This window comes from Thermobia domestica, chromosome 4, assembly GCF_964235325.1.
Source record: "Thermobia domestica chromosome 4, izTheDome1.hap1.1, whole genome shotgun sequence".
NCBI classification, from domain to species: domain Eukaryota; kingdom Metazoa; phylum Arthropoda; class Insecta; order Zygentoma; family Lepismatidae; genus Thermobia; species Thermobia domestica.
Window position 1 is genome coordinate 19,292,772 of NC_137457.1, and position 72,089 is coordinate 19,364,860.

Here is a 72,089-nt window from a genome sequence, read left to right on the forward strand (position 1 = left end):
AAAGAGAAAAGAATGAACTAGATGAATATTTTATATCATCTTCAGCTATTTTAGTATACGAAAGAATAAATTTAAATGACCTCTTCAATTTTGTACCAATGAGAAATGTCATTTTAACTGACTCAGAATTTTATACCTGGAATAAATTTGAGTGGTCTATTTAGTTTTGTACCAACCTAAAAAAAGGCGAAGAAGGGCTATTTTATATAATTTTACTACTCAAATAAAAAATGGAGTACTTAGGTTTGTACCACCGAGAGAAAACAAAGAAATACCATTTTGGAGTATTCAATTAAACAAAGGAATAAATTTGAGTGACTTATAATTTGTGTCAACTGTAAAAAGGATAATTTTAACTAACTCAAAATGTTATATCATTTTGAAGTACTCAATTAAACGTAGTAATGCATTTGAGTGAGTTATTTAATTTTGTAACGGCGAGAGAAAAACAGAAGCAGAAACATCTTAACTAGCTGAGTATTTTATACCATTTTGTATTACTTTAACAAACAAAGGAATACATTTATATTAACCAGAAAAAGCAAAAAAAGACCAATTTAAGTAGCTCCGAATTTTATATCATTCCAGTCTAATAAACGAAGGCATAAATATGAGTGAGCTATTTCCTTTTGTAGCAACGAGAAAAAAGCGAAGAATGACCATTTTTAACTGGCTTAGAATTTTATACCTTTTTGTAATATTTAAATCAACGAAGGGTTAAACTAGTACCAAGCAGAAGCAAAGAAATGCCATTTAACTAACTAATAAATTTTGTGCTACACCAATAAACAACGGTATCAATGTGTACTAACCAAAAAAGCAAGGAAATGCCATTTTTAACTAGCTCAGAATTTTTAGACCAGGCTGTACTACTTAAATAAACTAAGGGATAAATTTGAGTGGTGTATAAAATTTTGTATTAACGACAAATGCCATTTTTAACTAGCTCAGAATTTCTAGAAGAAAAACAAAGGAATAAAATTGTACTAACCAGAAAAAAGCAAAGAAAGACCATTTTAACTAGGTTAGAATTTATATACATTTTGTTTAGGTTTCCTACTTTTTGTTCTAGCGTGAAACGCCATCTTAATCAGATCAGTACTATTCAAATAAACAAAAAAAAAAAAAAAAACGAAGAAGGACCATTTTAACTAGCTGAGTATTTTATGCCATTTTGTACTACTCAAATAAACAAAATAATAAAATTGTAGTAACCAGAAAGAGCGAGAGAAGACCATTTTAACCAGCTCTGAATTTCTGTACTTTTGTGCCATTCAAACAAACGAAAAACTAAATTTGGGAGGATGATTTAGGTTTATTCCAACCAGAAAAAACGTGAAGAATGAATAAAATTTGATTGGACTATTTCCTTTTGTACCAACTAAAAAAAGTGAAGTACTATTGTACTATTGAAATAAACGAAAGAATAAATTTAAGTGACATATTCAATTTTGTACCAAGCAGAGAAAAAGAGAAGAAGGTTCATTTTAACTAACTCACCATTTTAGGATCATTTTCAGGTATTCAAATAAACGTAGGAATATGAGTGGACTATTCAATTTTCTACCAACCAGGAAAGAAAACAAAGTATGTCAATTTTAAATAACTCCGAATTTTATATCATTTTGTACTATAAAAATAAACGAGAGAATAATTTGGGTGGTCTATTTAGTTCTGGTGCTAGATTTTGTACTATTTCATATATTTTGTGTCACCCAGAGAAAGGACCATATTAAAGTTTTCGAGTCCATTTTTTGTACAAGGAGGAGGTGATATAGATAGATGATATAAATATTCATCTAGTTCATTCGTTTTTGTTATTATAAAAAGTAGAATATCGAAATTATTCTTTCGTTCACTTGAATAGCACAAAAATGTACAGAAATTATGAACTTGTTAAAATGATCCATGTTTGGTTTTTCTGATTGATACAAAAATGGAACATTCAAATTTGTTCTTTTGTTTATTTGAGTAGTACAACAGGAACACAAATTCTGAGCTAGTTAAAATCGTTATATTTTCGTTTGTTTAAACAGTAAATAATGATATACAATTCTCAGATATGACCCTATGAAATGACCCTTCTTCTCTTTTTTAGTTGGTACAAAAGAGAATAGACCTTCAATTCATTCTTCGCTTGTTTTTTCTGGTTTGTACAGAACTAAATAGGTCAAACAAATTTATCCGACGCGCTGTTTACAAGTTATTAAGGCTTAAATATTTGACCTTTGATCTCGATAATCAGTACTTTTTTAACATGTAGTAGTTGACCTATTACTAGATATGGAAACAGCACATCAATATGTTGATCCATTTTTGAGTTATTAGGTTTTAAGTATTTTGACCTTTGACCTCGTTCTTTATTTTGGAACTTGTAGTAGTTGATGACCAATTACTAGATTTGGAAACAGCACCCCAATATGAGGATCCGTTTTGGAGTTATTAGGATTTAAGTATTTCGACCTTTGACCTCGATGGTCAATAGTTGGTGACCAATTACTAAATATGGAAACACCGCCTCAATTTGTTGCTTCGTTTACGAGTGATTGGATTTTAAGTGTCATACAAAGAGCATATCCCACATAAACTATAATACCCAGGTAAAAATAAATATAATGTTCGTAGTCAGCATGTCCGAAAAGCCCCATATACCGAGTTTCATCCAAATCGGTGAAAACTCTCATAGAAAGTGCGTATCCCACATAAACTATAGGACCCAGGAAAAAATAAGTGTGATATTCGTAATCAGCATGGTCGAAAACCCCCATGTGCCGAGTTTCATTCAAATTGGATAAAATCGTCATAGAAAGGGCGTATCCCACATAAAGTATAAGACCCAAGTAAAAATAGAAAATGTATTCGCGATCAGCATGTCCGAAAACTCACATATACCTAGTTTAAATCGGTTAAAAGGGCGTATCGAATCGTGAATGTAAATGTTTCTGCGCATGCGCTTTCTTTCTACTATATTGGATTTGGCATACGCAACCAAGTGTGGGTGTTTGTGTATGTTTAATCAGAACCGGAAGTCGGGATAGCAAGTGTGTATACTATGTTATTTAGGGAATGAAAAATAGGTCATAGTCTTTTAAGACGTACTCGTTGCACGTAGGATCCTGAAACGGAACTGGCACTGCAACTGGAACAGCCTGTTTTGTGCTCTTAGTCTGTAGTCTACTGTAATTTTTCTGCGAATGCGAGCAATGTGTAATAAATTGGAAATTTAATTTTACTGCGCATAAGCAATCAAGTATGTGTGTGTGTGTGTGTGTATGTTTGGTGTTGTTATTTTTTAATCTCTGCTCTATTATGTTGCCATAGTCTCGTAAAATGGAACGGCAGTGTTATGGCTGCTCGTAATCTAATCCGGCGGAATCGGAACAGTTTGCGCATATGTGCTGTAAGTCAAGAATTGGCCCCCATATCTCTGAGCGCAAGACACCCATCTTCAATACAAAATGGAGGACGAATACACCCCCATTATTTTCTGCTATGGTAAAAGAAGGGGTGGAAAAAAGTGATCACAAAAGGGGACAAATACACTCCTAAAATGGAGGTCGTTGCACGGTTCAGGGCCTTACTTAGTCTTATGTATTATCTGCTCTGCTATATGTTCGTAGTCTCCACCGCAATATTAAAATAAGTGTTGATAATACGCCATGCTCATTTATTAGCTCTACTATGTTAAATAGGAGGTTGTATACTGTGTTATCGATCTGCTATGTTAAATAGGGGGTTGGAGAATGTGTTATCTGCTCTGTTATGTGTTCGTAGTCTCCACTGCTATGTTACAATATGGTATCAGAAAAGTGCTCATAAAAGGGAACGGATATATCCCTGCTATGTTACGTAGTCTTATGCATTATCTGCTATTGTATGTGTTCGTAGTCTCCACTCCTATGGTAAAATATGGGGTGGTGGCCTGTTCGAAACACCCATATTCCGAGGTGCGCAGTAGGTCATAAAAGAGAACAAATACACCTCTAAAATGGAGGCCGTAAAAGACCGTGGGTGCTCGGTTCAAGGTTTTCGATTTACCACACGTTGGCGTGGCCGTGGGCGTGGCCGGGGGCGGGGAAAACTTTGGACTGGCTGGGGGCAGTGGCAGCCAATCAGCGTCAAGGGTTTGTGCATGTGCAGTAAAAAAACAGCGCCAGGTGACCCATCTTTACTGGCATGTTTTCCATTAATGAACTTGAAGCGCTGAATTCATCATCGCTATGACAGCAACGACAAAGAGTAGAACTCGAACTAACAGATAATTGATCTTAAAAAAATATCGCACATTCGAATATACATTTTGAAACTTCCTTCTTTAGTCATGTCATTCGGACATAAAAGTTTCATATTAAGCCGGGAAAGATCGGGTGTTGATTTTTTACTCGAGCGTTCGACAGGTGACACCGTGCTCACAGTCGCTGTTTCTCTAGCTACTTATGAATATATATATAATTTATTTTGAACACATTTGTATATGTTCATATTTTGTTCTATTCTTCTTCTCATTATAATTAGTTTCGCAAATAATACCTTAATGTGTTTACATCAAGAATTTCTTACTATAAGTTGTGTCTATTTCGTAATGAAAATATTTTTTTGAAAACAATTTCTGTTAACCCTAAAATAAGACATTTAGTTGATTATCATTATCTCGGAAAAAATGTTATTACTATTATTTTTATTATCATACACCTTTCAAAATATTTACATAATTCCTCTTGATTTTCAGTACATGCTCTTCATATGTTCATACATTTTATATTTCAAGATTGAATTTCTAATGAAATGTGTCACGTGTGATTAAGTTATCACACTGATATATATATATATATATATATATATATATATATATATATATATATATATATATATATATTTCAAAGTTAAAGGAGCAGTTCGAGTTAAAAACAAGTTTGGTGCAATAGAAAGAGAAACAAAAAATAAAAGACCCGTATTTTTTTATATCTTGATAGGCCGTCTCGTTCAGCTTCTACAGGCAATTGTTTTTGATGAATCGTAAATGGTGACGTCATTGGTGGGACGCGAGAAACTCAATGTGAGTCACCAACCACTCCCTTGTACGCAGCTGATAAATCTTTAATAGTGCATTGGATTTAATAGATTGTGTTTTGGATTTGTTAGCAGTCTTGTTCTGTGTTGATTTCTTGAGGGAAGTTTCTGTTAGTTGTTTTTCCTATAGCATTAGTATAAAAAAGAGTAGAGAGAGAGCAGTGATTACGTTTGTTGTGCGAAACAGTGTTTCTTCCAGACATGTTTTTAGGGTGGCTCTGTCTCCCGGAGCTCTGAGAGATTCCCCCGGAGGAGACCAAAATAATACGTCTATAATGTAATAAATATAACAGTACTGTGTAAAAATAATGTGCCTCTCCGAATACTAAGTGTCCCCCCCGTAATTTTTTTTCCTGAAAGAAACACTAGTGTGAAGTAGAAAACACTTGTTAGTACAGCGCGTGCTGTATCTGTGAAGTGAAGTAGAAATGCCTAACACCTTCTGTGTTTTCGGTTGTAATTCTTGTGCAATTAAAGCTGAGGACGTAAAGTATCTTTTCTTACGTTTCTAAGTTGTGAGAAATCACCAGATCGATATAAATTATGGCCCAAGAAAATCAATGAAAAGAAAAAAAAGAAAGAAAGAAATAAACCAAATAAAATCACTCGTGTTCCAAACATCTTGAAGAGCTTGTCTTCGAGAAGTCAAGTTTACTGAAAGAAAAGTTAATGCCAGTGGCGGATCTAGGCTGGGGCCGGGGGCCTAGGCCCCCCAGTTTTTGAGTGACAAAATTGATTTAAGCTATTATTTAGATATTTTTGAAAGTTTTTAGTAAACATGATGTACATATCATAGTTTGAGTTCTGACGCCCCCCCTGAGTTTTTACCGTCTACATCCACTTCTGGCTAAAGCAAGGATAATTATTTACACGCAAACTGAGAAAGAATGCTGTTCGAACTATATTATTGAAAGGTTTAAAATCCGAGCCATTGAACAAGCACCGATCTATGTCCAGTTACCAATATACAAATATCATACAAGACGCAATTGATGGTTGTAGTCAAGACGAAGCATTAGAGAGTAATAGAGACGATGTCACTCATGATTCTGAAGATATTGCTTTAGAAATAAGCTATATATTTCTCGCACCTCTCACAAACGAAATGCTTGGCACTGTGTAGTAAGTAAGCCTGCTCTCGCTCTTTGCCCACCTATGACGTCATCACAAAATCTTTCTTCCTCTGTTACTCGCTAACGACTGAACGTATCGCGATCAAACAAACACCATTCCTTTTAGAATTTTCAAATCTACAAATGAAAATGAATTGTAAAAAATGCATTTCTAAGTCGAACTGCTCCTTTACTATGGTCATTGCTATCCTAGAAGTTTATGCTATTAATTTCTGAACCATTGGGTACTTGGGCGCTGGGCTAGGTTAATTTCTTCTTTATTTGTGAATTTATAACGGCCTTCATGAAAGTTGTATAGTTAAAAAAGTAGTGTTCTAAATCAAGAATAATGTGAAGTTAATAGTTAATATATTATATCCATTTATTCATGTGAGTTTTCGGAGTTTCAATTTTTGGTGTGAATTTATATAAGGGATGTAAGAGGCGTAACGAAACATTCCTCCCGAAGGTGGTCAAAGGTTGTTTATAACATAATATGTTGGGTGAGTGTATTTTTTTGATTATAATATATTCTTTTTTTATATTTTTATATAATATGGAACAAATATAGATTTATAATTGGTTTGATAAAATTCAGGAGGTCTACTGTATACTAGATTAATTATTGAAAGTTGTATGAAATGTGTACTTCTTGTTGTATAAAATCATAGTACCCATCAACCTAGTTTTTAAAAGCAAGTTAATTTATGATAAATTTGCTACATTTGAATATAACTGTTAATTTTTATATTTTGTGAAAATATAGTTCTGTATTTCATATTTATTTTTCTACTAATTTTGTTATAAAATTTTCAAGTTAAAAATCAGATATTTCAATTCTCTGTATTACCTAGTATTCTCACAATTTTTATTGGAGGATTGAGTATTAATACTATTTTCAGAAGTAACTGCGCTAGATATAGTAAAATTAGCCTATAATTTAGAATTAAACCCGATAAGGATATCAGAAATATTTAAACGCTTACTTATAATTACATCATTAATTCATTATAATAGCAAATCCCGCTAACCATTATTTGTCCTGGCTGTTAATACCAGCGGTTCAGGACGGAGCACTTAGATGCACATTACAAACATATATTTTCGAATCTACTTCGTAAAAGAAGTAAAATACTTGTTAAGATTGCTGGGTTCTAATTGCAAAGGCTGACCTTGGTGGAAAGTTGTAAATTAGGCTGAAAAATATATGGGCTTTTTTCTGTATATATATATATATATATATATATATATATATATATATATATATATATATATATATTGAATTATACTAAGGAGGTTATTATAATTATCTCAGTAGAGATTGATCGTATGTCATTATTTTTGGAGTACATAGAATATGTATAGCCTATAGCATTAAAATTGTCAATGATGGTAAAGGGGTTGTCGATTACCGTAAGGTATAGTAATTATTTTCGATATTTAAATTGATTAAGAATAATGCTTTATTTATTTTGTAAAGAACATGGAAAATAAGGAAGAAAGAAATCAACCGCGTTTATTTTTTAAAGGATTTGACACTGGGAATTATGAAGTTGTCATGCCGCAGGCTGTAAGCAAACGATGTGATTTACCATATTTAGATTCCGGAAGAGAGTCAATGTCATTACGTACTTCTGCTGTAGATAAACCCAGCGAAATGGTTGAGTCATCGTCTATAGCCAGCAACACAAATGAGAGTTTAGGAGAAGGTGGAATTTTGCAAAACGAGTTCCAACCGCTTATGTCTATAAATAGTGAAAGTTATGTGAGCGCAGACACAAACCCGTTTATTGACCTGGGGCAAACAGCTGTCGGAAAAGAAAAGGAAGAAAATATAAGTAAAATACTTTTGTAAATAATGACTCGATGGAGGCAAAAGAAATGAATGCATGTAGCGAACCTTTGATAAAGAGTTTTATGCTATTTGAAAAACGGGCTGATAAATTAAATGGAAGTATATCTAGTAATTTGTTTAATTCTCAAATACAGTCTATCCCAAGTACGGATGGGACTGACGATGTAAAGTTGTTTCAATTTCTTGTAGCGGTTCTTAGAATATTTAAATTGAAAATATTCGCGGTTGAGTCCGTACTGATAGCAGCTTTGAGTAAAGCTGAAGGTCGTTCAAATTACGAGCTAGTTTGATTGTATAAAATGACTAATAATTGGTTGCAAATATCAGGTATTTGTGTCGGAGATTTATAACTCCTTTAGGTATATAAGAACTCATAAATCGTTATGTGAAAGTGATACAAAGACCTGAAGAAAATTTGCTTGATTATGTTAATAATATTTATGATGCTTTTGAAATATGTTATGGATCTATTAATGATAGTAGATCTTGTGAATTATTAGACATTAATATGGAGGGGATGCAACCTCAAATTAAATTTGAAATATATAGATATAGGTATCGAATATCATTAGAAGATCTTATTATGGAATACAAAATGTATCAACGTAATTTAGAAATGTATACCGCGAGGAATTCGGGTAAATATGAAAAACAGAGGAATAAAGTTGTTATTTTGTAGTGGACAACATCGAATTGCAAACTGTGCTTCTAACAAACAATACCTTTTAAATAAAGTGTTAGTAAAACTGAATATGGATATGAATTCGAAAAGACACTCTGCAGCCATTAGTGACTGGTTAGCGGCTCCGACTCAGATAATGGGAACCGAGTTCAGGCAAATAAATTACATAGTAGTGTGGGTGTTGATAACAAACAGTTTAAATATAATGAAGGCAATGATAAAAGACGCTTTGCAGGGAATAGACGACAGTCACAGTTAAAAACTAAAAGTGTGAGATCCGAAGTTCCAAAAATGGAAAATAAAGTTTTTGAGAGAACTTTGCTAGAAGGTGGAAATAATTATAGTGCTGGTTACAACACACGTACGAATTATGCTGATCGAATGAAGACTCCTATGGAGGGCTTCCGGATTCGATCCCGAGGGGAACTTAATAGTGATCAGTTGGGAGGGGACAATATGGTCTTAATGTGAATCCAGTGAATGTGGGGGTTGGTGAAAAAGGAATACGTGAGCAACATCGTTTAGACTTTAAAAGCAATGGCGGCTTTAGAGCGAACAGTCGTAAGAGTAGGAATCCATTATAGAGAGAGATTTGAAAACTTTTAATAATTAATGCAAATGAGAGATAAGGAGGACAGTGAACATACCAATTCTGGGATTAAAATTAGTGCCAATGGAAATAAAAGTGAAAATAAAAAACCTACTCATCGGGAACATTGACTGCTGCTTTTGTAGATGCTCTTGTGCTAGGTAAAACTATTAGAGGAGGTTTAGATACTTGTTCTACAGCATCGTTAGTTAATAAACAAGGCTTTATTCAATGGAATCGGCAATTGAACTACCCCGTGAATATATTAAATGAGATGTTCATTCGTGTAGTGGTTGATAAACAAAAGTTAACGCTGGATCAGTGCGCAGTTATACCCATTAAGTTTAAAAACCGTGTATACAGAGTAAGGTTTTTCCTGGTAAAAAATTTAGAACTATTCTTCATAGTGGGAATAAATGAACTTAAACTGTTGAACGGGCCACGGTGGTTCAGTAGTACAGCGTTCACGTCTGCTGCTTGGGGTCCAGGGTTCGAACCCAGCTTCCGCCAAGTGAACTTTGATGTGGACAAACACCGTGTGCGTGGGTTTTCTCGGGGTCCTTCCGTTTCCTCCCACTTTCTTCATTCATTACTCATCATCACCGTCTCCTTTCACCTAACCGGCATAACCGTGGGACGTAAAACTCTAAAATTTCATTTTATTTTCATTTTAAACTGTTGAAATCAAGCATTGATTTAGTAAACAATAAGTTATCTCTCCCTCTGGAAGGAGCGCATATACAGTTATACTTTACATTAAATACACACACCCCTTGTTTAAATCGAGATACTCGTTCATGTGAGTCTATTTTACAGTGAAACGGACCATAAGACTTCCAAATTATTCCTGCGTGCCTGGAACATGGTGGAAAGGTTCACGGATCAGACTTTTGAACCGGATGGAGGTATACGTCCGGGAGATCTAGCACAGGGATTTTGCAGTGTTGCCAGATCTATTAGTCCATCTTTGGATAGAAGAACAAACATCCATACGGACCAGATGGATTGCCCATTGAGGGTGGATCCTGCTGTATTAGAATGTAATCCAGAATTACATCGGTACATTAACGAGTTATTTAATAATTATCCTTCTGTTTTTAATCACATGCTCGTAAAATTAAGCACTTTCAATATAAAATTCAATTAAACGACTACACTCCTATCCGTAAGAAGGCTTATCTATTATCCCGGAGTTCTCAAACAGAGATGGATAAAATTCTTGATAATATGTTAAAGGCTGATTTAATTCAGCTCCGTAACGGTGATTATACTTTCCCTAGTTTTTTAGTGAAAAATAATGACTGATCAAAAAGATTAATAGTTAATTATTCTGATTTGAATCGCTATCTTTATTTAAATAATCAGTTCACGCCGACGATAGAAGACATATTGTCTGAATTATCTTATGGTAAAATCTTTAGCCATCTTGATATTCTGAAAGCATATTTAACTATACCTTTAACCAAGGAAAGCCGGCATCTAACATCATTTCTTACGCATAGGGCTTTATATCAATTTAAAGTTTTGACTTTTCGATTGGCAGCAGGGAGTCATGTATTGTCTAAAATATTAACTGAATGTTTGTATCCATTGAAAGATGAAGAAGTTCAATGGTATATAGACGACCTAATTTGCAAAAGTTCAGATATGGAAAGCCATAAGCCATTATTGGAGAAAGTATTAAGGTTATTAAAAGAAAAGGGTCTGACCTTAGCAACTAAGAAATGTACCTTTTTTCAAATAAAGTTTATTATTAGGCTTTATTATTGATAATGGAGAAATGTGCGTGGACCCTTCTATGTTAGAAGTTATTAGAAAGTTACCTGCTCCGAAGACAAAAAAGCATTAATTTCTTTATCATGTTTTTTGCAATACTATGTCCCTGTTTTCCTTATTCTTTTTCCTGTTTTTATGCGAAGTACGTCCCGCAGTTCCATGAGATTATGGAACCCATTGAACGTTTAAGGGAGGCTTCTGCTGAATTTGTTTGGGGACCGGAACATCAAAAAGTGTTACAAGGATATTAAGGAATTATTTGCCAATCATGTAATGTTAGAACTACCGGGTTTAATAAGAAGTTTATTGTACACACAGATAGTAGTCTCAAACGTTTAGGAAAAGTCCTTCAACAGTATGATGAAAATAATAATTTAGTCCCTGTATCATTTTGTAGTAGGAGACTAAAGAAACATGACTTTCATAAGCCGATTTATCTGTTTGTAATGTTAGCGGCTATAGAAACAATGGAACGTTTTGGTACTTACTTACATAAACCTTACGAATTAAGAATGGATAATTGTTGGTTGTGTATGCCTTCCGAAATATGAGAAGAGTTAAGTGTTATGGATTATTGTTATATAGACTATTTCCATTTACTTTGGAGGTAAAATATATATCCTCTAATATGAATATAACAGCAGATTTTATTTAAAGTTTATATGATCAGAATAATTTTCAGGAAACTTAACTTTCCTACTCCGAACTAATAAATAACTATTGTTTAATTAAACTCTGGAATATTAATTTTGCTAATATATCAATAAAAGAACATCAACTAAAGGTCACTGAATTAAGCAATATTATTAGGGAATTAAGAGCGAAATGGGAAGTGAAAGGATATAAATAAATACAAGGCATATTATGTAAGAAAACTGGAGCCATAAGAAATCCATAAAAAGTATGTTTGCCCGAGGAATTAGTCCCAAGTATACAGAATTCTTTCATTCAAATATTTTGCCAGATTCTCATGCAAGTATAAATAAAAATATTACTAAGATCTGTGCTCGTTTTACATGGAATGAGATATTGAAGGTTAAAGGAGAATACGAATCTACTTGTGCTGATTGTGAACTAAACAACAGCCATAATAGAAAACCAACTGGAAAGCTTATATCTCAATATGAGAATATAGGAAATGGATTCTGGGCGGTGGATTTTGGTTGGTCCACTAGTAGAAAGTAAGTCGGGACGTTACTGTTTGATTCTTGTAGATTCATTTTCTAAAAGTGTATTTTTAGATCCAATTAAGGTCTTGTCTTCAAAGTGTGATTAATAAGTTATATTAATTAATGTTTAGAAATGGATTTATTTTTAGCATATGTCATGATAGTCACTCCGTATTTACATCAGCTAAATTTAAAGATTTTTTTAATGCTAATGGTATTAAGGGTATTAGTATATTTACTTATCACCCGACATCAAATCCAAGTGAAAAATACGTCTCTGCTATACAAAATTCATTAAGAATATATTTTGAAAAGAAACAAAGTTCATGGGATAAAGGATTGTGGGAAATTTAATTCACTGTAAATAATGCAATCCATAAAGATACGAAATGCAGTCTTATAGGTCTAGTTTTTAATTGTAATGTTGGTAATACACTGGATATTAAGTGGAAAATAGCATGATGGACTTGAATCCTGCGGATCCAGAGTTATGTAATCGAGTATTAGAAAATATGGAAAGAGCATGGCAAGGAAAAAGAAAATTGAAAATCAACGAAGGCTAAATAATGATTATAATATGGGTGACACGGTGTTAATGAAATCACAAGTATTGTCATCATTCAAAGATAAAAGAACGAAATCCTTATGTGCGAGATGTTGTGGACCATTAGAGATCCAACGCTTTCTGAGAAGGAATACAATAAAAGTCGTTAATGTAAATAATTCCAGGGATATCCGTAAATGTCATGTTAGTTTAACGAAAAAGTATACAGAAAAAAGTAGAAGTGCATAATAAATATAATGTGTTAAACTTATTTAGGTTCGAAATTCCCAATTGAGAATTATTACAGAAAATGATAGTAGTAGAAAATGGATCGATCTGGGCCAGACCTGGCTCATACTTGCTCAACTCAGTAGCCCCTGGGAAATCGAGCACCTTGAACTTTCGACCTACGGTCTTTTACGACCTGTATTTTCGGGGTGTATTTATTCCCTTTTATGAGCACTGTATGGGGGTGTACTCGTTCTCTTTTATGAGTACATTTTAAGGGGTGGACTCGTTCCCTTTTATAATCACTTTTTTCAACGCCTATTTGAACATAGCAGAAATTACATAAGACTACGAACACATAGTAGAGCAGATAATACATAAGATTCATTCCATTTTATGAGCACTTTTAGGGGTTGTACTCGTTCTCTTTTGTTAGCATAATTTCCAACCCCTATTTTAACATAACAGAAATTACATAAGACTACGAACACATAGAAAAGCAGATAATACATAAGATTCATTCCCTTTTATGAGCACTTTTTAGGGGGTGTACTCGTTCTCTTTTATGAGCACTTTATAAGGGGTGGAGTCGTTCCCTTTTATATTAACTTTCTCAACCCCTATTTGAACATAGCAGATAATAATAGATAAGATTCATTCCTTTCTTTCAACACCAGACAATGAATACCTATGTAACATAGCAATGGGGGGTGTACATAAGACAGAAATGTATTCGTTCCACTAGTAAAAGATTATGCCTGATTTTCCAACCCCTATTTTAACATAGCAGAAATTACATAAGACTACGAGCACATAGCAGAGGATACGATACACAAGGCTACGTAACATAGCAGGGATGGATTCGTTTTCAACACCTATTTGAACATAGCAGAAATTACATAACGCTACGAGCACATAGCAGAGCAGATAATACATAAGACTACGTAACATAGGAAGGATGTATTCATTTCCTTCTATGAGTATATTTTAAGTGGTAAAATCGTTCCCTTTTATGATCACTTTACAACCCCTTACTTTAGCATAGCAGAGAATACCGAACCCATAGCAGAAATTAAGACTAACTATGTAACATAGAAGAACAGATAATCTTTTAAGGAGTGGACTCGTTTCAACCCCTATTTGAACATAGCAGAAATTACATAAGACTACGAACACATAGCAGACAATGAATACCTATGTAACATAGCCAAGGGAGTGTGAACACAGAACTGTATTCTTTGCGCTAGTAAAAGTGCATGGCTTATTTTCCAACCCCTATTTTACCATACCAAAGAATAGGAACACATAAGCCTACGTAACATAGCAGGGATGTATTCGTTTCTTTTATGAGCATTTTTTCAACATAGCAGACAATGAATACGTATGTAACAAAACAAAGGGTGTGTGAACACACAACTGTTTAAAATAGCACTGATTACATAAAAGCATTCGTTCCCAACCCATAATTTAACATAGCGGAAATGATACAAGCATGTCCCAAAATACTGACCATCCAGAACAGAGGTCAAACTCAAAAACGGAGCCATCGAAGTCAAAGGTCAAAATATTTAAAAGCTAATAGCTCGGAAACGGAGACACATATTGAAATGGTGTTTCTACATTTAGTAATAAAATAGGTCATCAACTACTACAAGTTCCAAAAAATAATGACCATCGAGGTCAAAGGCCAAACGCGAAAACGGATACACACATTGAGATGGTGTTTCCACATTTAGTAATTGGTCATCAAGTAGTACAGGTTCCAAAAATAAGGACCATCAAGGTCAAAGGTCAAAAAAATTAAAACCTAATAACTCGAAAACGGAGCCACATATTGAAATGGTGTTTCCACATTTAGAAATTGGCCATCAACTACTACATGTTCAAAAAGAACTGACCATCGAAGTCAAAAGTCAAATATTTAAGCCTTAACAACTTGTAAACAGCGCATCGGATAAATTTGTGTGACTTATTCAGTTTTGTACCAAGCAGACAAAAGAGAAGAATGAATAAATTTGAGTGGCTTATTTGCTATTGTACTAACGAGAAAGAAACCAAAGATATATGGTTCTCAGCTAGTTAAAATGGCATATAATCTTGTACGATTTTAAAAAAAAAGACATAAATTTGAGTGACCTATTCAAAATTGTACCAACGAAGAATGTCATTTTAAATAGCTAAAATTTTATATCAGTTTGTACTATTCAAATGAACGGAGGAATAAATTTGTACTAACTTAAGAAAAGCGAAAAAGGCCAATTTTAATTAAACGAAGGAATAATTTTATACTAACCAGAAAAAGGGAAGAAGGACCATTTTAACTAACTCAGACTTTTATACCGTTTTGTACTACTACAATAAACGAAGGAATACATTTGAATGAAGTATTCAGTTTTGTACCAACTAGAAAATATACCGAAGGAGGACCATGTTAAATATTTAAATAATTATAGGAATAAATTATTACATCGAGAAAAAGCAAAGAAATAGCATTTTAATGATATTCAAATGAACGAAGAAATACATTTGAATAGAGTATTTAGTTTTGCATCAACCAGAAAAAAGCGAAGAATGAATAAAATTTGGGAGGTCTATTCTCTTTTGTACCAACTGGAAAACTGAAGAAGATCCACTTCAACTATCTTAGAAATTTATATCATTATATACTGTTTAAACAAAGGAAAAATAAAAATTTTATCTAGCTCAGAATTTATTTACCTTTTGTACTACTCAAATAAACAAAACAACAAATTTGAATGCTATATTTTTATATCAATCAGAAAAAAACGAAAAAGGATCATTTAACAAGTTCATAATTTTCTGTACCGTGTTTTCAAGTGTACAAAAGAATAATTTCGATGTTCTGCTTTTTATACCAACGAGAAAAAATAAACTAGATGAATATTTTATATCATCTTGTACTATTTAAATATACCAAAGAATAAATTTAAGTGACCCGTTAAGTTTTGTACCAATGCGAAATGCCATTTTAACTGGCTCAGAATTTTATACCTGGAATAATTTTGAGTTGTCTGTTTAGATTGTACCAACCAAAAAGGCGAAGAAATACTATTTTATATAATTTTACTACTCAAATAAACAATGAAGTATTTCGTTTCGCACCAACGAGAAATATCAAAGAACTACCATTTTAACAAACTAAGAATATTGTACCATTTTGGAGTATTCAAATAAACAAAGGAATAAATTTGAGTGACTTATAATTTGTGTCAACTCTAAATATGATCATTTTAACTAACTCAAAATTTCATATTATTTTGAACTACTCAACTAAACGAAGTATTGCATTTGACTGAGCTATTTAATTTTGTAAATGCAAGAGAAAAACAGCAGCAGAAACATCTTAACTAGCTGAGTATGTTATACCATTTTGTATTACTTTAACAAACGAAGGAATAAATTTATATTAGCCAGAAAAAAAAACAAATAAAGGACCATTTTAAGTAGCTCCGAATTTTATATCAACTTAAACTAGTCTAATAAACGAAAGCATAAATATGAGTGAGATATTTAATTTTGTAGCAAACAGAGAAAAAACTGAAGAAGGCCCATTTAAACTAACTGTGAATTTCTGTATCTTCTTGTACTATTTAAACAAACGATGGGATAAATCTGAATGGCCTGTTTTTGGTACTAACCAGAAAAATTGAAGAAGGTTCAATTTGGCTAACTCAGAATTTATATACCTTTGTACTAGCCCAATGAACGAAAGAACAAGTTTGGGTGTCTACTTTTTTACACCAAACATGGAAGAACCATTTTAGCTAGCTGAGTATTTAATACCATTTGGTACTATTCAAATAAATGAAAGAAAAAGCGAAAAAAGACAATTTTAACCAGCTCAGTAGTATTCAAATAAAAAATAAGAAGGATCATTTTAAATAGCTGAGTATTTTATACCATTTTGTACTACTAAGATGAACGAAAGAATAAAATTGTACTAACCAGAAAAAGCGAAAAAAGACCATTTTAACCAGCTCAGAATTTCTGTACTTTTGTGACATTCAAACAAACGAAAACCTAAATATGGATGGAGTATTTAGGTTTATACCAACCAGAAAAAAATGAAGAATGAATAAAATTTTAGTGGACTATTTCCTTTTGTACCAACTGAAAAAAGTGAAGTACTATTGTGCTATTGAAATAAACGAAGGAATAAATTTGAGTGACATATTCAATTTTGTACCAAGCAGAGAAAAAGAGAAGGTTCATTTTAACTCACTCAACATTTCAGGATCATTTTTAGGTATTAAAATAAACGAAGAAATATGAGTGGACTATTCCATTTTCTACTAATCAGGAAGAAAACCAAAGTGTGTCAATTTAATTAACTCAGAATTTTATATCATTTTGTACTATAAAAATAAACGAGGGAATAATTTGGGTGGTCTATTTAGTTCTGGTGTTAGATATTTTTGTGTCACCCAGAGAAAGGGCCATATTAAAGTTTTCCAGTCCATTTTTTGTACAAGGAAGAGAGTCATATTACTATGTTTTTGCACTTTCTGTATACCATTCAAAATAAACGAAGAAAGGTCAATTTTTAAATTCGAATATCTTGTACCAATAGAAAAAATATCCCGTTTTAAATAAGTCGCATTGCTAAATAAATTTTAATTGTGTCTACCGTCATTGCCTGGCACACAGTTATATCGTTAATGGACGTGCGGTTAACAAATTAAGTTCAAAGTTTCCCGGTCACTAACTATGACTTGCTATTGGTTACGAAAAATCGAAAAAAAACATTTAACCAGCTCAGAATTTATATATGTTTTGTTTAGAAGTCCTACTTTTTGTACCAGTGTGAAATGCAATTTTAATCAGCTCAGAATTGCTGTACTTTTATGCCATTCAAACAAACGAAAAACTAGATTTGGATGAAAAAATGCTTCCAATAAAGGATAATACAAATTTGGGTGGCTTATTTACTATTGTGTTAAAGAGAAATATAGGTCCATTTTAACTAGTTAAGAGTTTCTATACCATTTTGTAGTATTCAAATAAACAAAAACCCGAAGAAAGATCATTTTAACTAGCTGTGTATTTTATACCATTTTGTACTACTCAAATATACGAAAGAAGAAGCGAAAAAAAATTAACCAGCTTAGAATTTATATACGTTTTGTTTAGGTGTCCTACTTTTTGCACCAGCGTGTAATGCCATTTTAACCATCTCAGAATTTCTGTACTTTTGTGCTATTCAAACAAAACGAAAATCTAAATTTGGATGGAGTACTTAGGTTTATACCAACCAGAAAAAGTGAAGAAGGGATAAAATTTGAGTGGACTATTTCCTTTAGTAACAACTGAAGAAAGTGAAGTACCACTGAAATACTATTGTGCTACTCAAATAAAGGAAGGAACAAATTTGGGTGGCCTATTTAGTTCTGGTGTTAGATTTTGTACTAATTCGTATATTTTTGTGTCATCCAGACAAAGGGCCATCTTAAAGTTTTCCAGTTCATTTTTTGTACAAGGAGGAGAGCCATATTACTATATTTTTGCACTTTTTGTATACCATTCAAAATAAACGAAGAAGGGCCAATTTTAATTAGCATTGCTAAATAAATGTTAATTGTCTATACCGTCTTGTAAAAGAAATGCCTAATGAAATTACACTAAAGCAAAGAAGTAAAAAGTAATGCTAACTCCTCTATGCCTTCACACTAGTAAAGTACCCTATGTTATACGAAAACATATTTGCGCTCAATTGACTGTACCTTGGGACTCTAGCTATACTAACAATAAAATGTTAGGTAACCCATTACTAACGTTCCTTGTTTATTTTTAAAGTGTATTAATATTGAGAAGCATAAATATCTACAGCAACACAAAGAATAATAGTTTTAAGTGTTGAATAAAACTGTCCTCAAATAATAATTCGGCACTTTTTATAGATGGTTGGCAACAACAAGGAACTTTGAAAACTTTTGTCTTTGTTGGTGAGCTGTCTTTTACTTTGATATGATTTCTTTTTCGTCTGGTTTTCCTTCTACCTTTTCCACTATCACTACGGTGAACCAAAATGAATAAGCATGCTCTTTCTTCTAATTTCTATTTTATCGACATGGTTCGTTGTCCTTCATTAGTTTTCTTTAGTACGTCTTCATCTCTTAGTAACGCTGTTATGTTCTACAAACTTAAGTTAAAATCGAATATTTGAATATTTGCCTCTGTAACCAATGGCAGCTGAAATGGGTTAAATCTTACGTTCAAATATTTAGTTAGTGGCCGGGAAACTTTGGACTTAATTTGCTAAACGCACGTCCATTAACGATATAACTGTGTGTCAGGCAATAACGGTAGACCCAATTAAAATTTATTTAGCAATGCGACTTATTTAAAACGGGATATTTTTTCTGTTGGCACAAGATATTCGAATTTAAAAATTGACCCTTCTTCGTTTATTTTGAATGGTATACAGAAAGTGCAAAAACATAGTTATATGACTCTCCTCCTTGTACAAAAAATGGACTGGAAAACTTTAATATGGACCTTTCTCTGGGTGACACAAAAATATATGAAATAATACAAAATCTAGCACAGGAACTAAATAGACCACCCAAATTATTCCCTCGTTTATTTTTATAGTACAAAATGATATAAAATTCTGAGTTATTTAAACTTGATATAATTTGGTTTTCTTCCTGGTTGGTAGAAAATTGAATAGTCCACTCATATTCCTTCGTTTATTTGAATACCTAAAAATAACCCTGAAATGTTGAGTTAGTTAAACTGTACTTTTTCACATTTTTCTCTGCATGGTACAAAATTGAATATGTCACTTAAATTTATTCCTTCGTTTATTTCAATAGTAGAATGGTATTTCACTTTTTTCAGATGGTACAAAAGGAAATAGTCCACTCAAATATTATTCATTCTTTACTTTTTTCTGGCTGGTATAATCCTAAATACTCTATCAATATTTAGTTTTTTGTTTGTTTGAATGTCACAAAATTACAGAAATTCTGAGCTGGTTAAAATGGTCTTTTTTCGCCTTTTCTGGTTAGTACAATTTTATTCTTTCGTTTATTTGAGTAGAACAAAATGGTATAAAATAATCAGCTATTTAAAATGATCTCTCTTCGTTTTTTTATTTGAATACTACTGAGCTGGTTAACATTGCCTTTTTTCGATTTTTCTTTCATTTATTTGAATAGTACAATATGGCATTAAATACCCAGCTATCTAAAATGGTTCTTCTTTGTTTAGTGTAAAAAAGAAGGACGCCCAAATTTGTTCTTTCGTTCGTTGGGCTAGTACAAAGGTATATAAATTCTGAGTTAGCTAAATTGAACCTTCTTCGATTTTTCTGGTTAGTACAAGAAACAGACCACTCAAATTTATCCCATCGTTTGTTTAGATAGTACAAAAATCTATAAAATTCTCAGTTGGTGAAAATGGCCCTTCTTCGGTTTTTACTGTATGCTACAAAATTTAATAGCTCACTCATATTTATGCCTTCGTTTATTAAACTAATTTAAAATGATATAAAATTCGGAGCTAGTTAATTTTTTTTGCTTTCTTCTGGTTAATATAAATTAATTCCTTTTTTGTTAAAGTAATACAAAATGGTATAAAATACTCAGCTAGTTAAGATGATCCTGCTTGGGATTTTCTCTGGTTGTTACAAAATTAAATAGCTCACACAAATGCATTACTTCGTTTAATTGAGTGGTTCAAAATGATATAAAATTTTGAGTTAGAATGATCCTTTTTAGAGTTGACACAAGTTATTAGTCACTCAAATTTATTACTTTGTTTATTTGAATACTCCAAAATGGTACAATATTCTTAGTTTGTTAAAATGGTAGTTCTTTGTTTTTCTCTGTGGTAAAAAACTCAATACTTCATTGTTTATTTGAGTAGAAAAAATAATAAAATTGTTCTTCTTCGCCTTTTTTAGGTTGGTAGAAATCTAAATAATCCACTCAAATTTATCCCAAATATAAAATTCTGAGCCAGTTTAAAAGGCATTTCTCATTGGTACAAAATTGAATAGGTCACTTAAATTTATTCTTTCGTTTATTTAAATAGTACAAGATGATATAAAATAATTAATTAGTTTATTTTTTCTGGTTGGTATAAAAGCAGAACATCGTAATTATTCTTTCGTTCATTTGAATAGCACGAAAAGTTACAGAAACTATGAACTTGGTAAAATGATTCTTCCTCGGTTTTTCTGATTGATACAAAAATAAAACATGCAAATTTGTTCTTTTGATTATTTGAGTAGTACAAAGGGTACATAAATTCTGAGGTACTTAGAATTGTGATTTTCTGTCTGTTTAAACAGTACACAATGATATAAAACTCTAAGATAGTTGAAGTGGTTCTTCTTCACTTTTCCGGTTGGTATAAGAGAATAGACCTCAAATTAATTCTTCACTTCTTTTTTCTGGTTGGTACGAAACTAAATACTCTATTCAAATATATTCCTTCGTTCATTTGAATGGCATTAAAATGCTATTTCTTTGTTTTCCTCGGTGTACAAATTTATTCCTATGTTTATTTAAATAGGTAACATGCACCTTTTTCGATCTTTTTTCTAGTTTGTACAAAACTGAATACTTCATTGAAATTTATAATTTCGTTTATTGTAGTAGTACAAAATGGTATAAAAGTTTGAGTTAGTTAAAAAGGTCCTTCTTTGCTTTTTCTGGTTAGTATAAATTTATTACTTCGTTTAATTAAAATTGGCCTTTTTCGCTTTTCTTAAGTTAGTACAAAATAATTCGTTCGTTTATCTGAGTAATACAAAATGATATAAAATTCTAAGCTAGTTAAAATTGCATTTCTCGTTGGTACAATTTTAGATATGCCACTCAAATTTATCTCTTTTTTAAATCCTACAAGGTTATGTGCCATTTTGACTTGCTGGGAATTTTATATTTTTGGTGTCTTTCTCGTTAGTAAAATAGCAAATAAGCCACTCAAATTTATTCATTCTTCACTTTTTTCTGCTTGGTACAAAACTGGATAGGTCACACAAATTTATCCGACGCGCTGTTTACAAGTTATTAAGGCTTAAATATTTGACCTTTGACCTCGATGGTCAGTACTTTTTCAACATGTAGTAGTTGATGACCACTTACTAGATTTGGAAAGAGCACCTAAATATGTGGATCCGTTTTCGAGTTATTAGATTTTAAGTATTTTTACCTTTCACCTCGCTGGTCATTATTTTGGAACTTGTAGTAGTTGATGACCAACTGCTAAATGTGGAAACACCATCTCAATATGTTTCTCCGTTTTCCAGTTAGTAGGTTTTAAGTATTTTGACCTTTGACCTCGATGGTCATTATTTTGGAACTTGTAGTAGTTGATGACCAATTACTAAGTGTGGAAACACCATCTCAATATGTCGCTCCGTTTTCGAGTTATTAGGTTTTAAGTATATTGATCTTTGACCTTGATGGTCATTATTTTTGGAACTTGTAGTAATTAATGACCAATTACTAAATGTGGAAACACCATTTCAATATGTGGCTCCGTTTTCGAGTTATTAAGTTATAAGTATTTTGACCTTTGACCTCGATGGTCATTATTTTTGGAACATGTAGTAATTGATGACCAATTACTAAATGTGGAAACACCACCTCAATATGTGTCCCCGTTTTCGAGTTATTAGGCTTTAAGTATTTTGGCCTTTTACGTCGATTGTCGTTATTTTGGAACTTATAGTAGTTGATGACCAATTACTAAATGTTAAAACACCATTTCGTTATGTGTCTCTGTTTCCGAGTTAATAGGTTTTAAGTATTTTGACCTTCGACCTCGATTGCTCCGTTTTTGAGTTTGACCTCTGTTCTCGGTGGTCAGTAGTTTGGGGACATGCTTGTATCATTTCCGCTATGTTAAATTATGGGTTGGGAACGAATGCTTTTATGTAATCAGTGCTATGTTAAATAGTTGTGTGTTTACACCCCCTTTGCTATGTTGCATACGCATTCATTGTCTGCTATGTGGAAAAAATGCTCATAAAGGGGAACGAATACATCCCTGCTATGTTACGTAGTCTTATGTGTTCGTATTCTCTGCTATGATAAATAGGGGTTGGAAAATAAGACATACTCTTTTACTAGTGGAACGAATACAGTTGTGTGTTCACACTCCCCTTTGCTATCTTACATGGGTATTCATTGTCTGCTATGTGTTCGTAGTCTTATGTAATTTCGGCTATGTTAAAATAGGTGTTGGATGGTAAGCCATACTCTTGTATTAGGTCTGCTATGTTATATAGTCTTTTGTAATATGTGCTATGTTAAATAGGTCGTTGGAAGATGTGTTCATTGTCTTTTATCGATCTGCTATGTTAAAATAGGGGTTGAAAACGAATCCATCCCTGCTATGTTACGTAGTCTTATGTATTATCTGCTCTGCTTAGTGCTCGTAGTTTTATGTAATTTTTGCTATGTTAAAATAGGGGTTGGAAAATAAGCAATACTCTTTTACTAGTGGAACGAATACAGTTGTGTGTTCACACTCCCCTTTGCTATGTTACATAGGTATTCATTGTCTGGTATGTGTTCGTAGTCTTATGTAATTTCGGCTAAGCTAAAATAAGGGTTGGAAATTAAGCCATACTCTTGTATTAGGTCTGCTGTGTTACATAGTCTTCTGTAATATTTGATATGTTAAAAAGGGCGTTGAAAGATGTGTTCATTGTCTTTTATCGATCTGCTGCGTTAAAGTAGGGGCTGAAAACGAATCCATCCCTGCTATGTTACGTAGTCTTATGTATTATCTCCTCTGCTATGTGCTCGTAGTCTTATGTAATTTCTGCTATGTTAAAATAGGGGTTGGAAAATAAGCCATACTCTTTTACTACTTGAACAAATTCAGTTGTGTCTTATGTACACCCTCCCCTTTGCAATGTCACATAGGTATTCATTGTCTGGGGTTTTAAAAAGGGAATTAATCTTATGTATTATCTGCTATGTTCAAATAGGGGTTGAAAAAGTGATCATAAAAGGGAACGAGTCCACCCCTTAAAAAGTGCTCATAAAAGAGAACGAGTACACCCCCTAAAAAGTACTCATAAAAGATAATGAATCTTATGTATTATCTGCTCTACTAAGTGTTCGTAGTCTTATGTAATTTCTGTTATGTTAAAATAGGGGTTGGAAAATAAGCCATACTCTTTTACTTCTTGAACAAATTCAGTTGTGTCTTATGTACACCCTCCCCTTTGCAATGTCACATAGGTGTTCATTGTCTGGGGTTTCAAAAAGGGAATGAATCTTATGTATTATCTGCTATGTTCAAATAGGGGTAGAAAAAGTGATCATAAAAGGGAACGAGTCCACCCCTTAAAATGTACTCATAAAAGAGAACGAGTACATACCCTAAAAAGTGTTCATAAAAGGGAACAAATACACCCCTAAAATGGAGGTCGCAAAAGACCGTGGGTCGACGGTTCAAGGTGCTCGATTTCCCAGGGGCTCCTGAGTTGACCAAGTGTGAGCCTGGTCTTGCCCAGATCAATCCATTTTCTAGTACTAATGATATAAATAGTTACTCTAGTCAGACTCATAAAAAATAAAGACCAGCTAGTCAGTTATAAATTATATGTCACATATATTATAGTAAATTGTCTTAAAATAATTTTAATGTGTTTCTAATAGAGTACGTCCCACTAGTTTTCGAACCCGAAGAAAACGTTATAATTTCCGAACAAATGTACATAAGAAAATGGAATTAACAATACACGTACCTTGTTTCATGCTAACACGAGAAAGGGTTGAAAAGAAGCGCGCAGTTTAAAACAAAGAAGATAGGTGGTGCTAGTAAAGTGCTGCTTGGCGTGGTGCACGTGCTTTAATGTGACTCGGGTCGCTGCATCGCGAGGATGGTTCTGTACACCGTACAGGAACACGTGTTCAATGTAAAAAAATATTGGATTTCGGGATCGCATCATACCCTTCAACGTGAATTTTGCCGTGAATTTGGATGCAGTAAAGAACAATCGAAATCATCAACACATCATTTGGGGAACATGTTCGAAACAACAGGAACGTAGCTCACGGGATGTGGAGGCGCGCGTCCACGGATGTCCGAGGAGACAGAACAGAACGTGCGGCAACGTCTTTTGCAGTCCCCTAAGAAGAGCCTACGTCGATTCTCACAAGAGGTAGGTTCAAAGCCAACTGTGGAAAGAGCCGCCAAAAGAGCCAAGCTGTTTCCATATCGCGTTACAGTCGTCCAGGAGTTGAAGATTATAAATTGGGAAAAGCGCGTGATGTATTGTCGTTGGTTGCAAGCTTTGTTGCATGACAATCCAGGAATCCTAGATTATACTTGTTTCACAGATGAAGCTTGGTTCCATCTCTCCGGTTATGTGAACTCGCAAAATACTCGGGTGTGGCCGCCGTAAATCCACAAATGTACCATGACTTTCTATTTCATCCCTTGAAGGTGGGAGTTTTGTGTACAATTTCCCGACAGCGTATCATTGGACCCATTTTCTTTGAAGATACAGTAAACACACAAGTTTAGTTACACGTCTTCAGTGAATTTATGAATTAGCTGGACGATCAAGAACTACGTCGCGGTTAGTTCCAACAAGACGGAGCAACATGCCATACTTCCAACGTGGCTATGGCAGATACTGAGTCCTTTTTTGGTGACAGGATAATCTCCAAAGGATTGTGGCCGCCAAGATTCTCGGATTTCTCACTACCTGGTTTCTTCTTATGGGGTTTTCTTAAAGGTTGTGTCTACAGAAACAACTCACGATCACTGCAAGAATTGCGAAACAACATTGAGAATGCGATTCATGAGATCACACCGGAGACTCTACATCGGACTTTTCACAATATGGAACGCCATGTACAAACATGTCTTGAGGTCCAGAGAGGACACTTTCAGCACATGCTGTGACGGATATGTATTCAGCATGAAAGAAGGTACGTGTATTGTGAATTTCATTTTCCTACGTATATTTGTTCGGAAATTATAATGTTTTTTCCGGGTTCCTAAGCTAGTGGGACGCACTGTATATGTTTTTGTTAGTGTTCCAGATCTGGATGTATTGTATTTATGTCCTGAAAATGTTTGTAAAAATTGTATTAGTCCAAATTACGTCATGGAAAATATTATGGAATATATGCGCAACCAGATGTAATGAAGCTCAAGCTTGATGGGAAACAAGATTGTGCTATGTATGATGAGAATTATAAAATATTTTTTTAAAGTTACTGAATTTATGTGAAAAGAAAGAGTATGATTACCTCCTGAAAAAAAAAATATATATAAATAAAAATAAACCTATTGGTAATAAATTCTGTAAATTGTTTGGATGTGGACTATTTGAAACAACTAATAATTTTTATCTAACTGGAGTAGTTGGGATAAATAGAATATTAGGTAGTGTGTTTGAATTCATGTTTTTTTTTTCTTTAGTTAAGTTATATTTAGTTATGTATGTAGTGAATAGAGTGAGAGTGATGGTTAGTTAGAATATGTAGTTCGAAATGTAGTCATTAATAATAGTGACCTACTAAGATTAACAGAACCTATCTATTCATAATTTAATTTGGAAGTAGAATACAATAATATTATGGATAAACATGGAAATAAAAAGTCGTTTCAACCTTTTATGGCCGGGGAGGGCGATATTTGTTACGTATGATTAATTTATCACACTAATATATATACAGCAGCCATTCGAAACGATATGTCAAACTGAGCAAGGTTAATCTCTTCTTGATTTGTGAATTTATAACGGCCTTCATGAAAGTTGTATAGTTAAAAAAATAGTGTTCTAAATCAAGTTGATAATAGTTAATATATTATATCCATTTATTCATGTGAGGTTTCGGAGTTTCAATTTTTGGTGTGTATTTATATAAGGGATATAAGAGGCGTAACGAAACATTCCTCCCGAAGGTGGTCAGAGGTTGTTTATAACATAATAAGTTGGGTGAGTATAATTTTTTGATTATAATATATTCTTTTTATATATTTATATATAATATGGAACAACAGAAGGTCTTCTGAATATTAGGTTAATTATTGGAAGTTGTGTTAAATGTGCACTTCTTGTATAAAATCATAGTACCATTCAATCTAGCTTTTAAACGCAAGTTAATTTATGATAAATTTGCTAAATTTCAATATAGCTGTTAATTTTTATATTTTGTGAAAATATATTTCTGCATTTCATAGTTATTTTTCTACTAATTTTGTTTTAAAATTTTCAAGTTGAAAATCAGATATTGCAATTCTCCGTATTACCTAGTATTCTCACAATTTTTATTGGATGATTGAGGATTAATACTATTTTTAGAAGTAATCGTGCTAGATATAGTAAAAGTAGCCCATAATTTGGAACGAAATCCGATAAGGATCTCACAGAAATATTTAAAGGCTAACTTATAATTACATCATTAATTCATTGAAATAGCAAATCCCGCTAACCATTATTTGTCCTGGTTGTTATAACCAGTGGCCCAGGACGGAGCACTTAGAGGAAAATATTAACTAGTGTGAACGATCTACTTAAGTCTTTGTATACATAAGTGTTCCAATAGGACACTGTACTACACCATGTCTCATCATTGTCTCAGTGTCAGCCATTACACATTAGGGTGGGCCGAAAACGGCCGAAAAAAATTTTTTTTAGAAAATTAATATTGAGTACCCTGCAAAAGTTGTATAATGTTATATTATGTTTTCTCACCAAAACAGAGCCGGATTAAAAGATATTTCACCGGGCCCCGGGGGCCCCAAAGAACGTTAATTTTGAAAAAAAAGTAGCCAGCAATGAAAACATTATTAAAATATATTTTTTTAGAAAGTTAAGTTTGAGCACCATGCAAAAGTTGTATAATATTACGTTATGTTTCTTCACCAAAATAGATCCGGATAAAAAGATATTTAACCGGGCCCCGGGGGCTTCAAAGAACGTTAATTTTGAAAAAAAAAATAGTTGCGAGTAGTGAAAATATTGAAATATTTTTTTAGAAAGTTAAGTTTGAGAACCATGCAAAAGTTGTATAATATTATGTTTCTTTACTAAAATAGAGCCGAATAAAAAGATATTTAACCGGGCCCCGGGGGCCCGAAAGAACGGTATTTAAAAAAAAAGTAGCCAGCAATGAAAATATTATTAAAATATATTTTTAGAAAGTTAAGTTTCAGTACCGTGCAAAAGTTGTATAATGTTATATTATGTTTCCTCACCAAAACAGCTGGATTAAAAGATATTTAACCGGGCCCCCGGGGCCCCAAAGAACGTTAATTTTGAAAAAAAAAGTTGTGAATAGTGAAAATATTATTGAAATATATTTTTTAGAAAGTTAAGTTTGAGTACCGTGCAAAATTTATAATGTCATGTTTCCTCACCAAAACAGCCGGATAAAAAGATATTTAACCGGGCCCCGGGAGCCCCAAAGAACGTTAATGCTGAAAAAATATGGTTGTGAGTAGTGAAAATATTATTGAAATATTTGTTTTCAGAAAATTAAGTTTGAGTACCGTGCAAAAGTTGTATAGTGCTATGTTTCTTCCCCAAAACAGAGGCAGAAAAAAATATTTCAGCAGGCCCTGCAGGTTCGAAAAGTGTTATTATTATTTTTTTTAAATATAAATACAGTACCATTATTTTATGTATGTATAGAAAATTGGTTAAGATTCCTAATACTTTAACTTGAACCCAGGATTTTAAATGTTCTGATCTGATGTGCAGCTCTTCGCCTGATTGGTGTTTAGTAGATATAATAGTACGGGCACAAATACATAAGGTAAGGTTGAAAAATTGACCAACAAACACCAAACCAGCGCAGAACTCACCACGTGGAGGTGGCTACACAGCGAGTTCCTCCCACCCACCCTCCTCTTACTTAAAACTCCTTAGTTGAATCTTGGAACAAAATATTGAGATTTATGTTCGAAGCTTGGTAGATACTTTCGTGCTTCCAGTTTTGCTCGAATATAACCGTCTCGTGCAACACTCCCGCATACTTCTGAAGAAGATTCTGTTACTACCTTTACACACCTCTCCAAAGCCTGTGTGTGGAAGCTGAACGTGACAAACTGAAACCTCATCATTTCGGTTGGTTCTTCTATTGATACGTTAGCTGAAATTGGAGGTTTCGTTACTATTACTTCTGACCAATCGATCAAATCGATGTAATCCGCATATTCTTCAGTGCTTTGCCTATTGCAATTGTCAATTAGAACTATAGTTTGGTATTTTCAGCCATCAAAATAGAGACCCTTAAAATTAGTAGCTTCACTGTAGACGGTTTCTTTTTTCTTTTTCTTTTTTGCTAGTTTCGTACGGATTTTGTTTTTATCTACTACCTTGTCTTAGTTAGTTTTGTTCAGTAAATTCATATCTTCTAAAACAGCGGATACAATTTTAGCAGCCGACCTATTCGATATACCTGTTAAATCTTTTGCGGTACTCATTTGTTTAGGGCTCACTATTGTTTATTTAGGTTTACTTTAGATTTTATTCTCCAAATGATTGCTCCATGCGAACTCTTCATCGTCTGAATTCGGGGATTGAGGCTAACGATTGTAACCCTCTTGTAATTGGTACCGTAGCATCATAATCGATCTGTGTGTCATGCTTTCCTTTGAGCCTATGGGTTTCTGCTTCATCTACATTGCAACTCGTAATTTGTCTCTGATTTCTCTGATCTAATATGAGCTCCCAGTCCAAAAGCGGTATATAATTTGATTTACCACACTTATAGGTTAATCTATCGCAGCATTTGCAAGAGAAAATATCAAATAACTTCTAAGCACCGTTCTTCAATTTCTTTAATTTGGCTCTTAATGGGGGGTATCTCGTTTCTTAATGGGGTTAATGATCGTTTTGCATTTTCAGTTGTAATTCAAAATCATATGCTTAATTCGAAGTCAAGACAATACAGGAAGAGAGGCTCGCAGCCATATTGTTTCTAGTTTATTTGAATTCAGCAATGTAAGCGCCGCCTTCGGAAAGCCAGTGTTATGTATTTTGCATCCAGATGCGAAAAAGTGATATTCTCTTAAAGTTTGAGAGTTCTGAGCTGGGCTCAACACAAAGGTTTTTCGTGTGTTATTATGGTAGTTATGAAAGTTAGTTAAGCTCTTAATAGTTATTTGCGTATATTGTAACCATGTGTTTCATGTTTTATGTATTAATAGTATTGTCTGGTAAAATGTTATTATTACCTAAAACCATTTTATTTGAACAAAAAATTGGGAACTTTAGGGCCACGGGGGCCCGGTTAAATATTGTTTTAAAATCAAAATATTTGACATGGCTTCATTTCGTACCAATACACAACTTTTGATAACTACTCAATCCTGAACATCTGAAAAAATTTTTTTCGGCCCACCCTATTACACATCCAGCAGATGCTTCCAGGGACCACAGATTTGCACTTTACAAATAGCCAATCATACATTTTTCTGTCTTTCTTTTTGCACGCCACAGCTAAATCTGTTTCTCGTTCTTGCCACGACCAAGGGCAAATAAATCGCGCCATCGATCGACAGCTGAAGATAGCGCTCACAAATTTTAAGTAGTCACATTCATAAAGCCACTGCTACTCTAATTGAAGAGAATAAAAAGGTGATTCTAGACTAACACACACTAGATATACAAAAAGACAATTGAAGTACGTCTCAGGTCTATGACCTCATGAGAGCGATTTTTAAACGAAAAGATAAACAAAACTGTGCACTATGCTCACCTATCAAGCTTTCCCGGGTTAAATAACAATACATCTACTTTTCATTGTTAGCACACAAAATTTAAAAATACAATATCAAACCTTAAATAACAAGCAATGGGAAATTTTGCAACAGTTACATGCTTAAAAAATAACATTTTCTGCTAATAACAGTATAAGATAACTTAAAATGTCAATGGATATTTGATTAAAATTCGTTGATATTAAATTTGTACTGCTTTCCTTTGCATGTTACAAAATTTTACATTTTAATTGATATGGATGGTTTCTAGAGCAACTATTTCACTATGCAAGATGATTTTGTGCATAGACACTTTCTTCCACATTATACTGTTCGAAATATATTATAACCCTCTGATGTTCAAGGCAGCTTATAACACGCTTTTAAGTTCGGGTTAACAAGGCAATATAATCTTATATACAGGGTGTTTCAAAACAACACCGATATCGTTTGGGAGGTGATTTATGACACCAAGATAAAACAAAAAGTATAGATCAACATTGGTGTTCAAACACTTCCTTTCGGGGTTATGGACTACCAAACCGTGAAATAATGAAATTTAAAGATCCGTAGCTCCAATACCGTGGGACCTACCGTAATCGGGTGAAAACTTCACTTAGGATCTGGTAGTTAGCCTATCCAAATATCCATGTTTCAGGATCCTGCAGTACTTCCGCAAAACAAATTTGTAGAGGTAGTTCGTAAGTACTTCAAATTATATATCCGTTGCCAAACTCCTTGCATAAAACTCATTACGTAAGTACCACAGGATTCTGAAACGTGTACTTTTGGATAGCACATGTACTTGTCCCTAAGTGAAGTATTGACCCGACTACGGTAGGTCAAATAATATTAGAGCTATGGATCTTTAAAGTTTATTTTTTCATGTTTTCGGCAGCCTATAACTCCGAAAGGAAGCATTTGTGCAACCAGGTTGGTGTATACTTTTTTCTTATCTTGATGTGAGGAATTACTACTAACGTAGTCGGTGTTGTTTTGAAACACCCTGTATTAATTGTGCCGTTTCAAGATACGTAAAACTGTAACCAATTGTAGTATTTTCATATTTTATTTTATAATATTGTCATCTAAATTCAGCTAGAAAGGATTGGTTAATTTTTCTATATCACAAAAGGAACTTACCTTTTCTGAAGAGAGTTCATAACAATGCAGTTACCGTTCCCAGTAAAAATTTCATCAAATTTTTCACAACATGAAAACTCATATTCGTTTTCGTAACATGCTGACAAAATACTGCAATTCAAAGTCTGAAAATGCACAACAAAACCCATTAGAAATAACTAACGTATAAATAGATTTAAATCATTATTCCCGAATTAGCTTACTCATAAAAATACAATTATTAAAAGAAATCAGATCTGATCAAAACATAGAAAATCTACGCCTCAAATATTATGTTGTATTTTTGCAGTAAATCAGATTAATAAAATATGTATTTCTTTTGAAGTGATTTTCTTTTCTTTAATGGTATATTGCAGTCCCAAAATTATCACTAGCTCAATTCAAGATTCAAAATTATCTATAGGGTCCGATCATATTTATTGTTTGATGTTACATTTGAAAAATTTACAAAATCTTTAGTGCATTTTTTTATATTTGAAAAAAAAATATGATACGAATTCAGAGCAAGTCTCAATTTTTATATTTTATTCATATTATAAATATAACGTATGTTCGTATTATAAATGTAACGGAAATGTAATGACAGTACATAAACATTCTCCTGACTTTGTTGTTTCGACTCTATTTTGTCTTTCCTTCATAATAATATTTTAATCATTTAGATAGCACTTATATTTTAATTAAACCCCAAGGCACTGATACTTCATTAAAGTCGCCATTCCCAGTCTCAAGGTTCGAAATTAAATTGTTTAATCAATAAAAGCTTGTAGGCTGTTTTGATGAAACTAATCAAGTCAATATTATCTATTTACATTATAAGGTAACCAAAATGTTCTTACCTTTATACAGAAGTGATAAGCGAAGAGCAATGCAATGAACGTAAGTGCATTTAGGATTGACAGAAATGTACTTCAAAATCCAATACCTTTCAAATAGTTTATAAAGCTGTACAATACACTGGTTAATAATCTCGTGAGTGAGTAAAGTTAGTGAGTGAGTTTCGCCCGTCTCCCTAATTTGCGAAGGATTTTTAACAGAGATACTTGTCGAAGAAAGGAAATAATGATAAAGTCCTATGAATATGATACATCGCACAGTTTCTCTAAGCCTAGTTGTTGAAGATAACAAAGGGTCATCTTAGGAAATGTTATTTTACAATGTCATGCGGAAACAAAACACGCTTGGAATTCACCAGGTCAGCTTCTTCTGGAGCAATGCACGGATCAACTTAAGAAGCTGCTAAGTTAGACAGAGATTGTCTGACCAAGTGGAAGTAATTTGCAATGCACAGTTTGTTAACAATTGCAAAGTATGGAGACCATAAAGTTTCGTGACTGAAGAGGCGGTCTTGGTATTTGAAGAATAGCGTCCCGTGCCGACAACAAATGTCTAGAACGCTAGGAAGTGTCAAAAAGAATTTACGTTTTGTTACTAGTCATCAAAATTGATGTGTTCAGTTGTTGAGTGTGCAAGGGAAAAGAGGGTGTCACTCGTTGGTTTTTTTCCTTGCTGCAGATAATGTGCGAGGTACCCACTTCATTAACACTAGGTTGACAGTAAATTTTTATATATCTAGCGCAATGATTATTAAATATCTTTAATGCTTCTGGCAGCATATTTTATTGAGGAATTATATTCTAAATTTATAAAGCACATGCATTAAATCTTACATTTGTAACAACAAGCATTTCTATTTCTAATAGACAACTAGCCGCTTTATTTTCTCTAAGAAATCGCACTCGGAAAATTTCGTAAATTAAATCTAGATGACTAAATTGAATGTTTTAAGATATACGAGTGAGAAGAAATGTAATAGTTTATTTTGATGAAATGTTATTTGTAATGTAACCAGAGCTTTAACATGTTCATCACCCACTTGATATGAATCCGTTTCTGGCAATTGAGATATTCGTTAGGGTTTTTGTTGTAACACTTTTGAATATACTATCTTTCTCGTAGTTTCTTTACAGGCGGTGCGTCGTAATGACATCCTACTCTTGTTGTTTCATTGGGCACTTTTTTTTTATTGAAGTGTTAAACTGACAATTGTTAAAAAAGTTTTCTTGTACTTATTTTCTTCCCCGTTGGAAATTTAAGCAGTACCAAGCTATTCTTTCTAGCCAAATTGCATGTATTGGATAAGGCATTCACAGGCTATCTTCTTGAATCCGGTTTTACAGAGTATATTCGATCAATTTGGCCAAAATTTTCCGGGGCATTTTAAACTTTAGAAGATGACAGTAACATGTTTCTTTTTAGCATTTGCTACAATTTCAGCATTTGAGTGAAGGGTGTTCAATATAATTATGGGTAATTTCCGGAGAAAATATTCCTTGCGAATATTTACGGGAAATTTCTCCAAAATGGGAGTATTCCTGGAGTTTATGTGCAAACACAAATAGAATTCCATAGTAATAGAATAGAATAGAATAGAATATTATATGGAATAGAATAATATTCTATTCCATAGAATAGAATATTAGTAAGTTATGATTACAAAATTAAATTCGTATTTATCAAAGTATATTTATTACTGTTTTCTTCAGAGTATATTTTCAATTCAAATTTTGAGCGTTATTATGTAATTTTATTATATTTAAAGAGTACGCATAAATGTTTTTTTTACTTACAATATGTTTTATCCGGGTAAATATATCGCATGAACATTCTAAACACCGTCAAACACTTTAAATGTATATGTAAGTGGATTTTCTAAAGTTGTTGATACTACTGATATAAACAAATTAAAGTTTTACATCTTCTAAACAAATTACGTTGGGTAACTACCAGAACACACATGTCTTACCATTTTATAAACATTTGATCATGCATATTTATGTCCACAATATGTACAGACACAGATTTATCTTGCAAGATACAGACTTATCTTTAGAATATTGCAACTGCCACCCACGACCTTCCTTCCTACCAATTTCTCGAAATTGCATGCGTTTATTCACATATAATAGAAGTCTCAGTTCCTACTCAGAAATTCGAGTCAAAGACAGCAGACAGACAGACGTTTGTTACTAACGGTGGTTCATTGTGAATTTATGATATTTCATCTCTATTTTTCAGAACTTCAGCACTGCTTTACAAACTGTTGTTTTTCATAATTTCTAAATTAGTTCTTTGCTACTATCTAGTACAAGTGAAAGTACAACTTTAAACATTCTTATTGTTAATTTATTATATAAAGTATGTCAACAAGTTTTAACTTTTTAAACCTCCATATATACTTTTTAAATCTAGAAGTAAATGATAATAAACTAAAAGAAAGCAGTTAGTCATATGGTTATTATACTTTGGAAATTAAAGTAAAGAAAATGGGAATAAATTTACATACCAGCGGAAAATAATTGAATATTTCTGTTTGTTATTTTCTTTCCGCTGGGAATATTTCTGCTGCCGATTACAAGTTCAATTGAATTTATTTTTCGATTTTATTGCGTTCAACTACCATTTACATTGGCTGATTGTCATATTGTATGGAACATTCAATTGATATTATACAATATATATTCAAATTATTCTAAAAGATAAGTATTTTTACATGTTTTAGATAATGGAAATAAATAAATGCGGTTTCCTTGGAAGGATTGTTAATAAGATCCATCACTCACTCATAAAGCATTTTTTACAATATTTGAAAAATAAGTACTAAAATTACATTTACGACTTAGCAGACCTTAGATCAATTTGCAAGGATTCTTTTACACTGTAAAACAGTGGTTTAGCAACAGAGTACGTACTGACTTTTTGAAACTTTAATGTTTGTAAATAGATTTAATTTGATTAGGCAAAGTGTTAAAAAGTTGTACAGCCTTGTGTGCAATTGTTTTCGAAACCAAAGTGGTATTATGAAGAGGAACTTGGAAATGTGACTTTATTCTTGTATTATAACCACGCTTATCTGATTTCTTTTTCTACTGTTCTTGTTTTTATGGGTCAAACGTAATGTTTCGTATATACGCAATGAATGAAGTAAAACAATATTTAGGTCTTTGAATAGAGTTTTGCAAGAAGTATAAAATGATGTATTAATGACTATTCTTATCAATTTTTTGGACTATAAACCCTTCTTAAATTAAGTGGATCAACCCCAAACGGCTATTAAATATATGATTTTGCTGAGAAACAGTGAATGATAAGCTGCTAACACAGTCTTTCTGATTAAAATGTTAACAGACGACTTTAATAGGAAAATTACGGAGGACAATTCGTAGCAGAAGTTTGCAATATGTTGAGAAAACAACGAATTATTGTCTATCAGAAGACCAAGAAACTCGACTGTTTCGGTTGGCTCTTGTCATTTTCTCGTCTATTCCAAGTACTGGAGATGGTGACAATTTATCGTAGTTACAATGGAAGTATAAGCAAGATGCTTTCTTTCAGTTTAGAAATATTTCACTGCTTGCAAACCAGGAGACTGCCTGTGACATATTGTTATACATTATGTTTTGGATTATGGGTGGTTCTGATTTGATATTGGCACTTGTATCATCTACATATGAAATCATTTTTTCTGTCAAAGGTAGTCTGGCAGTTCATTTATGTAGAGAAGTAACAGTATAGGTCACAAAACTGACTCTATTTTAACACCTAAGTTGATGTGTCCAAGTTTTGATTAGTGTTTATTCATATATTTCGAGTCTTGTTTTAGGTGGGATAATTCTACACTGTGCATTCTGGTCGAGAGAAATAATTCCATCCACAATTGTGGAATACCTCTAATACCATATACATACAACTTATTTAATAAAATCTTGTGGTCCATGCAATAAAATCCTTGTGGAAGACATCGAAAGGATAACAGTTTTTACTTCCTTTGAAGTAACTGGTGTTAGTTCCATAGAATTTACAGTCATACGTATAGATCTTAATTGTGAGCTACATTTTGGGAAAGATGTCTGTTTCTAGAGCATTTTAACAACTGAATTGAAATACGCATTGAAATGATCGGCAATTCTATTTAGATTATAGAAAATATACTTTGAGTTACCTATGTGTAATTTTATGTTTTCCTGATTTTGTTCTGGTTTGTTACTCTCCTGATTTATTATTTTGCATGTGGCATTACTTTTATTATGCGACTTCGGTATCAGTGAATCGTAGTAGTTTCCTTTGCTTCGGCGTATCAGTTTTTTGTGTACGTTCTTATATATTTTGTAAAGATCTTTAAAACACGGTTATTGTTGCCTTTTTGGGAAACATGTTATCGTTTGTCTTGACGTGATGTTCAAGTGTTCTACTACTTGTGAAATTACCAGTGGTAAAAAACCGAAATTTTTAAATCCTGTTTATTGTTTTAAATTTTGTTAGGGAACGAAGATTCAAATATCAATCTAAAATTTGAAATAAATATGTTATAGTTTTCATCAACTGTCTAAATGGTAGATTCAGTAAATGACCAGTTTTCGTCATACAACAATTGAACAAATTTTTTAAAATTGTTTTCACTGAAGTTTCGTTTGTTGGTTTAAATGTACGTTGTATTTGAATGTTTGTTGTCTTCTCTAATCTCTTCCATATGAATGTGCAGGAATACTATGTCATGATCTGAATAACCGAGCCTTGAAACTTGGGTTGAAAAATATTTCCAATTTTCTACTTGAATAATAATTTGGTATACAGCAGCTATTTTATCTTGGCTAGCAGGAATTAATTCAAGCTTAGTTTCTTAAAAGTTATTTGCCAGTCTAGACTTAAATCACCGCGTAGTATGATATTATCATATGTTCTCTTTTGGAACGTAAGTAATGCACCTAACTTGGTGTAAAAATGTTTTTATCACCAATCGTAGATCTATATAACTACACGATACAAATTCAGAACAGTATGCAAATATACTGCTACCGCTTTTAAGTGTATTTCCGTTACAAAACTTTATGTTATTTTCTTAAGCTGGGCGTTTTTGTGTGTTAGTATTCACACACCACCACACTTTGAAAATGACTTTGAAAAATTGCTTACTATTCTAAGTTCGTCTACCTTGACAGAATTTATGGCATTGTTGTCTAACCAATGCTCTGCTAGACAAAGTAGTTGAACCGACTGGAATTCTCCAGTCAATTTAACTCTAAGAAAATCTATTTTATTTTCTAATCCTTGTGCGTTATCATTCAGTATAGTTAATTTGTTATCGTTGCTTACATTTCTAGTGGCTCTTTCGGAGGTATCAACAAGATTAGAACCGAAATATTTTGTGGAATTCTTAATTGATATTTTACTCTCAAGAATTGGACTAGCTACAGTTAGTCTACTTTCGACACATTCCCTCCCTCTACTGAAGATCATCATTGTTTTCCACGGTTGGAAATTAGAAACACTTGTCCTTCTATCTGCATATTTCTGAAAATTTTTAGTGAACTACGGCTTGTAAAAATTTGACGCAAAATCAACCAAGCAATCTGTTACACAAATAATTTTACTTGTATCAAAATGAAGGTAATGACTAGCATTACATTTGCTTTTGTGATACTGATGTTTACCACCTTAACATCGTTGAAAATTTTGCATATCTTCATTATTTTACTATTGGTTTTGCGCACTTGTTCATTCGTAGTTAAAGTGTGCGGTAAGTCATGATGATGGGGAATAGTATTAAATATAAACTTTGTATGACTTGTATGCATTAAAGTGCTGTGCACTGTATTCAAACCTTTTTCTGCTTCCTTCTTTCCGACTTCATTTGTACCTCCTACAATGGTAACAGTATCTCTGATTGTCAAGTTTTTTTCATTTGTGGATAATTGTTGCAGTATGATATTTATATCTGCAACTGGCTTTACAATTCCCTTGACAGAAGATTCCAACCCTTTGTCGATAAGTTTCTTTGTAATTTCACGATAATAGCTATCTGTCACAACAAAAATCTTACCTTGTACATTTTCTTCAGATCCATTATTTACACAGTTTAGAACCTTGTACCCTTGCATACAATCATTGCTTTTAAGGATGTGTTTTCTCAATAGTTCATTGTTCCCTGTAGTCATGATTAGCATATCTTTTTAGTGGAACCAGACATAGCATTCTCATGAGAATCATGAGATTTAAGGGTAGATATCGATTTTCATTAACATATTTACACCTATATACAGATTTTAATCATTTGTAACAGCTTCTTTTCCTTAGTTGTTTCAGTGCTCAAATTATAACATTTTCATTACGCTTACCTTGGTAAACAAAATAATAATAATTGGCAAAAACCTTCGATTTCTAGCACAAGTCTTGTACTGAGTATCATGATTTAATAACAGAAAATGAAACAAAATACATATAGAAAAGGGAAATGTTAAATAATAAAAATATATAATAATGCTAATAATATATTAATAATATTAATAATATTCATTTTTTGATAAAGAATACAAATGAAAATATGAACAAAAGTAAAACTTTTATTTGCTAATACTTTGCGCAACTTTCCTCTTCATGTACTGATATTAAAGAAATATTTAAATACAAATAAACAGTGTATGAACCCACGTTTTCTAAAATAATCTATTCCTTACACACAGTAAGATCCATTTTCATATTTTCATATCTACGCGCTTGTTACTGTTATCAAAATTTGGAAAACTGTCAAATTGAACGCTCCCAATGTGATATACCTAACTTTATGACCTCAGTTTCCGATATATGTGGAATATCATTTACTAGAGCCATGGAATGTTCCTACAACTACAACACGCGTTAGACAACAGTCCTTCTAGCTGTTTCTTTTTACAAACAAGTACAGCTTCCGAAAGGAATTTCTCTAACGAATAGCTGACTAGAAATATGTTGTGTGAATATTCCAAATGGGAAGGAAAGTAATGAATAGGAATATTCCGTTATTTTCCTCCGGCACATAAATTCGCGAGAGGGAAATCATTTCCACTTCTTTATTTTCTTTTCCAAATTATAAGAACCATATGAGTAATCAATTTATTTTAATTTCTTATCGTTTTGTCTAAGTTTTAAATAATATGGAGGTTAAAAAATTAAAATCCGTTGACAGTAATAGACGTCAGTCTATCTGCTGTCTCAGTCTCGAATGTCCGATTAGGTACTCGGAGTTTTTTTACATGTGGATTAGCGGATGAAATTTCGAGACATGGTAGGAGGAATGATTGTGTGTGGCACTGTTACGTCCAAATCCTAAAGATAAGTCACTATCTTGCAGATAGTGTGGGCATATAAATTTATGCGCAAATTTTGAATAAATGGTGAGACATATAGTTTTCGGCAGTTAGCCAACCTGATTTTTTACAATTAAAAATTTAATGTGTTTATAATATCAGTAGTAGGGTCAATTTTAGAAAATCCACTTACATATAAATTTGAACTATTTAGCGGTGCAAGGGTAGGTAGATTTCCTGTAACAAATGTTTCTCCTAAAAGTATTTATTCACATAAATTACATTGTAAGTAAATACATGTGTATACACACTTCAGAAATATAATAATATATTAATTTAATAACATAATGCCGTTCAGAATATACATTTTAAATAATTTTCTAGAAAAAACAGAAATGAATATACTGTGACAGAAAGACGAATTGAATTTTTAAATCATAATAGAGTAATAGAATGTATTTTTCTTTCTGTTTCTACATATATTCCCGGAATGTTTCAAATTTTGAGAATCTTAATTGGAATATTTCCGAAAAATAATTTTTGGGAATTTGTCCATCACTATACCCGACGGAACGTTCTTCTAACGGGTTCTCCCCAAATGTCTGGTGATTTCTTGCTGCAGCTGATATGCTGACTTTAAAATAATGAAACAAACACAGGTGAACAAGCTGCTTCAGTCAACTTCCAATCGACATTGTATAAGGTACGACTGAAAAATGATGGTCTGAGAAACTCTTGATCGCTTGGCATATGCATTTGTGATTTCGTATCTTTTCTCTGAGCCCATGATTAATTTCACGCTCAAAACAGTAAGACCTATTTCGGTTATATAATAGAATTTGAATCGTTGTATTTCCTTTTCACAAAACAGTTTTGAAATGGTTTCAGATCTAGAGAAGTACAAATATCATACCAATACACACAGACGCAGTGCAGTAACTATAATTGCCCATTGAGAAGTACAGAATTATTAGGTTATGTACATCTTGTCAAATACAAAGAAAATAAAATTTAAGTTATACCACTTTCTCAAAGAGACGTTTCTTTAGTCAGCATTAATAACCTGAGCTACGAACCTATATTTGTGAACTACTATTGTTTGCGTGACTTGAATAAATTCGATTAAAACTGACCTGAGAACACTTGAAAAATTTTAACTCTAAATTAATACATTCCTACATCGCTAGAAAGTTAAAAGGTTGTTATACTGAATTCAGGCATACTTCCCAAAATGCACCATATTTAAACTGCAATTAGATTATAGTTGACGACTATTAGTGCATTGTTATTTGACATACAAATATTTCCGCTATCGAATTTAATTATTTTCTTAACCATTACAGATCCGTTAGTCTTCTTGTAGATTTAAATAAAATGTAATCATAATTCGAATCAAAATGTCGTGTGTTTAGATCATACTATTACGTATATTAGTATCGATTGTTGTTAAGATTTTACAACATATATAAAAATACAGGCGACGAGCAACCCTGAACCCTTCATTCATTCCTGACAGGAACGCAACCAGAAGACCCAATTATATTTCACTCTCAGTGAAATCCATTGTAGTTTTGCAAGAATCACGATAATGATTGTATATGGATTAAACGTTTAATACAAAATAAAACCTGCTGGTCTCATTCAAAGACGAAGTTGTGTGATTTAATATAAAAATGTTTGGATACATTCTTAAAGTGATATTGAATGATTGTCTTCTTCATCAATAACAAATAATAATTTTAAATGATGTTCAAACTTTTTGAGATACAGGAATGCATTCTTTGTTCAGCGTAACGTTGACAAACTATCGTATGGTTTTGTATCATTAATGCAGATAATATTTCAATCCGTTTCAATTCATTAGTACGTGTGTTTATGGGATAGGAGCATAACACATCTTTGAAGATTTTCTACTTTGATTTAGGGAACAAAATGCAACTCACTAGCCCATTAGTATGAAATGTCTTATTATATATGTTTACTGTGTGACTAATTAATATGAACATGATTCTGTATTTTTTTCTCCTTTAATTTATATGGGTTACGAATTTTACTTTGACAAACTTTCACATGAGACAAATCCTCTTATAACTTATTTCTTAGGGAAATTTGAAATATATATTTCCCTGTTAATTCATAAGCAACTGCAATGTTATAATTAGTACCTGTCGTGCTATCTCATGAATATATATACTGTATGACAAGGCACTTTTCTCATGGCAGATGAAAATAGACGGCAGTGAAAATGTTTTATTATTTTCTCCAAAAGATACCTCTAGTTTTACAGAAGAGTTGTAATAATCCCAGTACAATGCTTGAGAAATATATACAGCACCAAGACTAGCTGTTATTAATGAACAGGTCCAAAATCCACTGCAAGTAGAAAAATATACAATTCTAAGGGTTAGTGTGATAAAAAATTAGTGATAAGTTAATGTGGTTCATATTTTCGTATTAGAAACATGCTTTCATAAATGACGCGCATGTTACACTTACATCACTATTGAAATTCTTAATAGTTCACTTCCGGTTAGCATTTGTGCATACGGACTAACATTCACATAAAAGATAGTAACCTAAAGTAAAATACTGCATTGTTGTATCCCGACATTCGCTTTGTTCTAGAGTTGAGTAAGGCATGTCTGAAAGCATGTTACTCGCACCAATTCCAAGACAAAAATTGATGAGTCAGACAGTACACGGCGTTTTTAACTTATTTTGTCATCTGGTTTAATTACCTGGTCAATGACAATAAAGCAAGCATGACTGAAGTTAAGCATCGTAAAATGTAGTATGCTTAATGTAATGACTAACATCTGTAGTGGCTCCTTAAAACGAACTTGCAAAATAGTTACAAGCTTGTGTTATATAATAATTATATAACCATCTTACATCTTCTTATATCAAATTATATAATAATCTTCTAGTTATGTTTGTTGAATTACATTGATGCAAGTTCCTTTTACTTTCAAATAACACAAGGTAAATAAAGAGAAGATGATTATCTAAAACGCAATTTTAGTGCATTCAATTTGGACAGATATTGTAAAATAAGTTTACCTTATTATTTATATATTGTTATGTCACTATCACTGCATTAAGTTATAATATCTTTGTATTATTAGGTGTTTCAGTGTAAACCGGCATTTAGTTGTATCTCATGTTATCTTTCAATATAGATTAATAATATAATCAGGTAGGTAATAATAATATAACATCCATCAATTATCAGGTGAACACTATGAAGAAATAACTCTTAAATGTACGAAAAGTATTACATGCAGACTTCAGAAAATAGATGTAACTTAAATAAGGGTGTATATATAGTAACTGATCTGTTTTTCTCCGAAATTTATTTCATTCAGAAAGTGGAAATTCAGAGACCAAAATGTTTTCTATAAAGCCTTTTCAGCTATTCTATCCCTATTGACAAACTAAACATAACATACACTCATCGCGGATATGTACTAACATAGACAAACACAATTACGTAGTAGTTTCTATACAAGAACTGTGGCATCATCAGAAATCCATTCCTTCTCTTGATGCGGGAGGAGTGGAAGTCTGAGGTCGACGCAGTTATTGTTTTGAAGGTGTTGCGTGGTTGTTTCTTTTACATTATCACATAGCCTTCCTCAGTTTGTGTTGTGTTTAGTATAATGTATCTGTATAAGTTGCTACCTGGCAGTGTTCTTTCCTTTAACATTTTGCAACATGGTGAAGAAAGGGTTAACAAAATAAAGAAGAGAAAGGAGAAAAGGCGTTCTTCGTAACTTGGTGTAGTTGTGTGTCTGTTGAGCGTAGCGTGGACTCTAAATATGCAAGTCAAGTACTTAATATAATTAAGGTGGAATCAATTATTTTCTACGATAGCATATAAACTAATCCGAAATCATAAAAAATGAATTTGAATTTCTCCTGTACAGTGTGAATATCATCAAGCATGTTTCTATATTAATATTAAACAGAAAGAAGAGTCAGATTAGTTTTGATTACAATAGTACTTAGTTAACTGTCAGTTTCAATTAAACATATCGATGGTAATATTAAGTCTTGCATAACAAGTAGGAATAGGTTATTGCGTTATTTATTCTGATTTTACGAACTACCAGACCATTTCGCAGTTATAGATTAGTGAAACTTGAAATAATCATTTTATATTTATTTCGCAGAAAGTCATTACTTTTTGAAGACCCACTCAGAGAGTCCAAACTTTTCTAAATAAGTGGTACAAGGCCAAGTAGTTAAAGGTTGAGGTAAAGGGATGAATTGTACTGGTGTTTCCTGACTGGTGAAAAATAAATTCCTATAAGAGAGAAGGAGCGAACGCATCTGTAGCTACAATATATAGAAAATCTGATTTCTCAGTTATTTAGTTCAATGGGCAAAAATAATGGTACAAAACGTCAGTGTCATGAGGAGGTTAGTATATGTGTAAGGAAAGTTTGTAAATTTTGAACCTACGGTGAAGTAGGAAGGATATTAAATTTAGTCACTAAGCACATATTCAGTTATATAGTCTGGCGGCGTTTCCTGAAAAGAGACCTAGAAGTTGAGTAAGGGGGTACAACATGTTTCCAAGTGCCAACTGATATATTCTGATTAATGGGTTCCTAGGGAACATGAAACGGCTTCTTGGTGTTCTTGAATTTCTAAAAGTAAGCAAGGAGCCGCCATTTTGTAAAGTGATGGTAGCTGTTAGAAATACTCTACTCTAACTGTTAATATGAATGAAAAACATTCAATATATGCATATTTAGTATAAGTTTGTTTGATATGAGGTTGTATAACTTAGAACAAATTATTTTAAATGTCACTCTTGGACGCATAAAATATGTTCTCAGTATGGCTTCCAAGAATTTTCATAATGTCATCGTATTTTACTTATTAACTTAGCCAACTTTGATATCAAACAGTATGTTTAACTTGATTGAAAATGCAATGAAGATGTTTAAAATAAAGAAAATGAAACAATATTAAGAATATTTGTTCATCAATTTAAAATTTAACACTCAGTTGAAATCCCCATATATTACACTACTGACTCAATTTCAAATATATGCCTTTTGACCGAAATCTCTAATAGAGCACTATATCATAATCGTATGTATAACATAAGTTAAATATTGACAACATGAGTATAATGACAGTAGATTCAGAACTTACGCCTAGTAGTAGGTCCATAAGGATATAGTGTAGCTTTACGAATATATATATATATATATATATATATATATATATATATATATATATATATATATATATATATATTAAAGTATTAAGGATCTTTATGTTTTAATTTATTTTCAGGTTCAATATTCTTAATTGAAGATGGAACAAGCTATCGTTTTACCTTCTAGAAAACAAGCTCATACATCTCTGAAATGGAAGAGGTGCGTTATTTAAAAAATGAAATATGTGATGATCGATATTTTTTACCATCTTCACTGCTATTCTGACATAACTAACAAAACTAATATAAAGATATTGCAAAGTAAGTTGAAAGAAGTCACAAAACACCACTAACATCTGCTACCTCAAAGCAGACGAATGTATAGAAGACCCGCAGCTAGTTCCTCGTCTCTATGTTAAACCGTTTTAAAACAACTTTGTGTGTTCTGTCAAAGTCATACAAGAACAAATAAACAAAAATTGTTAAGACCAAACCCATGTTAGATACATTATTAGAAGTATCAAGAAGAGATAAAACTCTTATTTGTCGATTATCAGGAATATTTGATGTGATCGCAGGTGACGATATATATCATCTTCCATGCTATGTGAAGGAAAACAGACAGTACCAAAATAGTGATGTCTCAATCCACAGGAAATGTTTCTATCCAAGGTCGTCAATCTCGTAGTGCAGAAACCGTAAGAGGGCAAGTATACGATTTGTTGAATGTGTGGAAATACTACGAGGTTCTCATGGCTAAAAAAAGTATTACAGTAAGGATGTACAAAAACTCAAAACGGCGCTTTAATGAAAACTTGCTTAAACTTATCAAGATGAGATTGCCTTTGTCTCTCAGCTTGATCCGCATGAACCACAACTCATCTTCCCACGAAGAAATGGAAATTCTGCCATACTGAATCTCAAACAGAAATTAGTTACCCGTGAATGAACTACAGCTGAAGAGGATATAAGACTAGCACATACGACCAACTGCGAATCAGAAACCGTGCTCACTTTATACAATTGTGCAAAAAAAAATCAGAACAGATGTAATAATATTAACCAATATATCGTAATTGTGCCCATGTTGGTGAGGATCTTGCAAAGAAAGTGATTCGTGAAAGTTTATACATTTTTGTTCATAGCCTTCTTACAGATATAATACAAACACCAAATATAATACAAGTTACTCAGAGTGTGTCATGATATAGCTTATACTATTTCCAAAGGTCATACATTAACTCTAAAACACATTAGCCTTGTCAAGGCAGTCCATCACGCTACAACAGAAGGAGCTTCAAGTAGTTGTTAATAACATTCTCCAGAGTCCTAACTACCTTCCTACCCAAGTAATAGAAGCAGTTTATAGGGAACAAATTCGGGCAATTCCTATATATTACCTGGATTTGTAAAGCAGATTGAATCTTGAATAATGAAAGTGAGGAAGCTGGTAAGGTACTTGCACAAGACATTGAGTGTGTATTTTGCAGAATAAGTGATCGAAACTCTCAGGACATTCCTTAGTGGACAGCTTTTCAAGGCGTAGTCTTCTATGTTGGTAAAAAATATATTACCAAATGTGGGATGTACGCCAATTATCAATGCTGCTGCTCATGAAAAAGTACTCATGGTAACAGAATCTAACAATGATTTAAAAATCAAACTAACTCATCCATGGACACCCAACAGTTTTAACTTTTGACGAAAATCATTACTGCAAAGCAAAATCATTAGCATGGGTTAATGGTAATGCCTGCAAAAATATTGTGATCAAACTTGGGGGATTTCACATAGCTCTGAACTTCATGCGTGTTATTGAAGAGCATATGGAAGATTCAGATTTTACTGAAGTCTGGTACCAAAGTAGCGTGTTTGGAGCAAAGGGAGCTACAAGCATCTTAGCTGCAAAATCATGTTATCGCGCTATCCGTGCCCACAAATTAACTTATGAAGCATTACAAAGAATTTTATGGCCACATGTTATAGAACACCATTAAGTGAAATAGAACAAACAGTTGACAATCTTTGCTCTCGTATGAAGAACAACTTGAGTTTATGTGAAAATGATTCACAGTAGTAGTCCATAGACGTAGAAGGTTGTAAGAAGATGATAGGTTATTTTGTACAGGAACTTACGAACTGGTTAGAAGATACGAATATTAAAAATAAAAGCTATAGACGTTGACTCTCAAAATTCGGCAACTTCAAAATTCTGCTAACAGTATACGAGTATGGTGGAAATATTATTCCAATTTATAAGACCAGTAAGAGAAGGGAACTAAAAAGTTCATATTTCATCTTTTATGAAAATGCTTCATTGGTTTGCAGCCTAGAACCATCACAATTATGTCCGTTGGGAGCTATCTACGTAGCTGATATGAAACTGTTACCAGAGACACATCCATATGTATTTGAGCAATTTCTTGTCTGTAATTTCACAGTTAGAAAACAACAGAATTCTCTCAACAGGATATTAACTGACCATATATTAGAACACATTAACTGTGTAAGTAAAATAACAGGTCGTTTGATTAGAATGAAACTGAACGATTCCACAAGAGAAAGATGGTCTATAACAGTAAACGAACGCAGTCGTATCGTGCAGGAGACCTATGACATGTTTGGTTTTGGAGTGAAAGATGATAAATATTGTTTGTCAGAATCCAAGGACCTTTGAAAACCTAGATGTCAAAGAGACGAACGAGAACGGTTTAAAAGGTCGTACATGAATTTGAGGAATGTTTTGTTTTCTCTGTAAATCAAGGAAATTTCATGTCTATAGCGACACGTGATCTAGCCCCATCTCATATTAGAGAGTCGTTACTGTCGACACACAAAAGAGGAACTGATGTTATTAACAATATTGCTTAGGACCGATTGATGACTACACCTCAGACGTTTAATGAATCTTTGTAACATATCAAGACGTTGAGATTGGAGAATAATAGTGACAGAGTTCAGCTAGCTAAAGAACAAAAAGTCAAATTTGTTTAAAAAAATGTAGATATTTTTCATAGATTGCTGGTTGCTACAGAATCAGGTCGAGAAATAAATCTGCTATCTATTCTCGAACACGACCTCACTCCTGTTTCATTGTCTATTACTGATTCCAATGGTGACCTTCGTGCGACATTGAGAGTGACAGGTCTCATTCATATCTTGGCAGCTAGGGCAGTGACGTCATCTCTACCATCAAATGATGAGGTAACATGCATTATTATAGGTGGACAGCAACTTGTATAGGCCTTGGAAAGAATACCAATATGCTCCTCATTTATGGAGTTTGCAGACAGATATTCAGAGAATGTTTTCCAGAACTCAAGCACCAATTCTTCCAGAGTATATGTTTTTCTTGATCGATACCATGATATCTCCGTTAACTTGGCCACTTCAAAGAAAAGACAAGGAACAGAAGGTTCTTCAATTAGGAAATTCCTTCCCTTAATGATGACGTACCAATGGTAAAAATGTTTAACCACTTCATAAGTATGTCAGAGAATAAAGCAAATTTGGCAGAGGTATTATCTGAACACTTGACTACAAAAGGCAAACAAATAGAAGGGTAGTAACTAATAATATCGGGTGGATTTACTGAAGCAGAAAAGATGCAATGTCTACTTGTTGTTACAAATGACGCAGGTACTCTTCTGACATTGCTGCAGTTTGTCGATCAATTCCCTAAGTAAATATGTTTTAAAGCGGGAATAACAAGTCAACTTAGGTTAATTGCTGTCCACGATATTGTACTGCCTAATGAATTGAAACATAATATCTCAGCTTTTCATAGCATTACAGACTGTGATACTGTTAGTCATTTCTATGGCATTTGGAAAAAGACTGCATAGCATGTTTCCAAGAAATGGCCGTTTCTGCTTCACGGATTGGGAAGGGTGAACTGACCGAATACACACTGAGAAAATGAGGAGAATTGGTCTGTCAGCTATACCTTCCGTCATCACAGTTTTCAACTTAAATGAAGTCAGAAGCCATGCTTTTAGGAAAGGAAGGAAAGATCTCCAAAGAAAGGAAAGACCGTAAAATGTAAATGTATTGCTAAAAAATTACGTTGTATTAATGGAGCATGTACCCGTACTACAGACTATAAAAATTGGTACTCACGCAACATAGTTGATAATGATGATGTTGATGTAGATTCTGATATATAAATTTTCATGGTAAATTAAAGATATGAAACTATTTTTGCTTTTATGAAACTATTGTTTATGTCATTGTCTGATTAAGAGCGGTGTTGTTTCATATCATGTAAATTTAGTTATTTGCTTGCATCATTCGAAATTTTTACAAAGTACTATAGACGCTGTGGTGTATATTTCGTATTTATTCACTTGCGTTTCGAAGAAAGAATCAATGACCAACATTTTGTTTTTGCTACTTACAATATCTTGTTTCACATGATTTTTGCTTCGTTTTAAATATCTTAATTCAAATTTCCATCCCGTTAAACATATTGCTTCATATCAAACTTGGCAATTTTAATAAGTAAAATACATGGCCGTTTTGAACATTCTTGACAGCCATATTTTGACACATTTTAAGTAATTTGTTCTAACTTATACAAACTCATACCGAACAAACATATACTAAATATGCATATATTGAAGGCCTTCCATGGATATATACAGTTAAAGTAGTGCATTTCTGACAGCTGCCATCACTTTACAAACTGGCAGCTCCTGACGTAGTTTTAGAATTTAAAAAATGCCAACAAGACGTTTCATATTTCGTACGGACCAATAAATCAAAATATATGAGTATTCACTTCGTAATCTGTTGTACCCCCTAAACCCCCAATTACTCCATTTCGCAGATAGACTAATATCCTTTAATATGTAAAATTGTTTCAAGTTATGAAATTATCATTGTAAAATTGTTTCAAGTTATGAAATTATCATTGCCAATGAGAAGGAAGTTTTGCTTTGAAGATGACATTTACATTGAAAACATGAAAATTGTAATTACCTTTCAAAGTTTGTTCGTCCAACAGTAACAAATTTCAAACCATGAATAGTTGCCTCTTCACTATAATGATGTAGTGCCTCAGTAATATTCGACAAACCACGTACTAGTCTTTTATTGCAACACTGTCTCGAATTTCTTCGTTGAAAAAGTGTTTTCCTAAATGAAGCAAATGTGAGGTTAAAAATGTATTTATTTCTTTTAAATGCTTTATTAGGTACGTTCAGTTTCAACTATATTAGACGGTTATTTAAAGGACTAGAAGGCATAGATAATAAGAAACCGATAATGCACAGAACAAAACTAGAGTATGGGAATTTTTAGTACGTCCGTCAATAGACCACTTGTAATTTGTACGTATACCTCTTAGTACATGTAGACAAATATGTGTATTTAGAATTGATGAGTAAGAGTGGAAGTTACTTATCTACGTTCATTTACCTTGATATCTTATTTAGTGTTGAATCAGTAAATGATGTTACATATTTAGAGATAATATTGTAGAGTACATTAACGTAGGTTTAGATTACTTAAGATTAAGAAATAACTCATGATTAGTTTAACGTGTATGGGTACATTTCTGTTTTAAAACTAGTGAGGAAAATGCCAATTTCGTTAATGATAATGCTGGAAACGTGAGACCCTAATCAGCAGTATACATGGCGATTGTGTCTGCAAACCTGAATCCGAATTATATAATGCAAGTTTAGATCTTTTAATATATAAAATAGCATGTAGGAACTCAAGAAAGATCAATAAAAACTAACAACTGGTCATAAAATATTATATTACAAGAAAAATCATGTTCTTCACCTTTGCTATTGTTTTGTGTGTTATCTAAAAGGGGCGATTACAAGTCACCTTTTAATGGCACGTTACCACATATAGCCTATGTAGTGATCACCTAGCTTAATGCACAATTGTAGTTCTATATTCAGTCTGACTACGTACGTAGCATGATATCCGGGAAAACATTATCATATTGAACCAGAAGGATTTCATGTTGATACCTTATGTCAATTTATTTCGCAGATAATGTTTATTTCATATGTCCCTCCTTTTATAAATCTATCGGTACGAGGTTAGGTAATCCGGCTAGCAATGTTGCAGGTCCACTGGGACAAATTAACTTTGATAGAAGTTTTGCAAGGGCAAAACGTCCCTCTTAATTAAGAAGGAAAGTTGTCATCCGCACTCATAAAGAAAGGAAACACTTGTTCCTGTAAGATCGTTAGGAGCTGTAATGGCGTTAAATGATAATCGAAAAAAATGACAACATTTTTCAGTGTTTTATATGCCATACAACATTGTTACCTTCGCAGGAACATGTTCATCATTCAGATGAATTGAGAGTGAATTATGTTATAGTCAATAGTTCCGATTCAGTTTCTCATTCAAACATGAATATGCATTGCTGCTGAAAAGATTGTAATATGTGAATCAGGGTTCTATGTTAAATTCGTTCGTAGCTCTCTTAAAGAACTGTATCCCCCGGTTTTCATCATTATCGTTTATTTTAAGTCGCATGTGCAGCTTATAATGATGGGAGGTATTGTCCCGCTAAGTACACACAACGAATGACAAGCTGATGCTATCTTCCCGGGAATGATGGTAAATGATTCATTCGGGACTCTTTATAATTTTAATTAGAATGAGTGCTATATTCTTACAACAGGTGACACTTCTTTGTGGTTTATTATACAATCGTGCCGAGCGATACTGGATTTATGCTTGGATGACGTGCATTATAGCTTTATTTTGTTTGTTTCTTCAATTTCCTTACACGGATATTCCTATGGTTTACGTATTATGTTCCTAGCATGGACATCTAATAGATTATTTACTACATTAAGAAATATGGCTAGTACCTGTGGTACATTGAAAATGTTTAATGTTTATACAGTGTGAGTGACCGCACGATATCTTAAATAAAATATGCACTTGTTAAATTCTCACAGCTCGCGCAGTTTTTAAATCCTAATAAGTAGCACACAACTTTCTATTTGAAATTTTCGAACTTGTAAAGATGTTATGTTTTAACATAACGGTCATTCTTATCATTTACACTATTGCAATCCCCCAACAACAAGTTTCATATTTAAGAATGAAAGTTATTCAGCTGCTTTTGTCCCATACTGTGCAATTTCATCAAATGTAATAGTTAGTTGTAGGTTATGTTAGAGAATATTAGAGGCTAGCTGGGTAGAAAATAATAGAGGTATTAAGTCAAATTGTAAGTAGTTATTAGCTGAATTGTTATCTAAATTTAAAAAGTTTTTTTGAAAAATATGAAAACAAGACTAATTCAAAAATGGATAAGCTGCAATAGGTTAAAGCATATTAGTTACAGTTACCATATAAACTTATTTATATTAAACCAAATTAGCATAAGTGACAACGGGGAAGTTCACAGAAGTTATCTTTCTTGCTACGTATTTTTAGCATTTCAATATGATACTGGTGTGTATATAATTTCAGACAACCGTAAGTATATCCGTAATCAACACAAAATCGTTAACTCTACAACATAACATTTATTTTGTATTCCACATATCGTTATTATATTGATTAATACGTTTCATTTTATTTCTTACATAAATCAACCGAAAGAGTTTAACAAACATGCATCTTGAATGATGTAATTCACCATTCCATCAAATTAGACAGCTATTCCCGCAGATAACCCTAGACATTGATAAAATTTAGAAACGACGACCTGACGTTCTTCCTTGAACCGGCGATCCACGGGTGTCTTCCGTTACATACATTTTTTCTTTATAAATTTGGCTTAATTATAAGAATCTTTACATTTTTTATTTCCTTGTTTTGATTTTAATGAAAAAATGTAATCTTAGATTACGTCACACTTGTAGTAAAATAAAATACCATGCATATATTCCATTCGTAACTCATAATCTCAATTTTTTTCACAATGTTCACCATCACATCAAGTCATTCGTAAATACTCATAAAATATATTTAAAAACCAGCTAATATAAGTCATCTAGAATTGTAATTTATTTTTATCATTTACATTCTCAATCCTAATTAACAATAAACAATCAAGGGTAAAATCCTCTAACATTACCTGAAAAACACTATAGTGAATACTTCCAGCATTAAGAGCTCCCTCGTGGCTAAGCGGTTAGCGTACGCGTCTTCGGCGTCGGAGACCCGGGTTCGATTCCCGGCGGGAGCACATGTGGTTCGGATTCCACGTTAATCAGTAGGTCCACGTCTCATATAGCCTCCCTGCTGAAAGGGACGCTAAATTAAAATCAACTCAACTCAACTTACAGTATTAATAAGATAGGGAATATAAAATGTACCCTGTATCAATGAAACAAACCTAAAATTACTTAACGCTACATCGTAAACTAAATTAAAGAAAAAAATATAACCGAAAGGAATAAGTATACATAGGAATAAGGAACCCAGTATTTTTATTTCCTTATTGTGAGCTTAATGGAAAAAACTGTAAAGTTTGATTATAGTCTCATCTTTTGTATAATGCTCTAAATGACCGCATTCAATTCATACTAACACAACGTAATAACTATGATACTAACGCATTCCCATTTACAGAAGTACTCCTACCTTTTATACTACTTGGTATTAATTACAAACCACATATTACATTTGATCTTAATTCTGACTTTCAAAAGTTATTTTAGGCAAAAAATAGATTACACTTGCCTGTGAAAGGGAAAACAGGGAAACAATGATATAAGTGTATGAAAATATTTAAGTAATTTCGTTTTCTTGTTCTTTTTCTTCCGCTTTCTCTGAATATTTGATGCCTTATCAGCACGCTTATATAGGGTGTTTCGAAAGAAAGTTTTTATTTCAGAAACGAAATAAAAGATAGGAAAAAATATGACTTCGACACATGATAGAACGCTACAGCCAAGGAAAAAGCTTGCTGTTCCACCAAAGGATGCTGAAAAGTTCAAATGTATCTCTATAATAAATAATATATTTTCTTTATATTTATGATTTGCATCTCGTAAAATAAATAATATATTTTCTTTATATTCCGTTTATAAACTAAAGTTTTATTTTAACATCCAGGTTGCCTTGTTACATCAGTCCTGTGCTTTTAAGTTTAAATTGGGTTTATAGATATGTTTTTAGAAAAATATCATTTGTTAAAACAACAGGTTATCACTATAATGAAATTTCTTTTCTTTCTAGAATACTATAACACTCTTTCAGAACAGATAATCTTTCGACTGACTTCATGTACATACTTCTGCTAGTTATTTTTCTGCTTGGATTGAATCGGTAGGTAATAGTAAAAATCTCCCATGACTTATAATGAGTTCGATATACTAATCCCTTTCACTTTGAACTCAATCAACTGCCATAACAGCTAGTGTGGGACACTTAGTGCAAGATTTCCAGTCCATATGTCCCTCACATTTCTCAAATTTGAACACATTATGGTTTTACGGGTTCCCCCTTAAAGTGTAAGGATATGTGTCATATAACGTCAATGTACAAAAGAAACTAAGCTAATTAAAGGATAACTAGTAAAACTTCTATTTCATATTTTCTGTGTCAATTTTTGTTCACGTCTCATTTGATATACTCTTTCGTTTCATTCCTCTTCAGTCTACACAATTTTCAATGTCCGCCCATAGCTTCATTTTGCAAAGGCACATAACTCTTTGTTCTTGTACTAGAGTTAATTACTCTCATCCATTTAACGACACAACTCATAAAATGCTGGTAGAAAGTCTAATTAAAGGCTAGTTTAAAGGTTGGTGAAACGTAAAAAGATTGACTTTCCGATATATTACACACTTAGATCAGTATGTCCATTTAAGTCAGTGCAGAAAAATCTGGATCGATAGCTTTATCAATTCGTTCTAACGAAAAATGATTAACTGACTGCTTCTTAAATACCTCAAGAATGCTAAGCCTCTGGCCAGCTAAACCTACGTATACTGCCAGGTACAACTCACAAACATAATACTTAATAATAACAATAAATAAACAACTACCCAAATATATTCAAACAGCAATTATTTAACAACATAACTCACTATGAAATTCATGCTTATAATATTATTGGAATGTTATATCCATAAAAATGAACATATAGCGTAGATTACTTACATAACAAATCTTTCCATCCAAATTTTACCTCTCGAACGTATAGAACATCTGGGTATTTTGATATATGGGCAAGGTATTGAAGGTTATCAGATGGATAATCATAATAATTTCTGAAATATATATATATATATATATATATATATATATATATATATATATATATATATATATAGTGTGTGTGTGATGAATATATGTAAGACTATTTATCATAATTCTTCATTGTATTTTCTGAACCAATGAAAACCTACTAAAATTCTGTAGTCTATTGAACATTTATTGAAAAGTATCCTCGTATTTGTGTGGTATAAGTAAATGCTTTCGAGGAAGTAGTTTTCAATCCTTTATAGTTTGTTCCTGTTATTCAAGGCACGTCTTATCCCAATCGCATTATTGGGCATTAAAGAACTTTGGATGAGAATTGCTTCATATATCTCATTAACATTACTACTGCTATGGATGGCACCATAATTTGTGTGTTTCTGATATTTTAACGCCCTTAGCTTGGAACACTGAAATACAAATGAAATATTATATATCTTCGTTCCAGTTGCATATGTGAAACATACAATAATCTGAAGTAGTGCTATTATAATGAAAGGATAATTTTATTAGGTTAGCCTTATATTAAGTGTTGCAAACCATGCCTCCGTGTCAAAATATTCTTGTTAAAAATTTTCATTGCATTTTGTTTAATAATTTAAAAAATCCAAAAGTTTATAATTTAAAATAACCGATATATATATATATATATATATATATATATATATATATATATATATATATATATATATATATATAGGGTTGCCCATATAAATCTTTCCACGGAAATATCTCGGAAATGGATGAACATAAACCAACTGAACAAAAATCCAATACGAAATACCATCAGGAAAAAGAATGGTCATGTTGCTGTGCCCCCTCACGACCGCTCTTCAAGGAGGCCTGGGGTTGAACTTTAAAATTTTAAATGGAAACATGGGGCGAGTGACACCTTGACCGATAGATCTCTGAAAAGTACAAAGCGATTTGGCAAAATATTTTTGATACCGGGTACTGTATTCAACACGGCCGCCAATATATTTAACATGTATCGGATAAATGACAATTAGTCCTAATATGAAAACGGTTGAACATAATAAACGATACAAAAAGAATTAGGAAAGCCATAGGACAAATCGAATGATGTTATCACGGTGTCCCACAAGGCCGCTTTTTATGGGGGCCAAGGCGTAACTTAGAAATTTTAAACGAAAATATGGATCAAGTGATACTTCCATCGATAAATCTTTATATACTAAACAGCGTTGTGGCGAAATATTGTTCAAATGGGTGACGGTTTTTAAAATTACCGGCAGGAAATGGAACCTGTATCAGATAAAACGTCCAGTACCACTAATATGAAAACTGTTGAAGATAATAACGGTTGAACAGAAAAAAAAACGCCTACAGAGAATCACAGAAGGTATTCATTATTCCACGCCATCTAGAATAATTCGACGGAGAAAAGAAATATTAAATTATAACTGACATAACGTAAAAGAGAAAATATAATTGTTAGAAAATTATCTTTCCGGTATTCTTCCGTAAGTGGGTGAAGCGGGAAAGAATGGTAAAATTCTCAAATGAGAACCCCACTTTTACTTGCAATAGGTATGTTTTGTTTGAAACAATAGTGTGTTCAGGTGACTGGATCTATAATGAACCAATATTGTGCAGAAGACTTTTCAGCAAAATCAACGCTTGTACACAGTGTTCTAAAATTGCATAGTTCGACAAACAAGTTTCCTAGTTCGGTCAATTCATTTATGCACAAATCATTGCTTTCGTTCAAAATGGAAAGTACCATTTAACAAGAGTTTTACCACCTTATCTCATTACAGGCATCTATCTCTTATAAAAAACATATTTCAGATAATTTTGTTGCAATTTGCAAAGCAAAGGATCTCAGTTGCAATTTCATCGTTCCTTCCCGTCCCGCTTCACCTACTTAGAGTTTAGGTTAGAACAATGATTTTCTGAGAATTAGATTTACTCCTTTGCATTATAACATTTTACTCTAATCATCTTCTCCTCCTTTGCAACATTTTCGAGGCGTGGAGCGATAAATAATATCTGTGATTTCTAATAAGAGTTTTATTCTGTTCACTGGTTATTGTTTTCAACCGTTTTCATATTAGTGGTACTGAAAGTTTTATCTGATATAGGCATCATGTCTTGGCGGCCATTTTGAAAACGGCGACTCATATGAACAATCTTTCGCTACAACGTTGTTTAGTTTATGAACATCTATCGAACAAGATATCACCTGACTCATATTTCCATTTAAAATTTCTAAGTTTGGCGTGGGACCCCGTGAAAGGCGGCCCTGGTTGACACTACGACAGCATCATTCAATTTCCCCATAGTTTTCCTTTTTCAGTTTTTGTTCAGTTTATTTATGTTCAGTTTAGGGACTATTCGTTTCCTAATACAAATACGAAATGTATAAATTATGCTGAAAAACCTTAAAGATTATACCAGAGCACATTGTCACAGCATTCACTTCCGGCAAGCACCTGATGCGAAGTGGATTGAAATAATAAAGGGTCTGTAATTTAATAAGTGGAATATTACGCAGTTCTGTTTAGACTTTGCAAGGAAGGATGTGGAATTCAGCGCGGAATTTATATCCCCGGGTTTTATCACAAATGTTCAATTGTGTCTAGATTGCGAAATATGGGGCGGGTAGCAATTTCTATTAGTATGTTTTAATTATTAAACAAAATGTTTTGCTCGGAAATATCTTAATAACATAATGCACATCTTTGCAGAGATTAACGAAACCTTTAGGTGTCAAAGCTGTGCTCACTTTAAATCAAAACATTTCCGTCCATATTATTGGAGAACTGTCATTGTGGTTTAGTTTTCTGCCGGAGACTCTTTGAATCATAATTTTCTATGAGGGATCGCTAAATATATACTTGATCTCTGGCACGGAGTTAGCTGACTGATGAAACATTTCAGTCAAACAAAGGATACGCAAGGATCAGCGTGGTTTCATTGGTGATATTTTGCTAACATTGGTTTTAACCAATTAACCCAACACCTTAACTTCTTGAAGTGTAATTCGAGACGGGCTTTGAGTGTCACACGGGGTGTGGGGGTGATGAGGGAATTCACATATCACTCGTACGATTTTCCGAGTGACAATCCGCATAGTTAAACGCAAAACCTGTTGTTTAAGGTTTTACTCTCACCATTGGTCCCCTTCACCCATACGGCTTTGATTTGAAGTTGTAGAATATTATTATCCTGACAGTTCTTTATTTCAAGCTTAACTAAGGCTGATCTTTCACAACCCAGAAAATTGGATATTTTTCTCACAATGTGTCTGACGAAGGCAATGTTACATAGCCGAAACTGTAAACTAAATACATAATCTTAATATATATATATATATATATATATATATATATATATATATATATATGTGTGTGTGTGTGTGTGTGTGTGTTTTATTAGCAACACAAAAAGTTGACATATTTTTCCATCTCCATGTGTTCTCATTCAGGTCACTTGTCTCTAAATCCAACTTTAAACGATGTGTATTTTGTAGGACTTTATTCATACATGACACGATTCTTTACAGAAATAGGGAAAGAGGAAATAATTAAGATGAATTGGATATCCGTCAAGAATGAATTAATGGATTAAAACTAAATTGGATTAGTTATTGAAACGAATTCGTCTTTGGAACATCTGTTTACGTTACTCTGTCTTGGAATAAATATACTAACACTTTATTAACACCACAACGCCGTCATTTACAGTGAAATTTACAAAATATATTAATTTAAGCGAAACAGAATGGGGTGTGGAATGGAGGGAAAATTAATATGTCATGTAGTTATTATATTGTAATATAACCGTCACAAGGTTATAGAAGTACTTTTGTGGACGCTCAGTATATTTCATAAAGACAGTAATTATTTTTTCGATTTATACTTTATTCTGAGACGCAAATAAGTTCTTTCTACTGTGGGAACTGTTTGTCTTCCCACGCAATCGAACAAAGAATTCTTTCGTCGTTTATTCATATATACATTAAAGACATTGCTTTGTGTAGAGAACGTTTCACTTAGCCACGAACATTTTCAGTGTTTCTCCCTGACTTATTAATATGCACACTATATATTCTACTGTTATTTTGGAACTGAATTAAGTGTTTTCTTTAGTCGTTTATGGAAATATTGCAGTAGATTAGAGCAGATCAGAGTAGACCAGATGTTCGTAATGCAGAGTGACGCCAATCGCATAGCTTTTCCAGTTCGTTATCTATAGTTTCACACGCCCGAGTTATCGCAATGTCTCGTGCGTCGTAGCCAGTGGACTAAAATTAACATAAATTCTTTTCCGTAATCTGTTTGCATGTATCTAAAGGTGATTTAACCTGAGTGTTTTTTGAGAACAAACTGCTAACATTTACGAGTCCACCAACGCAGGTCGTATTTCAATTCGAAACGTGTCACTCCATGTTTCGAAGCAACAACCACGCACGTCGCGTCAAGCATTAAGTATAATATTGTGCTAAGGGGTATAAGCTATTAGCCGGTGGAGGACGTTTTCTTGCGGCAAGCAACAATTAATATGTCCCATGTTCATATACCTAGTGCGCCGAAAAGATATAAACGCGCCGTCCAATATTAGCATTCCACTTTGGAGACTGTTATTTTACCGAAGACTCGTGTCGACTCTTCAGGACTGTCTGCAATAGCAACTAGATTACTACGTGTAATGATTCCGGTGACACTTCCTCCAGTGCTATTTCCCCAAGTGCGGCAATGGTGTGAGAAAAGCATTTATAGTGAAATCTCAGTTATAATTTTCTACATATGAATCAAAGTGATAAGGGGCTACAGTATAATGAAAAGTAAAGTGCGATTTTGATAATGGATATAATTATATATATCAAATGTTAAGGGTTGTGATCGTTTCTCATCGTTATTTTTCTTTTTAATAGTATTTTAATAAAAGTGTATAGTGTCACTGTGTTTTCGTTGTGTGGTTCAATGATGTTTGTGCGCGTTATGGTCTGGGTGACCGTCTGATCGTCCATTAGGTTTTCGAGAAGAGACATCCGAACCTCTCGGCGCCTAATGCTCATCTTATCATTGAGACCGACGAGCAACTTGGGAAAAATTTTGTAATTCCCTCTTGCACAGGTCCTTCAACGTCCTACGTAAGTAAGTTCAGGTCTCAGGAGAATACTTATTGGCAGGAGAATTGAGGACGACGGAGGACAGACTACGATCAGGCGATTACAATAAATGGTACTCGAACAGTGACCCGATAGACTTGACGATTACAGTAAATTTTAATGAAAAAAATATAATAAGTACAGTATTTCATAATAAAAATGAAGTAATTTTATTAATTTATTATCACGATATATTTCTTCCATTCAAGGAATTTTAAATGTGATGTAAACAAGTAGTTAGTGTATTAAAATATAATAAAATGAGTATCAGCAAGTGATTGAAGAGGTAGTTTAGATGACCAGTACATGATTTATATTTTATCAGGATTAGAAGTTTTATGTATTATTAATTGAAATACATGACAGATAAAAAATATAGTATATTAGTAATTTAGAAACTCTAAAGAGTTAATATTGACTCTTTTAATATTTCAGATTGAGTGTACAGTAACAGTAGTACAAAAACTTGCAGCGTATAGTGTGGAATACTATTAAAATACTGTAAAATATTTTGCTTTGCTTTATATTATGTCAATGATCAAAAAATGCTTTCTTAAACTTAGATGATGTCGCTATTTGGAATTACTATTTCGTCTGGAACTTCACACTTAACACATTATTTTAAATGAAGATAATTTGAGAAAATTTGATTGTAGTTTTTATATTACTTTACTTACAAATGAAAGTGTATATGTTTTCCCTAAAAATAAGCCATTACATTTTATTAATTAATTACAGTTTACTATTTCTTTATGTGTCTCTGGTTTGTGTGTGTGAATAAGTGAAGTACAAGAAATACAGAGGTTGTTCACCCTAAGTTTGGCCAAATTCGTTCCTTCCTCATTTAGGGCGGAATGGACTCATCCAACCTGGCTCGTTGCGTCCTGAAGTGTTGTGCAGTAGCTTCCTGGTAACGGAGATTTTTTATCCGCGCGGAACGACAATAACGCACAAAACAGGACCATTGTTGTGAGTATTGTGTTAAATTTGCTTCCAAGTGTGAGGGTTTCCGCTCTGTGACCAAAATGCCGCCCAAACTAAGCCGGCTATAAAGGCTATGTTGCGGCTCTTTATAGTCGCACTTTAGTATTTCTGTCATTAGAAAAAAGTGCAAGAAGAATGGCTGCAACATCAGTTTAAGTGGAATAAAAATGTTATTAAAAAGTACAAGGGCAACAAAGCTCCAATATTTGGATCACCAACGAAGTTGCGTAGGAAACGACAATGTACCAAAGTCACCTCCAGCATGCAGAGAAATCTTCGCAAATGGCAATGCAAGAACACTGAATAAACTCTCTAATACCATGTTATATTGTACAAAATGAAAAATAAAATGTTGTATAGTTGAAAGATGTACAAGCTAATCAAGGGAAATTTAAGTAGGTATTACCCTTCTATTGTGGATTTAATTGAATAATTAAGTAGTGCCAAGATTAATAACGTTTACCAAATCTCATGTTGTACACCTTAAGTGTGATGAAGTTTTGGATATACGTATTTTCATCAACATATTTCTTAAATTAGGATTTTCTCGAAATACAAATGTTGTTGTGCAACGTGATGGATTTGAATGGGTGTAAGTATATGTATATTCACACAGTATTTTGCTTTATGACATTATTCAATATGAAACTAAGTGATACGATGGCACCACATTACGTTTAACTACAAAATATGTTATCCAATATGGTATACTTTATACAATAACGTTTACATATATTCATTATGTAGAATTTTGGAAATATAGTTTTGAAAGTATTCAAAATATATAAAAGCATTACACCCGACGGAGTTTTCTATTTCGTTTTCGGGCGCTGAGTGTAACACATCTTTTTAATACCTCAGCTATTAAATAAATAGAAAATAGAATTGGAAAATGTGTTTTTAAAACGAGTTCTTGGTCAGCCTTACTTCACAGGACCTGAACTATAAACATCGTATAGATAAATTTATTAAGTTTTGAATAAGTCTTGCATTACCATTTTTACACGAGGTGCTAATGCTGTAGGTAGTAAGGCATTTTAAACTGGAATTCTAGCTCGGAAGATGCATTTAGAATATCTTCCATTAAAAAAGAAAATGAAAATACGTTCGTACACATGAAAAAAAAGCTGGTGACATATTCAAGACAGAAGCTATTAATACAATTTGGTCAGGTCTTATCCTGTAGTACTAAACGGTCACGTTAAGGAAACGCTTTTATTTTTTACAATGAGCGAAACGTCAGTATAAAGATATATTCACATAATGTCTTTACGAAGTTTAAACAATAGAAAATAGTGTATAAATTAACTTGGTTTATATACCGTTAAAACGCTACAAACACGCATTGAAAAATTTAAAAGTGTAGAATTATTTTTGCAGCATATTTTTACATTTTTGTATAGCGTAACACTACGAAACATTAAGAAAATGTAGGTGAAAATGATGTTGCAGCAGGGACATTTCTTACGCTCGTTATTGAAGCAACTTATTATTTCATTATAAGATAAATTACTGAATTCCTTATTATGTTCATATCCTTAACTTGCATTCATTCAAATGTTACCAAGATATTCTCATGATGCTAGTGAGCCGTATTTAGAATGTGTTCTGTGTTACAAGGATACCGAAAATAAATGAAATGCTCCAGATAATGATAATAAAAATTAAAAAGACAATTAACATAGTAGGAAATAATAACTTGTTTGAAGCGTATAGGGGTCTTCATATTCATATCGTAATTATAGGTCGCACGCTACCTAAGTAACTAAGTATAAGTGTGACATTATATCGTTATAAATAAACATATTGATTAATGAACTAGAAATCAAACCGATGTGCTTATAACATATATCAATATAGTATCCACATAGTTCTACAATGCCTACGAAGAAGCATCTTAATGATCAAACGGAAACGTACGTACGCAAAAGAAAACGTACCTCAAAGGAAACGTACCCAAAACAAATTATACTGAAGCAAAGCCATGTTCCATTAATGTAACATGCGTGAAACCTAATTTCGGGGCCAGTGTTTATATTCTATTTCATATATATATTGAGAGAAAGAGAGAAATATAAATATATGTGTGTGTATCACATCGAAATCTCAACAAAATAACGGCGTTACAATTGGAGAATTGCCATTAAATGTTAGTTGTGGAATTTTTTATTTATCTATCTAGAAGCATGCACATAAAGATTGAAATATCGTAGACCTCTCACTTCGCAAGCTGCAAGAATTATAGAGCACTTTTATAATTTACTTACAATACATGCCGCTCAATTCGATAATAATGAATTTGATCACATGGTTGCATACAATTGCTTCCCAGTAGACGAGACAATAGCTTGCCTGAAAAATGAACAGTATCACAATATATTGGCCATTTTGACAACCAAAATATTGATAAAGTGCAAAAATTAAAGTTATTAAACGCATATATGTATTAGCTATATTAGCTCATATATATATATGAAGCTTTAAAACACTTTAGGTGTCAATCTAATATAATATTTTAATATTGACTCTAACCAACCTCTTTTACTACATAAATTTCGATACTTGAAAACTAATGTTGAGTGATTGTAGAATATTAACTTGAATATATTTTCGTTCATGTTTTCTTTATATATTTATTAACAAATTTAAAGTCGTGAATAGTAGGAACAAATATGTTTTGAATCTAATAGGATCGTATTAAATTTTGTTGCAAACGTTCACAGTAGTCGCTCTAGGTCTGAGGTTCTTCCAAACGCCTGTGAACAAGTACATTTTCAAAGCAAATTGTTTTTTACCCTTACGTTAAACTACCAAGGTGTAACTCCCTTATCAACTATCCGTTAATAACACTGTTCTACAACGAAAATGTAAATTGAACAATATCAGCTAATTCTTATTGACTTTGTGGTGCTGATCACGAATTTGAAAGTTATTTTCGAATATTAGCTCTATTTTTCGTTTAACAGGCATGTCTAATAATAACGTTTTAAAAATAAATTTATTCTCTTCGTTTGGGGTAAAATGTTACATTGATCTGTCAACACTGGAGAAACATTATGAACGCTTGGTTTCATTGTATTCCTTATCTCAGTAGTGTTCTGCTCTTGTTAGAAAAGTCAGGGTTAGTGCAGTTATCAGCGTTTTGGGTGTGACGTTTGTGTAGTGCAGGACATAAAAATACAACTACAAGTACGCTAAAATACTGGTATTTCGAATGTATATTTTTAAATAGTTGTCCGAACTATTTGAACTGACATTCTGAGGATTTCAATAAACAAAAATGCCGCGAAATTGTGTAAACAGTGCGCATAGCTTCTGCTACGTGTGTGGGGAAGTGACATTTTCCTCACAAAAGCAGACTATAAAACCACTAATAAGAAAAGCCTCTAAATACTACTTTGGTTGTAAAATTGGAGACCAAGATTAATCTTGGGCACCCCACATTGTGTGTAACACTTGTGCCAGCAATCTAAGAAATTGGATTAGTAGGAAGGGGCGCTCAATGCCTTTTGCAGTGCCCATGATTTGGAGGGAGCCAAGCGACCACATCAGAGACTGTTATTTTTATATGTTTTTTTCTGTCAGGAAGGGAATTTCCAGGAAGAAGAAGAAGCGGGCCTTGATCTATCCTGCAATGCGCCCTGTTCCACATGGAGAAGGACTACCTGTTCCTGACCCACCTAAAGAATACGATCTTTTTTCTGATGATGATGAAGAAGCTGAAGCTCCTGAATCAAGTACTTCGAAGGACCCTATGCTTGTTGTAGAAGAACATTCATGTGAACCACATAAACTTACTCAAGAGGAACTAAGGGATCTAATCAGAGACTTGGACCTCCCGAAAAGCAAAGCCGAAATTTTACCGTCACGCTTAAAGCAATGGAATTTATTGCAGGAAAAGTAAATATTTCAGTGTATCGGAATAGGAAGAAGATGTTTAGATTTTACTATGAAAGACACACTTGTGACATGTACAGATGTAAATGGTCTCATGAGGGCACTTACAATTAATTACGAACCTACGGAGTGGATTCGTCCAAGGTGAGTTTAAAGGCAGTGCTTTTACATACTGGAAATGAACTTCCTTCAGTTCCTGTAGGTTAGGCAGTTCATATGAAGGAATCTTATGAAAACTTGAAACGTTTACTTCAAGCCATTAAATATTACGATTTTCAGTGGCTCATTAGTGGTGACCTTAAAGTAATAGAACTGTTGTTAGGTATGCAGTTTGGGTATACAAAGTATTGTTGCTTTATATTTGAATGGGACAGTAGAGATCGTGGATCTTGTTACCGCAAAAGTGATTGGAGAACCAGAGAAACTCTTCAGCCGGGAGTGAAAAATGTGCAGCATGAACCACTGCTAGATCGTAACCGAATTTTGCTTCTCCCTCTACATATTAAATTAGGTCTTATGAAAAGTTTTGTTAAGAGCATGAACCAAGAGGATGAGGCCTATAAGTACCTAAGAGGACAATTCCCTCGATTAAGTGATGCCAAAGTTAAAGAGGGTGTTTTCATAGGGCCACAGATTAGGCAACTATTCAAAGATCACAAGTTCGACGAAATTCTCCAAGGTGAGGAGAAAGCTGCGTGGAAAAGCTTGAAGAGTGTTTGCTCACAGTTCTTGGGAAGACACCGAGCAACAAATTACAAACAACTGGTAGCAAAGTTGTTATCCTGCTACGAAAATCTTAATTGCAGTATGTCTCTGAAACTCCACTTTCTTCATTCACATCTAGACTTCTTTCCCGAAGATTGTGGAGCAGTAAGTGACGAACATGGTGAGCGTTTCCATCAAGATATTGCAGCCATGGAGAAGAGATATGAGGGGAAGTGGAGTTCTATTGGACTACTGTTGGACTATTGCTAGGGATGCTCCAGATGTACCCTACAAAAGGCAAGCCAAGCGAAGACGCTCAAAATAAAATAAACATATTCATGTGCAAGGGATCACTTGAAACTTTTCTATACATTGTAGTGTAGTTCTTGCACAAAAATATATTTGTACATATTATTCATGTTTTGATGTTAATACTGATTTTTATTACGGAATTGTTAATGTTTAACTTGACCACGGTTACTTTATTCTCTGTATCACTGTGAAATTGGTATTTGCGCAATTTTGAAAAAGGAAGTACAAGGGTATAGAAAGCTATAGGTTAGGGTACTTTTTAACTCCCCAGGTTATCACATCAGAGTGAAATAAATAAAAAAAACGTGAAATGTAGATTTTTCAAGGATTTTGCTGAAATGTTCTATAAATGTTAATACATTTGTATATATACAGTTACTGTTGTATTATCTGTCAGGAAAGTAAATGTATACCTATTTTTCGAATCTGGCATTACTGCACTCCATCCGTGGAGAGTATGAGAATTAAATCAATCAAATGTTTACTGAGGGGCAAAAAGAAAAGTTTAATCTGAATAAGACATTGCAAGGGACACAAGCTGTGAATACGAATAGTGCATAGTGGAAATAAAGGATGACACCGAAAGAGAAAGCTAAAAACAGATGTTAAACTTTGAAAAAAGAGTAATAATAGTCGAAGAGGGAACATAAAACAAAAATACAACAAATACACCGACAACTAAACGCTTACCATGCCATGATCTTGGTGTAGTGGTCAAGGTGCTGGCTTACAAATGCGAAGATCGACAGTTGGGATCCCCGTCAAAGACATTTTAAAAATTTTTGTTGATAATACATACAGCTCATGAGAGGGTAAAAGAGGTCGTATTTAGTTTTTCGTAGCAATTATTATTGGTAATGTTTAGTACTGATAATACTTTTTGTCTTTGCGTATTGCTTTTATTCTTTTCTTCATTTCGAAAGAGAAGAATATCCGAACAAATGCCACCAAAATTTCTCTTATTTTGAATGTAAACGCCATTTGCGATTAGTGAAGAATAATAGTTGAACGTTCCAAAGTAGCTGCAAAAAGTAATATATTGCCTTGCCACAAACAACACGTATTATTATTATTATTATTATTATTATTATTATTATTATTATTATTATTATTATTATTATTATTATTATTATTATTATTATTATTTTTTTTTTTTCACTTAGCACTAATGTTGCCTACCTTTATTTGTATTGCAAAATGTTACTGAAAAGCAAATCAAATAACACTCCTCGCCATTCACGCTCCCGAACTCGAAATACATGATTTACAGTTCTCTGTGTTAGAGGAAAGCACATTTATTATATTATTCTTTCAAATACCACGTTTCTCAAGTTACTTCACTTTCAATGTTAATTTCATAACATCACTAACAATCATCTTGCTCCGATACGAAAAAAAAACCCTCCTGCAAAAAAAAGCCTGACCGTAGCGAAAGAGCGTGAACCTTCTTTAGGTGATTAATCGGGTCCAATATTTCAATAAAAGAGGATAAGTCCTTGCACACAAATATTTCAGTAAAAGAAGAAAAGTTATTCAAACTTTCTAAATACCTACTTATGGGCGAAATTTGGTTCCCTTGGAACTTTTTAAGAGTTTGAAGAGCCGTCATTTTGAACATTTTCATCTGATTATTCTGGTTAACGAACTCATCAAGATATTTTAACAATTAATGTTTGTGCCAAGTTTCGGCTCAATCCGCTGAAAATTAGGGTGGTTATGGCATTCACAAATAGATCTATATATATATACAGATAGATAGATAAATGAACACACACAGGGAATGAGAATGAGCTCTGAAATAGAATGTAACGAAATAGCCTATGAGATTCAGTATACAGAGCAATTGTTAGTTAAAGAAGGGACATACACTATTTCGAGAATCGAGACAAGACGGGAAATTTTTACTATACTTTTCGTCTCGTCTCGATTCTCATCTCAAAAGAGAGACGAAAATTTTGAGTTAGCCTTGACCTGTCTCAAATGTAAATTGTTAATTCTCATGTTATTTTATTCATTTTAGAAACAAGAAGAGAAATTCCTCTTCTGATGAGCAACATTAAACCAAACTGAAATATTCTTACCATATGTCACGCTTCTGCTTGTAATGGTATGACCTGAGCGAGAATTAGCTCCTAGATTTTACTCTTCTACGAAATAATAATAATTATTATTAGTTTATTATTAATACTATTATTATTCCTGAAGATATGATAGTTCAAGTATTGAAACATCCGAGTATTCAAATATCTGAATATAATAAAACGTATGTTATCGCTGATCAATCGCCATCAAAAATCCTAAATTTAAAAAAAAAATACAACATGCATTGGCACAAGCTCCTCGACCACTGAACAGCGATCGCAAAGCGGTAAACGATTCGTGTTTAGTCTGATTACGTTAGGTTTCTTTGTCTCCGCTTGCAAACTTGTATGTTCTATTACTTCGATTCAAAATATCTTTCGTATTTCTTTTAGGATGTCGGCAAAGTTTACATTAATAACTTGAGTTGTTCCTAAACCGTTGGTTCACAAGTTTGTTTCTTCTCCTCACGAAACTACAAATATGACAGATTCAATTCTCATACTTTCCATTTCTTTCAAAGCAGTCGCCATTACCTGGTCAAAGACTTATTTCCGCCACGATTCATATTAACCAAAATAAATTCATTTTTCGGAAGCGGAACTTTCACTTTCCGGATTTCGCAAAATTATGGAATTCAGTTAAACTCCCTAATTCAGAAGAATTCCGGAACTCGGGAAGAATTTAGAAAATTCCGGAATTCAGAAAAACTCCGGATTTCGAAAAAAATCCGGATTTTTTGAATTTTAGAATGTTAACGAAATCAGAAATTTCTAAATTCCAGATTTTATCGAATTCCGGAATTATTCCAAAATCGGAATTTGTCCGGTTTTATATTTTCGGGAGTCCGGAAAGTAATAATTCCAGAATTGGCTATCCTTAGTTTATATACAACCTTTCAGAACACTAAGCTAGTAGTTGTCTACAAACAAACAAGTAATGCAAAGCATTTTGTATCCTGCAATACGTCATGTATTAAAATCCGACAGCAGTTTCAGTATCTAACCAGAAATTACATGTATGTAGCTACTGGAAGCTGCGGTATAAAGAATTGTATTGTGTTTTATACAACCCTGCAAACCGCTGAATATCTAAACGGTTTTCGTTAAATCCAAGTTGTAGTAATCACAGTTACATCCATTTGTGTCTATATGGTCGTGTTACTAAAGCTTACTATATGATAGCGTTACTAAGTCTCTCTGCTCTCCCGTAAAGTTGTGATACGATCTACTACAGAATAAAGAACCAATTATCAATTTAACCAAGTTGTTGTATTACTACACATCTACTTCCGCCTCTGTCAACTGTAATCGATCTCGTTGACGCGACATGTTTGCTTTTTATACCCCTTTCTTTGTTTACTGAACTAAACAGTAACTAATCTGAGATATACTATTGCGCATTCCTCGTAGATAAATATTTCTGATGCCAACAGTTTCCAATTTGTGCAAGGACTGTTATTTTTCTTATTCCCAGCTTGAACCTTTTATTACATTATACGAAGAGCATGTAGGTCTAGATACCTCATGTATTACATAGAATGTAGGTTTAACTGTTCCAGCAAAGAAGACACATGTGGTCATAGCATACAACCCACAGAAGTGATAGCTGGCAAATGAGTGGACGTAATCCCTAACGGCACAGGAAGTGAGCGGTGCCCTCCCTGCTGGTCTAGTGGCTAGCACGTGCGCCTTTGGTGTATTGTGTCCCGGGTTTGATTCTCGGCGGGAGAGAATCTATGACTTTTAACTGTTCTCGATGTTTCTGTGTCTTTGTCCCTGTCGTTATAAGTTATTAGAAAAAGCAAGTTAAACGATTGAAGCAAGTAAAATAAGCAATAAGTAAGTTACTGAAACACGTTCGGTGAGTCAGTTAAAAAAAGTGGACAAAGCACTGGCTTTCGCGCTGTCCATGCGAGTTCGAATCTATCTCGGCTTGGATCTTCTCTTTGGCTTCATGTCAAACATGCTCACGTAATGGAAAGACGCTGTCGATAATAATAATAATAATAATAATAATAATAATAATAATAATAATAATATGAAATTTTAGTAGCTAACTCGTGTATGTATTTCGACAATATAATTTTATATTATTATGTGGAAATAAGTAAGAAGGCTGGCGTCCGTTACCTATTTTTTTCGATGTGCCTTATGGGTCCACGGTGTCCAACGTTGGTCCCATCCCAGTATCACCTCCTATTCTCTCGATATGTTATCGACATTTTGCCTAAAGATGGTTCTGCCGTGGCCCCATGACTACCCATGACAATGACTCTTCGTTCATTTTGCATTGAAATCGCTTTTTTTTCTGAGTACTATGAGTGCATACTGTCCAACGTTGCTCCCATCACTATACAATTTCCCGTTCTCTCGATATAAATTGCTAATATTTTGTTTGTAAGGGAATTATGGCGTTACAATCATTACGTTTGAAGAAGAATTGAGGAAGATATTGCCTTGCCATGTGCTACTAAAAAGAAATCAAATAGCACTCCTCGCCATTCATGTTGCCGAACTCAAAATACATGAGGCCCGGGTTCGATTCCCGGCGATAGCTCATGTGGTTCGGATTCCACGTTAATCAGTAGGTCCACGTCTCATATAGCCTCGCTGCTGAGCGGGACGTTAAACTCAAAATCAACTCAACTCGAAATACATGATTTACAGTTCTCTGTGTTAGAGGAAAGCACATTTATTATATTATTCTTTTAAATACCACGTTTCTCAAGTTACTTCACTTTCAATGTTTAATCTCATATCATCACTAACAATCATCTTGTTCCGATACGAAAATAACCCCCTCCTGCAAAAAAAAAGCCTGGCCGTAGCGAAAGAGCGTGAACCTTCTTTAGGTGATTAATCGGGTCCAATATTTCAATAAAAGAGGATAAGTCCTTGCACACACATATTTCAGTAAAGGAAGAACAATTATTCAAACTTTCTAAATACCTATTTATGGGCGAAACTTGGTTCCCTTGGAACTTTTTAAGAGTTTGAAGGGCCGCCATTTTGAACATTTTCATCTGATTATTCTGGTTAAAGAACTCATCAAGATATTTCAACAATTAATGTTTGTGCCAAGTTTCGTCTCAATCCGCTGAAAATTAGGGTGGTTATGGCATTCACAAATAGATCTATATATATATATACAGATAGATAGATAAATGAACACACACAGGAAGAGAGAAAAAGTGTTTTGCTCCCTTCTCGCACCTGTGGTGCGTCAGAGCTAAACCGGGACCCTTTGCAAAACGTATTGACCAGCCTAACCTAAACACAAGCCTCTTACTTGCTAACATAGAAATGTGGTTGCGAGGTGTAAGACAGGTAGAAATTGTATTTTTAGTAACCATGAGTATGGTCCATTTCCATGCTTTTGTTTTTACTTTTTGCAGCTACTTCGGATCGTTCAAATACTTTCCTGACATTTACTTTCCTGACATTTACTTTCCTGACAGATAATACAAGGGCGTTTTTTTCACAACCTGAACTAGGAAAATTTTTCTATTATCATTTCCTTTCATATTATGCTTAAATGAATGTAAAAATTGCAATTTCAAAGAATTTACATACTTTCGATCAACATTTGTTGAACAG